This window comes from Mytilus trossulus, chromosome 4, assembly GCF_036588685.1.
Source record: "Mytilus trossulus isolate FHL-02 chromosome 4, PNRI_Mtr1.1.1.hap1, whole genome shotgun sequence".
Taxonomy (NCBI): Eukaryota; Metazoa; Mollusca; class Bivalvia; order Mytilida; family Mytilidae; genus Mytilus; species Mytilus trossulus.
In genome coordinates this window covers 3,766,570-3,838,658 of record NC_086376.1, presented here as the reverse complement: position 1 = coordinate 3,838,658, position 72,089 = coordinate 3,766,570, and the positions used below count along the sequence as shown (strand labels likewise).

General features: G+C 32.6%; 1 protein-coding gene across 2 annotated transcripts; it reads right to left on the bottom strand.

Moving 5' to 3' along the window:
* Positions 1–15,669: 15,669 nt before the first annotated feature.
* LOC134714509 (thrombospondin type-1 domain-containing protein 4-like) lies at positions 15,670–68,746 on the bottom strand. Of its 2 annotated transcripts, none has more exons than XM_063575807.1 (16): positions 68,266–68,746; positions 57,394–57,469; positions 42,537–42,664; positions 31,995–32,052; positions 30,914–31,016; positions 30,322–30,452; positions 26,988–27,192; positions 26,366–26,538; positions 23,511–24,438; positions 21,887–22,010; positions 21,119–21,323; positions 20,419–20,607; positions 19,622–19,786; positions 18,887–19,069; positions 18,385–18,538; positions 15,670–17,343 (listed from the first exon to the last, which is right to left on the bottom strand). In XM_063575807.1, exons 1-16 carry the CDS (start codon positions 68,277–68,279, stop codon positions 17,234–17,236), a joined length of 2,946 nt encoding a protein of 981 aa, XP_063431877.1. In that variant the 5' UTR covers positions 68,280–68,746; the 3' UTR covers positions 15,670–17,233. The 2 variants fall into 2 exon arrangements, with proteins under 2 accessions (XP_063431877.1, XP_063431878.1); XM_063575808.1 differs by lacking the exon at positions 68,266–68,746 and adding an exon at positions 67,061–67,176.
* Positions 68,747–72,089: the final 3,343 nt, after the last annotated feature.

Below are 72,089 nucleotides of genomic sequence, written 5' to 3'. Positions count from 1 at the left end.
GCCAGCGAAAACTTAGTCTAGATTCTCTGGAAGGGTAATTAGCATTTTAGAATTTTACTTAATATATTATTTACCAGCAATTAAAAAAATAATAAATACAATTGAGAATGGAAATGGGGAATGTGTCATAGTGACAACAACCCGACCATAGAAAAAACAACAGCAGAAAGTCACCAACAGGTCTTCAATGTAGCGAGAATTTCCCGAACCCGGAGGCGTCATTCAGCTGGCCCATTAACAAATATATACTAGTTCAGTGATAATGAACGCCATACTTATTTCCAAATTGTAAACACGATACTAAAATTAAAAAAATACAAGACTAACATAGGCCAGAGGCTCCTGACTTGGGACATACATACTTGAACAATACAACAAAGAATTTTTCATCACAGGATCGGTATATTGTAACTTTATATGTACCATAGTTTGTTTGATTTTCTATTGACAAAGTGTGAGTGTATCGACACATACACCACAGTTCCAAATCGACCCTCTGATTGGTTTACCAGAAGATTAAAAATTGTCATGTGGTGTATGTTAGATACCTCACACTTTTAGCCAAAAACTACAATGTAACACATTTTCTTTCCTGTGATATCAGTTGTGAACTTTGACACATGTCATTTACCAAATAAAAAAGTTATTGGCTATGTGTAGATACATCATAGGATGAACTAAGTTTTTCGTGAAATTTAGCCCCTCCTATGGTGTATCTACACATACCCAATAATTTTTAATTTGGTAACTATAACAAGGAATTCGAAAGTGGAATGGTGGTAGCTAACCACTGATCTAAGAAAAGACACGTATATGTCAATAAACATGATATTAAAATAAGAAGATGTGGTATAATTTCAAATAAGATGACTGTTTATTACAAACTATAGCTACTGGTAGAAAAAGCTCCAGTAAAATTAAATGGGAGAGGACTTGTTATCTGAAAGACAGAGAAAACACAAAATCCTTCAACATGATTTTCTTTGTATCAATGTCACGATTCAGGAACTTTTCAATATTACCAACTATAGCATCCGACAAACGAACGAAACAGTTGGTATTTTTATTAGTGAAAACAACATTTTATCAAACCACATTTATGTTTTCAATATAAAAATAAGGAGATGTGATATGATAGTCAAAGTTAAAAAAAATAATTGGATTTAAGCAATTATAGTCGGCTATAAAAGGTCCCGACATGAAAATAGGAATCAATACCTTTCGAATTTAATTGACGGCCGAATTCATGATAAAACAATTTACGAAAAACATATCTGACAGACATGAACCAACGACAACCACTGAACTACGAGCCCTTGACTTGAAACAGGTACATATAGAATTTAGCAGGGTTTCTCCCCAAAACTAGCAAAAAATGTCTGTGTGCGCTCATTTCTCTCAAAAACTAGCACAGCACAAGACCAAACTATAAAAAAAATCAGATGAATGATCGGATCATCATACTATCATTGACGATATCAGACTAGGTGCGGATCCCGCCTTTCTACAAAAGGGGGATCCAAACCACTGAACACCCTGAAACGTCCACAAAATAAAAAAAAAATCGAAAAAATGGGGTTTCAACCACCAAAACTCCCTCTCCCCGCATACCTGATCCGCTAATGCAGGCTGCAGCAATTCAAATAAAAGCTTCAAATATATTCAACTCTTTTGAGTGTATAATTTTGGTTAAAACACAAATTGATGACAATACCAAAAATTGTAACAGGAAAAGGAGAGAAAAATCATGCCAGACATATATTGTATTGGATTGCAGTAGTTATAATAAATATTTATATGACAAAAGTTTCATGGAAAACATAAATTGATCATGAATGTGGCAGAAAAGATAGTAGTAATCATTATCTTCTTAAGAGTTATAATTAGTCATATGCCACTAGAAGCTATTACAGCAAAATGCAATGAGTGTGTAGGAAACGTTATACCTTTGACTAGCTTGCTTGCTAGCTGGACCGTGAAGTCATAACAAGGTAAAGTATGTTACCTTCCTTTCGGAGCAGTCTAGTTGGCCAAACGATGAAAAGAAAAGCTCCAAGCGATTGTAAAGGGATGCTCCGAGTGATATTACAGTAAACTTGCAAGCGATTGTACAGTCAATAAAAATATCCGACATGGAGAAAATTAATATAGATTTCTACTGGGACAATAGCTTTGAAACTTTCAGACAGGTAAGACTATATATAAGAAAAGGCTCATGTGAAAATTCAGGTAGCAAACATTGATTTTTTCGATGTTTATTTGGCATTTTTTATCAGTGTTGTGTGACAATTTTGATCGTTTTACAAGGAGCTCAACCATTCTAAGGAAAACGTTTGAATGCATATATCTTTCTTATTATTTCATTGGTTCGTATTTACATAAAGAATATTTTAACTGTCAAAACTTGAAGCAGAAACGTTATATTCATTGGTTCGTATTTACATAAAGAATATTTTAACTGTCAAAACTTGAAGCAGAAACTTTATATAGTAACATAAGAGTTCATCAAAGTTTTCATCAAGCAACTTAATATTTTGCAAATGTCGGAGCCCCGCTTGACAGTTTCCCGAATGACATTGATTTGTCATGGAATAGTATCCAGTATTTACCAAACCTTGACTGTCTAAGATCTATCGACATTCTGATACTGTCTGATAACAACATTAAAAGAATTGACATTTCGTCTCTAGCTAGTCTGTCTAATTTGAGGCAAATTGACTTATATTATCGTATAACAAAATCGAGTATTTAGAACCCGGATGTTTCTCATACCGACCAGGAAGTCTTCTGAAAATACACGTACAATACAATAACATAAAGAGTATTGATATTAGAGATTTAATTTTGAAACACTACTTCGATTTTATAAAAGTATTTAATAACGATATAAGAACAATTACAAATTTGAAGAATACTACAGGTTTCGTAAATGGTTCAATTGGAGGGGGATTGATTCAGATTATGAATAACTCTTTGACTCACTTTCCTATGTATCTATAATACTAAAATTACGAGGTCCAATTTGTCAGCCGTCATCACGTAAAAACGACGAATCAAAGAATTCAACTTTATATATAACTAATATAGTACAAAGGTGTAGATTAAAAATTACACCACTCCAGGCCCTTTTGTTTTCCACGTAATTAATATTGCCAATAATTAAGAAGTTCCGGGTCGAGTCCGATACCGATACCAATAGTATATTCATCTGTTACCTTTTACCTTATCTGTACGTTCTGCATTTGACAGGCGCACCACCAAACGGTGTTTTCAGGATATGCTATATACACGGGTCATAATCACAGGGTTGACACTACTAAATTGTCAAATAATTAATTGTTACCTATTGTAGTATTTTAATCAGTAAGGCTTTATAAGATAATAATACGAATACTAAAAATAAGGCGTATAGGTACAGTTTTCAATTTGTTAGCGGGCATGACGTAAAACAGCGAATCAAAGAATTCAACTTTATTAATAACTAATATAGGAAAATGCTGTTGATTAGAAAAATACTCCATCCCAGGACCTTTTGTATGGAAAGCCATACGGGACCCCCGACTCCGTGCTAGTATGTTATATATCTGTATGTTGAATCCGTACTTTCCGGAAACGTTGTATTGTCTTAACCATGATTGTTGTGATGATTACATGTATCAGCCTCTTTTGGCGTTTGAATCCAAAGTAAAGGATCATAATATGAAAGTTCTTCTTTTTATTTGCAATATACATACTTCGTCTTTAGTCCCCCAAACCTAAGTCAGGTATATCACATGGTGGAGGAACCAAAAATCGAACAATTGGTACCTAATATTACAAAATGAACATATGAAACATTAAAATGAAGATAATAATGTCAACAGTGCAACACACGTGGTATGACTCGCAACATTACATAAGGGCAGAAAATGGCTGTATGTTTGAATAAAACTGTTTATTTATGTATGTGAGATTTATCTCGTTACATTTGAATTTTCTATGACAAGAAGCGTCACCCATGAACCGATATGATAGTGAAGACGATCTAGCTCTTTTTCATGACCCTTATTTGCCACGAAATTACGAATCTGAGGATGCCGAATTCAACGAATTACTTTCTTTAGTTCCTAAAATTAACACTCCCAATAATTCTGTGTCATTGGCAAATCAATCAGGAAGTTTCATTCGAGATTCAGATACAATAATGGAAAAATTGGCTGCTTGTCGCAAATTTGGGGGGTATCCTCACGAAAATACGTCAGTGTTTATGAAAGAATTTACTTCATTTGCAACTCTGCACAAAATTGACCATATCGATGATCAGAGAATGATTGCCGCTTTCCACCTTAATTTAACAGGGCCTGCATTAACATGGTTTAATTCACTAGATTCGGGAAGCAAACGTACATGGAGACATTTTCTTACAATTTTTGAAGAAAAGTATATTGAGTTAGATTGGCAAAGTCCAACTGTGTTCCTTGAGAGCGAAAATTTTCAAAATATGAAATTAAGTAGGGGTCAAATTTTGGAAGATTTTTATGGACAGATAGTTAAGAAAGCTCAGATTTTGAAAAAGAAGGACCATGAAATTCTCTCTCAGTTTATCAAGGGTTTATCGGAACAGCTTGCGTTTTTTTTTAGGGCTGGTACACATAAAGACAGTGTTAGTGCGTTGGCTGCAGCTAAAATGGGCGAAGCCTATGGGTATAGGAAGAATGATGAAGTTTGTGTAGCAGCTGCTAAGCCAATGGTTGCTAATGATAATAATGCGGTTCAAGATTTACAAAACCAAGTTAAAGAGCTCACAAAAGCATTATCAGAATTAAAATCACAAAGTACCGATATCAAACCAGAAATGCCTCCAAAATATCAAAAACCTCGTTACAACAACCCTCGTTACAACAATAACTTTTCAGGTCAGGCAGGAAATAACCGACAAAAAACATGCTTTAATTGTCAGGCTCCTGGTCATTATCGAGCAAATTGCAAATGGAATGGTCACGGTGAAATAAGTCCAACTACGCAGTGTCAACTTTGTCAGCAATTCGGTCATGGTGCTTTTCAGTGTTACCATCATAGTAATCCGGGAAACCAGTCGAACCCGGGGGTCATAGGGCACGCTCCTCCGGGCGTTCATCCATAGGTGCCAGAAAAAGGAGTCCGCCTCAAAGTCGTCAACGTGAAGAACTAAACTATGTTAATTATACCACTGATACTGAAGACTGCGAATTTACTGATGAAAATTTAACTAGTTTCAAATCTCAATTTATTCATATGCCCGTCAAGGTCAATCACATATCTGTCGCTGCACTTGTAGACTCTGGAAGTTCAATAAACATTATTTCTAAAAGTTTTTATGATTCTTTGCCTGACACTTGTAAAACTTCGATATGTTCGGTATCAGAGAAAATAGTTTTGGCGAATAACCAGTCCGTTAATATTGTTGGCAAATGTACCGTCAAAATACAAGTGCCACAGGGCAAGCATTGGATACATACATATATTCTAACTCAATCTTCACATCCATTGATTCTTGGTACGAGTTACTTAATTTCAAAGAAAATTGTATTGGATTTTAGTAGTTTATCTGTCTCAAATAAAACAGCGAAAATAAAATTACAAAAGCATGTTACTGTAGATCCAAATTCTGAACTTTTGATATGGGGTAAAGTGGCAAACTTTATTCTACAGGGACAAACAGGAATGTGTCAGAATAGTTCTCATTTGTTGAAAAGCGGACTTCTAATTTCAAAAGCCGTTGTAACTGTAAATAGTCATAAAACTGTTCCGATCAAGTTATTAAATCCTACTAATGACCAAATATTTATCTCACGTGGAGACATTATTGCTAGTTTTGAACCGTTCACGGAAGATTACATGTTGATCAATGCAGATGACAAAGACAAACACTTTGTTCAAAATGTACAATTAGATAAAAGTAGTCACAATTCAGGTAAGGAAACAGAGTCCAAGTTTTTGTCAAACTTTGAATTGCCGAAACATTTATCAACCGATGAGCAGCGGCAAATATCACAATTTTTAATTCAATATAAAGATTTGTTTGTTACCGATGAAAATCCAAGGTTAGGATATACAGAACTTGTTAAACATAACATTTGCTTAAAACCAGACTTTAAACCGAAGCATCAACAATCGTATAGATTGTCACCGGACAAGAAAAATGTACTACGTGATCACTTGGATGAATTACTAAAACAGGGCATTATTTCACCGGTTCAAGAAACGGAAGATATACCGATTACTAGTCCGATAGTTCTTGTATCTAAAAGAACGAGACCTCAATCCAAAAACACTTCAATGAATAAATCTACAAGTTTGTCTCAGTTCAGATTTTGTTGTGACTTTAGGTACTTAAATAGTCAATGTCAAGACTTCCGGTATTCAATACCAGATTTACAAGACTTAACCGAATCTTTTTCTGACCGAAAACCAGTTTTTCTTACATCAATAGATTTGAGCTCTGGATTTTTCCAATTACCTATTTCAATGGAAAGTCAACGATATACTGCGTTTAACACTTGTTTTGGATCGTATAAATTTCTCCGTTTACCAATGGGTTTAAGTTCTGCTCCAGCGTCCATGCAGCTATTAATGGACAAAGTTTTGAAAGGCTTGACATTTTGATCTTGTTTATGTTACTTGAACAATATACTGATAGTTTCTGAAACATTTGAGGATCATATTGGTGATTTAAATGAAGTTTTCAATCGTCTTGCCACTGCCGGATTAAAGCTCGGACCGAAGAAATGTTCATTCGCACAAAGTTCTTGCGTTTTTCTTGGACATCTGATATCAAAAGATGGAATTCAACCTCCCGCCGATCGTGTTAGTGCAGTACTAGATATGCCATCGCCAACATCGGTTACAGATTTACGGCGAGCCATTGGACTTTTTAACTGGTTTCGAAAGTACATACAAAACTTTAGTGCGGAAGTTGACCCAATGACCAAGTTACTGAAAAAATCTGTAAAACTTAAATGGCGAATCGAACAGGAACAGGCTTTTAAGAAAGTTAAAACATTACTAGCAAACTCACCAGTTCTTGCGTTTCCGAAGTACGACCTGCCGTTTTACCTTGCAGTTGACACATCGTGTAAAGGAATAGGATATATGTTATATCAACAACACCCAATGGATGATTCTAGTGAAGAATTGCGTGTTATTCGTTTTGGTTCAAAGTCTCTAAGTAAATGGCAGAGGTCTTATGGTCCCACAAAATTGGAGATTCTTGGTATGGTAACAGCAATATTAGACTGTTCAATGTATTTAAGGGGACAAAAATTCGTAGTTGAATGCGATCACCAAGCACTTAAGCCACTTTTTCAAAAACAGTTAAAAGGAGCAATCTATGAAAGATGGATTGCCATATTACAGCAGTTTAATTTTGAATTGAGATATAAACCGGGTAAAGACATGCAAGTCGCCGACGCTCTGTCCCGTGCGTCTAACAAATCGTCAACAACAGGTTTTGAAAGTCCGGACCAGATTGATCCATATTTTCCCTATCACACCGAAAATGTCGGAAATATTATTACTCCGAATGGCATACCTTTTACCAACTTATTGTGTAGTGACAAATCAAGTGACACTGACGAGCTACAGCTGAATAATATTGATATTTTGCAAAATTTGTTTAGTAGGCCAGTCAGTGAATCTTTCAAACAAACAGACCTTGAATATGATGGCGATACCGAGGAAAATGATGATTGTGTTAAACGCAAATTTACTAAGAAACGAATTCGCATGAATCGACCCATATCGATAGTCGAAAAACCGATGGCGTCTGACATTTCCGACTCAACTACAAAAGTTTCCGAAAGAGAACATTCTGTCCAATCTTACGATAAAGGTGAAACAAGTGATGAATACCTTATGATGAACAATTCAAGCGAAGCAAGTCAATTTATTACAAATAACGTCGAAACGAGCCAATCTGCATTAAGCTCATCAAATATCCCTGAAAGTGATAGCATAGTATCGGCAACTGTAGACGATTCGTCAGATGTTAATTTTATTTCCGATGAGCAAACTGTCCAACAGAAAATAGAATCGATGAAAATTTTCCGAAATTGTGATTTCAGTCCGAAAAGTTTAAAACAGTTACAAGTTAATGACCCGCAATTTGGCAATATTTTCCGATATTTAGAAAATGGTGATTTACCACAATCACAAAAACTAGCCCGTAAAGTTCTACTTGAATCAGGAGAAATTTTGTTATTCGATGATTTGCTTTTTCACACTAGAGTCGCAAGATCTAAGCGAACACAACAATTTTGTCAGTATCAGCTTGCATTACCTGAAATAGCCGTAAAAACAATTATTTCGCTTTACCACGATTCACCACTTGGAGGCCATGGCGGGATTCAGCATACAGTAGATTTGATAAGGGAACATTATTATTTTTCAAATTTAGCAGGAAAAGTGTCCGACTTCATAAAATCTTGGCATGCTTGCCAGTGTCGTAAGATGACTACGAGAAAGACTAAAGCCGGCATTGTTGCTTTTCAAACTCCAATTCGTCCTTTTCAAGTTTGGGAAATTGACCTTTTTGGTCCTGTTCCAGTGTCTTAGTCAGGCAACAGTTACGTGTGTACTGCAGTCGATATGTTTAGCAAGTTTATTTTTACAGAGCCTATACCAAATTCCGACCCAATTACTGTTTCGCATGCACTTTATAAAATAATCACTCAGTTTGGTGTTTTTGATACTCTAATTAGCGATCATGGATCCGAGATGATAGGAAAATGCACAAAAGAAATATGTAGACTTTTAAATATCAAACAACAATTCACACCAAGTTTTACACATCACTGTTTGGGAACTTGCGAACGCTCACACAGAACATTAGCAGAGCGAATTACACCGTATTTGTTGAACAATACAAATTGGGAGGATTTTATTCCAAGCATCGTCTTTTCTATGAACAATTCCGTAAATGAAGGAACAAAATATTCACCATTTGAGATTATCTATGGACAAAGACCATCATTTCCCTTATCGTGTGTATCAAAAACCGCATTTTCAGAAATTCCCAAAGATTATCACAATTATATCCGAGAGTTTGCTGACAAACTTGAATTTATTCGAAAACAAGTGCGTGAAAATTCAGAAAAATCTAAAATATCAATGATCGAAAGGGCTTATCAGAAAGCTCATAATTTGTCTCTAGAAAAAGGGGATTATGTGTACTTAGGAAAAGACCCCAGAGGGGCTGGTCAGAAATTTAAGCTAAAACATGCAGGACCGTATTTCATTCATCAAATAGACAGTCTACATCTTTATTCGTTAATGGACCTAAATACAAACAAAATTATTCCAAAAGTGCATACCGTTTGAAACCAGCGTATATTCGTGTACCAAATCCATGTGAATATTTTATGGATCGTGTTATAAACAAACAAGATATCGTGGATACTGCTTCAGCAAGTCATGATAATTTGATTAGTGAACAATCTAGCACAAATAACGTAATTCAAGAAGTGCCAAATCTCCGGCGATCAACAAGACAGAGACAAAAACCTATTCGCTTCAGAGACGATTATTTTGTAACATCAGGCACCGAAACAAGCTCTGCGTCAGACGGGACATTATTAAAAGTGAAAAGATTTTTAGCAAAGAAAAATCACGATGGAAATACTCGCTACCTTGCGCATTTAATAGGGGAACCGGCGCAAAACGCAATTTGGATCGAAGACAATCAGTTAGGACCAAAGGCGCGTGCCTTATTGAAGTCGAGACCACCTCCGATTATTCCGTAAACGCATGTCTGTGAGATTTATATCGCAAACAGAAGGCTGAATAAGACATATTTTGCTGTGAGATTTATCTCATGCATATCGAAAGTTACAGAACAAGATACAATTTACTTGAACTGTTTTGAAGATACATTTTATTGATACATTTTATGATTAGTACATGTAGTAATATCATTTATTGCAAACACATATTGAAGATGTTGGTTTTTTTTTGTCACAGAACTGTTATTTTTTAAGTATTAATTTTAACTATTTGAATATAACGACATACAAAGTTTTGAGAAAGTATTAATTTTTCTTTTTAAAAGTTTCCATTTGAAAAGACTTTCATGTTTTGGCTCACTTAAGACAGTAAATTGTTTAATTGCTAAAAAGATTTAAATGAATCAATTAATTATTTTTTTTTGAAATACACTGAGTGTGAAAATACCGTCAAAGTTCACTGTGTTGAATGATTTTTTTCGTTGTTGGTCCACATGTAAATATGTTGATTAGATTAGATAGTCAAGCTATTTTATTGGATTTATTGTTGTATTTTTTAAGTAGTTGAGTTGCTAATGGTTAGTTTTTTTTGGTATACCTCAATATGTGAAATATTTTGAAAAGTCATAGAGGTAGAAGTTAATGTTTTAAAATGAAGTACTGCGATACTTAAATTTACTTGTTAGTAAAGGAGAGGGACGAAAGACACCAAAGGGACAGTCAAACTCGTAAATCCAAAACAAACTGACAACGCCATGGCTAAAAATGAAAAAGACAAACAGAAAAACAATAGTACACATGACACAACATAGAAAACTAAAGAATAAACAACACGAACCCCACCAAAAACTAGGGGTGATCTCATTTGCTCCGGAAGGGTAAGCAGATCCTGCTCCACATGCGGCACCCGTCGTGTTGCTTATGTGATTACAAATCCGGTAAATAGTCTAATTCGGTAGGTCAAATTCATGAAAGGGAAGGGGATTGTAGTTACGACGTAAGGAACATATCCGATATCATTTGTGAAACGGTTATTCCATAACGGTCAACCAACTCGTGATGGCGTCCGTAAAATTTACGAAGGGATGATTTCAACTTCACCATTTGGAACTCTTGGTTTAATAGCTTCCTTGTGAGTAGTAACCCTCTATCAAGAAAATCATGATAGGAAATGCAAGCACGGGAATATCGCATCAATTGGGAGATATATACCCCGTATGCAGGTGCTGCTGGAATGTTGCTACTTAGAAATGGAAAGTTCACAATTGGAAAGCTGAAATCATCTCTTTTGTCGTAAAGTTTTGTCTTCAACCGACCCTCATTGTCAATTTCTAGATGTAAGTCAAGATATGAAGCCGACTTAACTGTATCTGTAGTATCCTTTATCTCCAATTCGATGGGATAGAAGATAAAGATTGATGAAGAATTGATTTGGTATGATAACGAACATTATGTATGACTGATTTGATGGAAATCCTAGCATTTAAATTTTCCATTTGTCTGTGCACAGTAAGAAAAGGAAATCTGATTTGTGTGATAGTGGTGCATTAGAGATGACTCAGAAATAAACCCTAGTTGATAGTCTTGTTCTGCTGAAATTTATTTGTATCACTTTATTGTTTTATTTTATCGAGAGAATCTGTGTATGATAGGGATGGTACCATGAAAGTTGGCGCAATAGTAGATTATTTTTTTTCCCTCATAGTGTAACCTATAAATTTTATTCATTATAAGGTGTATCTAACCATTAGTAGGAGTAGGGACTCCACTGAATCTAATCTCGTACTGTATATCAATCACTTTTTAGCAAGCACACTAAAATTCAGTAAATGTTAATATGCTATATTTTATAAGATTTCGCCACATCATATTTATGTTGAAGTTAGAGAGTAACTAGCATTTGGTCATATGTATGTGTATTTACATGTCTGTGAAACATGGGAAATTAATAGATGATGAAGTTTAAAGGTGCCTGTTATTTTGTATGTTGTATTGTTCTATATGAAATTTTGAATCTTTTTCTTCTTGGAGTACGAATTCAACATTTTCGAAAAATATGGGAATTTTTAATTTTTGGGCGGGGATGTTATATATCTGTATGTTGAATCCGTACTTTCCGGAAACGTTGTATCCCCCCATGTACGTAATATATATTACTTTGGGATTTTCTGCTGAAGATGCAATGACAACTGCGTTCAGATACACAATGGATGTAAGAGGTAATACATGGATATGCGATTGTAAAATGTTGGATGAATACTTGGTTAATACTTATGGCTTCCCAAGCTATGGACCAGTATTATATATTGGGTTTGTCTGAATGTGTCCATCCACCTCATTTAAAGGGCTTTAGTCTAGGATTGTTTAGTATGAAAACCCATACTGCAGACCTATTGATTTGCAACATAACAGAAAAAGAAAAATGTCCTCATAGATGTAACTGTTTTGATCAACCTTCCCAAAATAGGGTTGTGGTGAATTGCACATCACAACTGTATATTAGTATGCCCCATGTAGTTCCTGACATGTCTGGTCTAGACATTGACCTAAGACACAACAGAATAACATTTTTCAAAAAGCACGAATACCTCGAAAGAACAATAAGAAATGATTTATCCTTCAACTTCATTTTCAATACGGATTCTTCAATATACGGAATTATACAAAATATGGACTTTATTGATCTCAGAAACAATCGTATCCAAATGTTGCACAAAGAACTCCTGTTAAAAGATCCATGTGTCATTAGATTTGGCAAAATCACTATAGAATGTACGTGCAGCATGATATGGATCAAGCTTTGGTTAGAGAGACAGCATGTAATTAACTGTTCATACAACGAAATAACATGTGAAACACACAAAAGCTTCATTAATGCTGCTCTTATTTCAAAATCTGATCTGTGCGGCGAAGATCAAAACATAGAACAAAAGATTTTGAATATTATCACGATAGGAGTTTTTATATTTGGAGCAATTGTAGGATTAAATAATGTCCCCCATGAAATTATGTCCCATGGACACAATTTCATAGATATGATCTATGAAATTTGGTCCAGGACATAATTTTATTATAAAATATTGTCCACCTCTATGTAAAAGTGTCCCTTGACAAGAGATACTATTGTGACCTTCGTTGGACATTTTTTCATAGTGAAATCATGTCCATATTGCATAAAAGTCTTGTCTAATTCTACAAAATTTATTTTACAAAAAATAATAAGACTAAATTGACATTTGTATTTAAATAAACAATAGGTATCTATGAATAGACAACTTTCGAGTCCGATGTGTTTCCGTCAAAAAATCTGGTTTTAGTGAACATCATTTGTGCGTTTAGGGGCGGCATCACTTCCATTCCAATGTTGAGCGAGTGGTTGGAAAACTATAATTCTATATTGTACGAAATATTCTGCAAATTGAATTCTCAAAATTGACAATCAGCATTGCTGTCATTTAATATGGGAATTGTCATTAAGTACCTACAAAACAACCATAAATTCTAGTTTATCCTGCACAATGACGATCACTAAGACGCTTGAAGAACGTTAATAGTGCAGGGATACAGGCGACCCCCTCTATCTGGTAAATGACGTCATAAAGGCGCATATAATTGACGAGTTTTTTCTGGTGACGGATGAACTCGAAAGTGGTCTATTGTTTAAACATCTTTGAATAATCCTTTTTAACAAAATCAATAATGTCAGGAATAACATTCACTCTCATTATGACATAAATACAACACTGGTTTTAATTTGTCTTTATGTATTACAAGTTTTAATGTTTGCTCTTGTGGTTTTTTTGTCAACATGTATATAATACATTTCATTGTTTTTAATTTGAAACTGCTTTGCCTTCCTTCTCAATGATCTCCTATCATTATTAATTCTGGAGGAAATTGACCATAAGACACATAATTATACAGCTGTTTATATTCATCACTTTCCATTTTTGTTCATATCTGTGTTGTCTTTATCTAATTTTCAATTATGATTTAACTAATTGATTAAAACATTTGAATGATTTCTAAATTATTTCCCTTCTATAGGGACAGAAAAAAATAGCTACACTATGAAATATTGTCCTTTGTGATATACTTTTATAAATCATCCATGAAATTATGTACAAGTATTAGGGACAATGTTTCACTAAGGGAGACACTATTTTATGGTTAACAAATGTGATATTTTGTCCCATGAACAAAAATTCACAGCTGAACTGTGAAATAATGTTCTAGAGGACACAATTTCATGGGACACTTTTTTGGCTTACACAATAGCATCATACCTGTGTTATCAATTCAAATATGAAGTGTTGCTATTCTCAAGGCAACAACAATCTAGAAGATTAAATGACATATCCTTTCACTATACATGTGGAATCAATGAACTTGTTGAAATAGACTACAACTCTATATGCTATGATGCATATTTATCATTTGACGACAACAATGAAATTATTCGGAAATGGGTTGTAGAAGATTTGATAAAACATTTAGAAGCCAAAGGTTATAAACTCTTTTTACCATGTCGCGATTTTGAAATAGGGGCGATTCGCGAAGTAGAAATTCGAAAAGTTATTTCAAAATGCAAGTCTTTTATTGTTGTACTGTCGGATACATATTTGGAAGATCACTATGCAAACCTCGAATGGAAACTAAATTGGAATACTTATAGAGACGACAGATCCTATTCCAAACAAATTGTCATAATTAACTACGATATCATGGAAACTGGATGTGTTAAACAAAAAATCATGAAAGCATTTCTTAGATTAGGATATGCAATAGATTTTTCTAACGCTGACCACCAAATCATGCAAGAGATAATACACAAGTTAGGTCAACCAGTTGATTAACAAAGGTATTGAACATTTTAAGAAGACATGCAAATATTACTTGATAGGTTAAATTTTCAACGAAATCTTCAAATAGCATCCTATAGATATACAATATCAGGCCAATGTCAGAAAAATATAAACTTTTTGTATTCCGTGCAAAACTGGTGAAGAGCTCAGTTCTACCTAATATTGTTTTTATACTGCAACTTAATTTAATACATATAGCTATTTAAATTGTAATACTAATTACAAAATTAGTTTCATCCTTTAAGAACCCCTGATTGGTGAAAAAGTTCTCCATGATGAAATTGACATTGCACAAAATATAGCTATGTTACTACATGTAGTATAATGGTGAAAATGATGACCATTTTATATTCTTAATGATTGATCAAGTTGAGCCATGTATGCTCCTGAGAGTATCAAGTGTTATAAAGCAATCACAATGTTTTATCGTGGGACTGACTCATTTATCAACAAACTAGTTTAAGAATATAAACTTTTGTAAAATTTGAACAAATTTGAACTTAAAGAGACATTAATGGCTAAATTGCACATCTGGTACAAAACAATTGGTACCGTTAATTCATTACATACTCTTTAATATTTTAATTGAAGTAGTGCCAGTTATGCTATGTCCTTCTTAATTCAACAAGATCAGTTGAAATTAACTTAAATAAACAAGCAGATTAAGTCTTTTTCCCATTTGCGACTTTTCTTCGAAGTGTTGATCCGCATGGTACGTGATGCATGTTTCACAAGAGACGTTTCTTTGTAGATGCACAAAAAGTGTCGCCCCTGTAGTAGCAGACACGATTCAGTCAGCTTTATAGTATCCTATTTGTTTATACCAAGTGGATTCGCGAGATTTGAAATTCGGTAAACTACTGTTGTCCTTGATATATACATTTTTTTTTAGAAACTGCACTATTATATTTTCACGAGAAATGGGTAATAACTCTTGTTGAAAACAGTGAATTGTATTTCACACATGACTTATGTATCTTTTCATTGCAATTACATATGATCAAAATTAGTCATTGGGTAAATAAATATATAAAAAAAATAACTTTTGAAATAAATATAAAAATACATCTACACGTTAAGTTTATTGATGACAAAGCAATATCTTACATTTTGTACAATTCATTAACATGCAAATAAAACATATACAAATGGCAAAAGATGATATTCATATAACTAAATGTAGCACGGTAATATTCATATACAAATCTCCAAAATGTGAAATATAGTTACTAACAAACAACACAAAGTCATATTACAGAATCTTATATCTGCAGATCTAGTATATCTAAATCGGCCGAATAATATGTTGTTTGTTTTAACATCTACGTTAGCAGAAAATGGTCCACCTTTTTTTAACTTTTTTTTGTAATTTGTTTAAGAAACTCACAGGTTGATGATATAGTTATGAAACATAATACCCAAAGTGGACACACAACATGTGGCAATCGCTTTTTTCTGCTCGTTGGTCGAGTTGTTGTCCTATAGACACAAACCCCATTTCCATTCTCAATTCTATCACAAAAAGCTAAAAAAGCTATCACGAGTTTGTTTGACAGTTATGTATTATCGGTGTCACCGAGGACCATCGATGTATTCAAACTTTCTGATCTCCAATCCCGTCGTCCCCTCCTCGATCGTGATAACTTTAAAAGAGACGTTTCGTATAATGTGTCCTTACCATGAGTCAAACGACGTGTGCCACTAGTGGAGCAGGATCTGGTATCTGTGTTCAAGTGTCGTGTTGTGTCGCTCACGCTTTAGTTTTCTATGTAGTGTTTATCTTTAACATGTTATCTGTTTGTTAGTCTCTCATTTATTTTGCCATGGCGTTGCCAGTGTATCTCGACTTATGTATTTTGAATGTCTCCTTGGTATTTTTCACCTCTGTTTTATACATAGACGTTATAAATAATGAACATTGATTTACGTTTCAGAATACGAACGCTGTTATTTGACGTTTAGAGAAACACCAAATGTACGTTTTAAGACTTCGTTATGAGGCATAAATAAAGGTTTAATTGTACATAGCATGAACGTATAGAATAAACAGATATCATTTCATATACATATATTTCAAATGAATTGTAAAAAGAAAAAAGATATATTTGATTAATAAATTTTGAAATTCTATTATCTTGTTTGCAAAGAGAGTTGAGCATTCGCAGGTACTTAACTAGTTATTCTGACGATATTTGAAATAAAAGGCACTTTTAAATGAGTAATTTTGAATTAAGCATAAATACATAATGCTGCCTGCATTTAAATATGATTACGTTTGGGTGTTGAACCGAGTTCGTGTCTTTTTTCTTTTGGCAATGTTTGTCACGTCCCCTTCCATTCTAGTACGTTTCTCTCTTTATATCATTCAATAGTTATATAACAATGTTTATATTTTATACAGCATTTCATCAAATTGAATGACCAACGGTCAGATTTTTTGGCAATACTATAAAACATTAAATACATGTAAATAAACAAATATCAAATACAACTGTTCTTTACAGCCAAACAATAGACCATCAACTGTTGTATCATTGTAAATTCCATTTAGTCTTTTACCCGTTTTCATATTTTATCATTGTTTATAGATTTCAGGTGACCATATCTAAATCAAGGCAGTTTTGTGTCATTTCAATTGTTTGACAGGCACGATTGACAACAGACTGCCCTGTATCCGTCATGCTTACACATTCCGGCTTGAATAACTAATGGACAGTTTGGATATGTATCTTCACATCTTTCTGTAAAACAAAATGTTTTCTTCTATTACAATACATGTTTTGTAATGCATCTGACCTTGAAACATTGTATAACGTAGAAATTACACAAAAAAGATGTGAACATAGCGAGTAAGATCTTATTTTTATGTCGACACACCTGGTCTCATTTGTCAGGAATTCAGTCGATTTTTACCATTTTATTCGCGTGTTTGTCTATTTCATAATTCGACATTCGTGTATAGCAGAATCTGCTTACTACCCTTTCCGGAGCACCTGAGATCACCCCCAGTATTTTGGTTGGGTTTGTGTAGCTTAGTTTTTAATTTTCTATGTAGTGTCTTTTGTACTGTGATTTGTCTGTTAGTCTTTTGATTTTTACCCATGGCGTTGTCTTTTTTGTTGTTGTATGAAATTTAATGATTACAAAAGATAGAAAAAACTGTTGCTTTATTTTTTTTATTTACCTTCATTTGGAAGGGGCAAAACCAAAATATGCATATATTTAGTATGCATTGAATTTTATAACAGATTAAATAGTTCAGTATATTCCTGTAGCATTGATAATGTCACCAGAAAAGTCTTTCTGACGAATCAAATTTGTAAATTATATATATACTACTGCAGGTGGATTTCAAGTCATCGAGGAAGTCAACATGCACATATGTCAGTGATTGAAACTAATATGATTTTATTGCTGTATTAAATGTTCCGATGGAAAATTTATAGATTTATAAAAAACAAAGAAAGAGGTGGCAAATACCAGGGAACATTCAAAACTTACAAACCTAGAAAAGTTACAACGCAAAAATCCTCTCCCCAAAGAAACATAAATGCTAGACGACGATAAGACAGTGTACACAATTCACAACTTAGAAAACTAAAATCTATCAACAGAAACACCACTGTGACTGCAGTGATTTCAAAGGCTAGAATGACAAGCAGGTTCTGCTCCGATATGTGCACCCGTTATGTTAAATATCTTAAAAGCTCTTTTAAAAATATCTTAATAACTTGGAGATACATACTACATTTCAAGATGCTAACCAAATACATGTTACTCACCCGAAGGATCTGTATAACTATTACAAGGGTTAGTCCCACATTCCTCTGAGTTGCTTGGTTTCATGGTAATATCACAGGCATTCACCTCACGGTTATCTGTGTCAATACACAACACGTCACGTGATCTCTCTCCTTTGTCACAGGTTACAGAACACTTTAAAATAATAATAAATATTATATTAAAGCTATTTCTGTTATTTTGTTAGACATAAAGACAAGGTGGACGTACTTTTTTGTGTGTTAAAACAACAAGTATTTGTTTAATGAAAATAAAAAAATAAATATTAACCCTTCTTTATTTCTTCCGTTCAGTATACTGTCTATATTTGTACTATTTTTGTATTAAATTCGACATTTGTAATGTTCTCTATTATTATGCAAAGAAATATGTCAGTTTGTTTTTCAGGACGCATCCTTCCGTAGATTTTTTTTATGGAAATCAATACAACATATGCAGAATTTATACACGTTCCTAAAGAATTTTTATTAGAACATCATATACCTGACTCCATTCAGTCATGAACCATTCTGGCGGACATGATGAGGATTTACAAATTTCATGCTCGACAGGTCTCTCATCCATATCGCAATAACTATTTGGTATAACCTCATGAGCTGTATTTCCATTTTCTCGTAAACATAGGACCTGACGGCTTCTAGTTCCCTCACCGCAGGTAGAATTACACTGAAATACCAATCAAACAGTAAACATATTTCTTATTAAATTGAAATGAGTCGCATAAAATGTACACCGGAACCATACAATATTTAAAATTGAAATATGCTTCAGGACTGACTGAACTAGAATTGCAACTCTCCATGTTCCAAAGCAACGTGTGCTGTAAAAGTAAAATATAAGGAGGTGTGGTATGGTTCCCGGAAGAAATATCAACTTAAGATCAAATAACAACTGGCCTGTGTATTTAATTCCTTTCTGAAAATCGGGTTCACAAACATAATTTGACTTCCAAAAATGTTAACCTAGGCAAAGATGGTAGTTCAAGAAACATGTATCTAACGCTACGAAAATATGCATCAAGAATATTGATGTATACTATTTAGAAGCAATATAAAAACGGAACGAAAGATAGCTAATAAATAAATTAAAACCAGGTTACTAGAAAATTATTACCGATAAAAGTATTTGCTAAAGTACCATTCGGAACACTTTTACATTTATTCCTTTCGTCACATATTGATAATAACAACCGAACATGTAGCAGGAACAAAAACAAACCTGTAGCCAAGGACCACTGAACCAATAACCATTACAATTCTGACGTGCTCTGCATTCACGTTCATCTTCTGGTTTCCCGCCCTCTTCACAGTCTGGACCTGATGGGTTTTCACTTACACAAACAACCCTGCGTCTCTGCTTACTTACGCCACATGTAACTGGACACTTTAGGGTAAAAGATAACATATATAATAAAAACGTATTATAAGGTTAAAATTTTGTCCACCATTTTCAAATCATGTTTTACAGAAAACAATACAATACATGTAGAAAATGCAAATTACATCTTTAAAAGTAATAAACTCAAAGAGACAAGTATCGAAACACTATTCAGTGAAATCATTCTAAGAAATAACTTGACACTAATCATTTTACAATTGGTAATAGATTTCAGATGACCACATCAAAATCAAGGCAAAATTGTGTCCTTTCAATTGTCTGACAAACACAAATGAAAACAGACTGCTCTGTATCCTTCATGCTTACTCATATTGGCTTGAATAACAGATTGACATTAATCATTTGATTAATAGTAACATCTTTGATTGAGGATGACTATCCATATATTATTAGAATAGTAACATTGAAATTTAAAGCAAGTAACTGATGCATTGACCTGAGATGTTGAATTTAGACTTAGTGTTGTCTAGTTGCATAGCTGATGAATAGTAAATTAAAACAAAGTGCTTCAATTCTAAATATTTGGAAACATCATGTGACGTTTCTTGAACTTAATTAGGAATTGCCTGCATAAAAATGAAGCAAAGAGGCTTACAAAAAAAAGAAAGATGGCATACCTGTTCCTCCCAACTCGTAGAATACCAAGCGGCACTGTATTCATATTCTTCGCAGGTTGTAGAATAACATCCTTCCTCTTCCGGTGGCATGTCAGTGCTGTTACAGTATATGTCGTTTACGATAAGACCATCTGCTGACGTACAATTAACTGTTCGTGTCTTTAAACCTTCACCACAGTTTGTAGAGCACTAGAATAGAAGAAATTATCCTGTTCATATTTGTAAAATAAATATTAATAACACATGTGCAGGTGCAACATTGAATTGATGAAACAACTTCGTAATCCACAAAGATGGTATTGAGGAAGGAGTCCGTATTAGAATGTAAACGAGATAACTATTTACAAACTTAACTTAAATGCAAAATTGAGGGATGAATAAAAAAATAAGCATCTATACCAAATATTCAAAAGATATAAAATGCACTTATTCTCGCTGCTAAAAAAGACTGAAAACATTGTTTCTTACTTTTTAAAAACATAGTTATTACACGCTATTAGTTCCCTTAAACTGTACATGGTGTATATACTTTATCTTCAAAGTGGCCGTTTTGTTTTTATAACAGTTCTCAAGCATGAACTACTGCTATAGTTTCAAGCAGCGGTCTTTTAACAAAAATATAGTGGGAATCATCCAAAAAGGCAACAGGATTTCAGAAGGCTTCTTTCCGAATACCGCATCAAATATACCATAATGTTACCTCGCTCCATTGATCAGAGGACCATTTGAAGCAATCTTCTACTTTGCAATGTCTAAATGTTTTGGGTGCATCTAGATGTGAGCATTCGTCCAATGTACTTTCGAGGAACAGAGAATCTGCGACTTCTTTTAAACAGGAAATGTTTCTTATTTGCATCCCATCATCACACGTTGTACTACAAGAAGTCCATGGTGATGCTTCCCAGCTACAATAAATTAACAATTATATTTTAGTTGCTTTCCCCTCAAACTTAAATCAACCAGCAATCGATTACTAGATGCTAAATATTACATCAGTGTTATAAGAGAACTGGACTAAAACTAAATAGAACTTATGTGAACCAATATGCTTTAAAAGGGATACTATAAGGTAACATGAAAGCAACTGAAAATTTCATTTTATCTATATACGATATCAATTGTTTTTCTTCGAATAATCAACCATAAGTTTTGAAAATACATGTTAGCTAAATTGCAATATTATGTTTCAAATTGTGTATCATTATTCAAAATCTGTACCCTATCATTATTTCATCATCAGATACATTTGGAACGGTAAAATTCTTTTTACTTTCAAGTTCAGTATATCAAGTACACAATCACACCTATTTGAACACATAAAGTAGATTTTCCCGTCATTAACTTTTATGCGCCCATTAACTTAAAATAAATTTTAAATTTAAGATCAAATTTGATTTAACGTATAAAGAAGGTTAAAACGTTCATAAAAGTATTTTATATATATATATATATCTTATTCACTTCTAACCTTGCGGGACAGGCCTGAGTGTTACAATCTCTTGGTGTTTCGTCGGGTCTTGGTAATTTTCTGCAATGAGTTTCAAGAACTTCTTTTGAAGCACGCACGCACTTAACGATAGGATGTTGAATCCCTGTCAAGTAAAATAAGAATAAATTTATAGTATACACCTGGTACTAAATACGAAAGCATACAAGATGTTAAATAAACGTTGAGAAATTTTGCAAAATGCATGGCCTACATTTTTAGAGCGGTTTTCGATTCATTGAGTTCACTTCAAAACATATAAGACATGTTCTAATCTTTAATAGTAAGTAATGTTATGTTGTAAAAATATGGAACTTTCTGCATTATTTTTCTTCATTTGTGTGCATATACTTTTTTTAATATTGCAATATAAGTAATACTGATTGAACATGTATGTATATATTTTAGTTTGATTTGCAAGGATCATTCTTTATAAGATTTTTTTTATATAATTGTATTCTACCATTAATTATGTCACATTTTAACCTAAAATCGATGTTTACAAGATATATATAATAAACATTTGCTATGCGGTTGCATTTTGTTTGCTAGGTAAAATTACATCCATGTTATACCCATGAAGTAGATATAGGAAGATGTGGTGTGAGTGCCAATGAAACAACTGTCCATCCAAATAACAATTTAAAAAAGTAAACCATCATAGGTCAATGTACCGCCTTCAACAAGGAGCCTTGGCTCACACTAAACAACAAGCTATAAAGGGCCCCTAAAATACTAGTGTATAACCATTCAAACGGGAAAACAACGGTCTAATCTATATATAAAAAGTACATGTATTACAATGTATTTACATGGAATAATGTCTTTTGCAGGCGCATGGCTATTTGTTTTAAAAGTAAGCTTTTTCAGGTTTGCAGGAAGTCATTACAACAAAAAAAGGAGCAGGAAACAAAGAGTAAGCAAACGAAAAAGAAGCAAAACTAATCTTAAAAAAAACTTTAAACAAATTGGCAATTGTTTAGTCTTAGAGGCATGATTTTTTTATTAGTTGTTAGTGGTTTTGAACTAGCTGTCAGATAACTGCGAGTACTCTCAGATCTGTTCATTGTGTCTTTTTGTGTCGGGATGTATAAGTACCCGGCCACGTCCACTTGTATTTTTTGTCTATCTGTTGAGTGAAGCTATTTTCAACTGATTTTTATAGTTCGTTCTTATGTTGTACTGTTAAACCACTGTCCCAGGTTAGGGGAGGGTTGGGATCCCGTTAACATCTTTAACCCCGCCACATTATTTATGTATGTGCCTGTACCAAGTCAGGAGCCTGTAATTCAGTGGTTGTCGTTTGTTTATGTGTTACATATTTGTTTTTCGTTCATTTTTTTTTTAAATAAATAAGGCCGTTAGTTTTCTCGTTTGAATTGTTCTACATTGTCTTATCGGGGCCTTTTATAGCTGACTATGTGGTATGCGGTATGGGCTTTGCTCATTGTTAAAGGCCGTACGGTGACCTATAGTTGTTAATGTTTGTGTCATTTTGGTCTTTTGTGGATAGTTGTCTCATTGGCAATCTTTTTTAAACAATTATATTTTAAGGAAAATGACAAGAACCCGATCCTAGTAGATGTTTAACGCGTATGATAATTACCTGATCCACAAGTCCTATTACAATCTGTATAACCAATGACTCTCCAGTTATAAATGACTGGAGCCGTTTGAGGGTCTAAAGGATCTGACACGATGATAGGTTTTCTACCATTATCACTGAGAGCTCCAGTTTTTTGGTACATAGGATCATTTTGACCATTTGCTAAAATTCCATTTTTGTGCATTTTATCCTTCATTTTATCCATAAATGGAAAACTTTGAGTATAGGCAGGTATCGGCAGATTTTTCCCGCCAGAAATGGATGAAATATAGTAACTTTTCTCCATTTTGTCCTTAGGTTGATTTCTATCAGGCCTTCTTTGACTTTCTTCTATAACAACTGTTGCATCATATCTTTCTGTCTGTGGAAGTCCTCTGTTGTTAGTATATATATTCCTAGTTCCGTCATTCCGGTTCGTATGTCTATCTCGGTTTCTATTCCATTCGGAATTTCTATTTCTATCTTGGTTTCTATTCGAATCTTGATTTCTATTTCTTTCTTGGTTCCTATTCGAATCTTGATTTCTATTTCTATCTTGATTTCTATTTCTTTCTTGGTTCCTATTCGAATCTTGATTTCTATTTCTTTCTTGGTTTCTATTCGAATCTTGATATGTATTCGAACCAGTGTTTCCCCTCCTATCGGGATTTCCATTCGATTGAGTATTTCTATTTCTAGAGTTACCTAAGACAGCATTGTAATAATCATTATCTCCGTTGTAGTCATGATTTCTGTTATTTCTGTCACTAAACCCGTTACTTAAATAGTTTGTAGTAGAGGCATGTCTTTCTTCGCCACCTTCAATACGAATAGAATTCCCAGAGTTTCCATTAGCGAGAGAAAGATCTTGGTATTTTAGCATACCATTTCGGTCAATGGGATATCCAAATTTGTACAAAACACCAGTGTTTCTCCCAAAATATAACAACTGAAATAAGATTTTATCATAACTGAGAAGTATATTTAAAACACAAACCATAATAGTAAATAACCATATAACTAAATATGGAGGACATGCCGCACGTGGAGCAGGAATTGCCTACCACTGTAGCACCGGTTTTTATTCCGGTTCAGGGGGAGGGGGCTTGTATTGCACGTTCTTTAGTTTCTAAATTGTGAGTTTTACTGTTCATATATATTGTCAGTTCGTTTTCGTCATTGCCTCGCATGTATGATAAACGCAAACGAAAATCAACGCATAACAATTTTAAATTACTTTTTTTAAACTTAGGTTCAGAATCCTGTAAGTGTGTTTTGAAACTCAAGTTCATTTCAATCCATGTTTGAAATGGTGATCTCCGAATACGTGCTACCATGCGACCACTCGTCTGACTTGGTAAAGACTAACGTATATTGAAACCATTAAACATATCGACACTGCATGTTAAAACACGTCTACAAAACAATCAATCTACTAGTATAAAAAAAGATTCAGTATTTTCACATATGAAACAACTCTCTACACCAGAGATACAAACGAGAAACCAACCGGCCTAAATATAGAGATATAATAAGTACCAAAAAAAACCCAAAAAAAAACCCCAAATATATGATATACATCAACAACTACTGTATTAATTTCTTTGGAAGAGAACAAACAGAATGTGGTGGGGTTAAACATGTTTTCTGGTATTAAACCCTCAACATAAAATGGTTTAACATCATAAAACACACTATACGAATCAGTGGAAAAGGGTTAACCCGTCAGACCGATACGATATTGTACCTACAGTGGCCATTCTTTGCTAACGAATCAGTGGAAAAGGGTTAACTCGTCAGACCGATACGATATTGTACCTACAGTGGCCATTCTTTGCTAACGAATCAGTGGAAAAGGGTTAACTCGTCAGACCGATACGATATTGTACCTACAGTGGCCATTCTTTGCTAACGAATCAGTGGAAAAGGGTTAACTCGTCAGACCGATACGATATTGTACCTACAGTGGCCATTCTTTGCTAACGAATCAGTGGAAAAGGGTTAACTCGTCAGACCGATACGATATTGTACCTACAGTGGCCATTCTTTGCTAACGAATCAGTGGAAAAGGGTTAACTCGTCAGACCGATACGATATTGTACCTACAGTGGCCATTCTTTGCTTAACAGTCACAATCTTAATCTTGACCATTTTTTGAAAAAAGACTAATATATCGTTTACGGACGCCATCACGAGTTGGTTGACCGTTATGGAATAACCGTTTTACAAATGATATCGGATATGTTCCTTACGTCGTAACTCGTTTGTCGCAACATTGAAGACCCATTGGTGGCCTTCGGCTGTTGACTACTCTATGGTCGGGTTGTTGTCGCTTTGACACATTCCCCATTTCCTTTCTCAATTTTATTGTTGGTCTGTTTGTCTTTTTCATTTTTAGCCATGACGTTGTCAGTTTATTTTCGATTTATGAGTTTGACTGTCCCTCTGGTATCTGTCTTCCCTCTTTTCAAATTAGATAACATATTTCGTATATGTAAGTAGCATATTTTTTAAGTTATAACTTGAACACTTATATTGGAAGCGTTCAGAAACCATTGGGAAAATTGTAATAAGAAGTTATGAAAATAATCGATAACGAAATATTAACTTCAGTGACCTTTCGAACTGTTTTTTTCTCCCCACAGCAGGACGGTAAATATGTCACTTATTAAAAGATTATTTACTTTTTAAAACATATAAAAATACATAAGATTTGCACTGAAAGTTTCACCTTCCTATTTGCATATGTCAAATATTTCCTCTATATTACCGAGTTCTATGGTTTCAAATATTATCCAAACGAACATTTATTGGCCATAAAACAAATATTATTACTTATTAAGTGGTCAGTAAAATTTGAGTAGACCATAAATTACCATCACTTCTAGGTCTTCATTTGTTGGACCATCTGCAAGTAAGCATTCACCAGGACAATGTTTTGAAGCACGGTTTTTATAGGTGAATGTCGTTCCCGCACCTTCGTACTGACCAGGTGCGGACAATCTACGATGGCCATTAATAATGTATTGTCCATTCTTTAATTTTAGGGCTGAAAAAGATTATCAAATGAATTTCAATATCAGCTCATATCAATAATGAAAACATAAAAGAATAATGAGTATGAGAAAAAATGAAAATTAACACTTTATCAATTTCGAGCGTCCGAATCCCCTATCTGAATTTTCCATAATTGGAATTAATTTAAAGTCAATTTCCGAGAAAAAGTTTAACGATAAATGTTTGGTAACATCCTAATCCCACATTCTACCTTTTTACCCCTTACATCCTAAATCCCCATATTTTTTATATCCGACATCCCTAATTTGTTTTATCCCTATATTCAACATACCAACTTTTGAACCCCTATATCCCACCTTTCAAAACTGTGTCATCCCCCTTTACTAATTTTAGTGCACATAGTATATATGTTTCTTGAATCTCACCATCAGGTACGCATGAACGCCTAACATACAGACACATTAATTTATATTTAATTACCCAGATAATTTCTGCCGATTCGCAGTTGTGTAACGTTTATTGCTGTAGCTCCAGATGGAATAATGGTTACTAAATTATATCCGTATTTCAATTTGTCATCTTCATAAACATCTTGAACCATTTTACACGTAGAACCATCTCCATCACAGACACCACAAATATCCTTGGTAACTTTGGATCCTACTATACCATCACATCCAAATTTCTAAAGTGAAAATAGCAATAAGAACAGATATTTACATACCCTACCATAAGGTAAACATACGCTGTCTCAAATAAGTATCATATACAAGTGGTATTTTATTATTTTCTTTTGAAAAGGAGGAACTAGATGACAATTAGCTGCGGACCGTTTCCGCAGCTGTTCTGCAAATAGTAAAAAAATAGCACAAGGACATAAGAGCTACGGTTACGCAGCTAGGTGACAATGAGAAAGGATGAAGTCTCGAAAGAGTAAATGTGTTCGTGAATTGTTCTGTCATGAGTATGACGTATCCAGTTTGTTTTGAAAACATGGGCAAGGTTCGTATCACCAAGCTAAAGTGGGCTTCTGTTTTGCTGCACAAGTACGCAGCCACGTCAGGTCAGATAAGGGACGTTATTTTCAATGCGTCTTGTAATGAGAGTGCAACGCTCTCTTTACTCCAACAACCTTTGCAACAACTCTTTGAGGGGTTCGTAGATGGACTTTTGCAGGCACCATTTTTGTCCCTTTGCAACATACACCCATTTCTCAGTGGCAGTCAAAATTTTGGCTACCTTAATTCCGGTGGATGTCCTCTATTACAGCACACTATTATTATAAGTATCGGTAAGTTGTTTTCGTCCTGAACACACATGAAATATTAGGCACTGGACGTTAGACAAAAATCAATAAATCAATCAATAAATTTTAATGATTAAAAATGTGACTGTCCTTGTGTACATTCAAAATGCATCAGTTTTGCTATAGGGTATCGACAGATGGATAGCTACATGATTTATAACAATTTAACTACATAAAAGGTCAATAATCCTTATAGAGAGGACACATGGAATAAAATGCTATGTATCATAACAAGTCTAATGATAAAAACTAATTATCCTTCTGATATAAAGTTTGTGATATCCTAAAAACTCATTTGCAGTTGCAATATTAAAAAGATGTGGCTTTTATTTCAATGAGACAGCAACTCGATGACACAAACAAAACAAAAACAAAAGTCACGTAGAGATGACCATACTGTCCTCCATATTAGTGAAGTTTCTTTCTGATCACTATCTAAAATCTTCAAACTGCTAACAATATCGTAAAAACAAAACAAAAAGCTAGAATGTTCTTACTTTGAGATATTCCTACTGATACCACATGCAATCTTATACAAACTGGTTTATGTGGCTGTTTTGTAAAATATATCAATAGTTGTGCTTTATCTTAAACATCATTCTATACATCTATCAATAAGGTTCATATGTTTTAAAAGACAGAAAAGTATTCAATAAAGACATAAATAACGCAAGAATATTACCTATAGGACCATTTATATATATATCAAAGGAATTTAACAGTTTACCAAAGATGCATCAACCCAATTGTAGAAAATCTACTTAAACCAGGAATTAAGGGGGGAAGGTGTCCTGATCCCGAAATCCCGGGCTTAAAAATACGAAATTCCGAGCTTAAAAACACCAAATCCCGGAGTCCCCAAAAAGGTCCTATCACCCCACATTAAACAAAACAAAGCATAAAATATGCTATAAAAAAATTCAACGTGAATGTTTCTAGATATGGACTAGGGAACTGAATACTAAAATATTCTATCTTGGCAACTGCAATTTCATTTAACCCATAGTACGTGCGTTATAAATGATGACCAATGCAGAAAACATTTTGACAACTTTACGAATACGATTCATAATTTCATTTTTTTTTGTCTGATTAAGGAGTTTTCTTCCTGTCTTGTGGTTTAATGTCAACTTGTAATATAGTCAACCTGTTTTAAATGAACGATATACATTACGACAATTTGTTTTTTAATTCAGTTTTTGCTGTTCAATTCAATTCCGTTAGAACATGTATAATGGTTAACGCTATGTATAGTAAATATAAAAACCATGTTGTAATTCATACGGTGACCTAAAGTTGCTTTCATACACGTCATGTGTGGGTTCTAGTATATAACTGTCTCATTGACCATCATAGCACATACTTCCATTGTTAAATAGTTGTAAGATTAGACGTATAAGTCATTAATTAAGACCGAAATAAGTATCATTAACATTTGACAAAGAGAAATGAATTCCTGATCAAGTACATGTATGTAACTCATACAAAACACATAAATATTTGAACGTCATGAACTATGTTGCATACATGTATATGTCATTTAATAACTCAAGTATATAAGTATTTTTGGTACTAGCTGCGTATAGAGATCGCTTGTCCAGCTATCTCTTCTTACAGTGTTTGTGCTACCGACTTAATATTTTATATTTAGATTGTTTGTACACATAATTGAAGTCTGCATGTCAAAAGAATTTAGATTTTTTAAATATTCACAAATGCTAGTATTTGAACATAGTCATTCTTTGGTACTATCTGCACAAAGAGATCATGGCTTGTCTAGCTGTCTTCTCCCCATAGATTTGAGCTACAGCTTTTATATTTTATAGATTGTTTGTACACATAGTCGGAGTACAAATGTATACAAGTCAACAGCATTTTGATGGGCTTTTTAAAATATATAAAAATGGAAAGTTATATATTTACAAAAATCTTACTATATAATTGAAAACTTGACACCATTTGCGAGTATGATCTTGAGGAAACAATGATAGTCCGTCGGAAGGGGTCTATACATTGCTGACCTGTGTTAAGAGAGAGCAATATCTCTTGCACGTAAAAGACTCCCTTGTAGATTTCGAAAAAGAGTAGGCTAATGCCTCTACAAGGCAGCACTCAATATCGCGAAGTTGAACCCTGATAACTACTGGAAGTATAAAGTTGAATTTGGTGTTTATTACATGTATAACTGGAAAGTTAGACATTCAGAATACAATTTATTATAGTTCATCAAACGTGGTGTTAAATTTACATTTTATCTCAGTCGTGGGTGGCATCGATTGTGTCTTACAGACAGCGGAACAATCCAACATTACTGTTCGTCAAATCTAAAGTATGTGGAACTATACTCATGCATATAGCAGGACAGAAGGGGGCACCGTCCATATCTAAACTTTCTTATTAAAAATAAAGTCTTTTTGTTAATACCATTTTATTATTTGACACAAACAAAGGGAATGACGTATGAAACGTAATTATAAGAAAGTATGATAATAGATAGCCTATACGTACATGGCAAACTCCCTCCACACAGACTGATGACCCGTCGTTTGAACATGTTGTACCATTTATTATAAGGTCTTTAAAGCTGTTGTAGAAACCTTGACCGCCTGCTTTACACGTCAACTCACACCTAGCGGAATCTAAGATATTTTGATTATAATTAGAATATATTTTAGTGTAGGATTGTTATAAGAATGTACTTGATTGTAATAAGAATCTTAAATGTAGTGAAAATTGATGTATTTCTGTTATTATTATTGATGTATGTTGTGGTGTAAATGGTTTTTAAATTAAGCTTATCATTTGTATTTTCTAAAGACGAAGAAATAAATGAAATATTTGCTGTTGTGCATTTTTGTTCGTTGTGGTGTCAAGAGAAAACCTTTCTTTAACACCTCTATAATAACACAATTAAGATGTTATTAATGATACGAAATTGACTTCAACATCATCAGAGTTTTGGATATGAATTTAACGGCCTTTCTATCAGCAATAAAATTTTTAGTTTCAAACATGTATAACATAATTGAATGATGATAAGAAAATAAAGTAATTTAACATATATTGTTACAAGAATTAAAAATATAATTAAATTACCTACGTAATAGATAAGGGAGCCATCGATATCGTTTGCCGCCTATGACGTCATTATTGTGCTTTGAACATAACTGCTCCCTCAGAGTTTCTTGCCCTTGTGTACAATCCTTAAAGAAAAGATGAAAGTATATATTACCCTAATTTTTGTCTCAGACACAGCCTTTTATCTCCTTTCGACGTTATCTTATAATCCTAGATGATTTGTTAGTCTACTTAATCGTAATGGGCATATAAGATTGGGTCGGATTTAAAAAAAGAAACAAATATTTGCAACATCAGCTAAAAGAGAGGCAAAAAGGATAATCAAGTTCACAAGTTGAAAACGAACTGAAAATGCCATGGCAAAAAACCGAAAAATAATAAAAAGACAAACAACAGTATACACAACATAGTAAATTATGAAGACTGAGAAACACGAACACCGTTGAAGACCGGTGGTAACCTCATGTTCTCCGAAAGGGTAAAAAAATTCTGCTCCACACGTTGCGTCCACTGTGTTGCTCATGTTAGTAAAAACCCGGTGATAACTGATAACTAAAACCTTATAGGTCACTTTCGAGGAAAAGAACAAGTTATTATGACAATATCTATTATTTTGTGATATGGAAACAGAACGAAATAATGTACATTTGCTTTTGCTTAAAAATCATCCTTACTCTAATATTACTAATGTTAAAATGTTCAAACTGCATGTTGTTCCTCGTGACTATACACGTAGAGAAGATAATATACAAGACAAGTATTTGTTCTTTCCTCTATCCTGTTTTCCTACAGATTTTGGCTTTCATCTCTTTATTATTTTATCTATCTTCAAACTATATCTTTAGATATTTTTATCGTCTGTTTATAGTATTAGTTTAACTAATAGTGTAATATTTGTTCACCTCCTAGACTTAAATACTATTAATTTCTAATCTTTCCTTAATACTTTGAACATTTATATTGATGGTAATCAGCTAGTTGTCATATTTCAGACTCAATACTACAGTCAAGATAGTGCATCTAATGGTGCATCTGCATATTAATCATAATAATTGACAATAAAATACATAATTGTCTATACAAATACACATAGCAGTACTCACCTGAGTATTACATATCTTAAACTGATGTCTCTTTCCGTGACATTTATTGGAATAGGCCCTGAAATTTAAAATTGAAATTTATATATAATTTATGACTGATTTTTCAAAATCCATTGTATTTTTCAGGTATTTGTGTCCCATTGAAATATTTCTAATCAATTGACATGGAATTTGCATTAAAAAGATCGCAAGAAATAAACAGTTCCTTTATTGTCGAATTATTTGAAATACTATTTAGACGAATGAAATATGATGAAAATATTATCTCTCCCTCGATCTCATGTAATGATCATCATTTGGTTAAACCATAATAAATGTTGTCTGTTTATATGATTTTAACATAAATGTTAAATGGAAAAATATCTGATATTAATTTTAATTAAGGCAACAGTAGTATCACCGCTGTTCGAAATTCAAAAATCCATTGAGAAAAAAACAAATCCGTTCTACAAACTTAAACAGGGGTAAACGCATCAAATATCAGAGAACTACGAAACAACAGAAACAAATCATTAAAATGTAACGCACAAAGAAACTTACTATAATATAACAATGGCCATATTCTTGACTTGGTACAGGACATTTTATGAAAAAAATAGTTAATTAAGAAATGTTTATCAATACAACAAGTCCGCGGACAGAGAAGAAATGGCCGAAAAAACAGCTACTTGGAAATTTTCTATATAGTATTTTGAATACTAGTCTTTTCGTCGTTTAACATTTTTTGCAATGTTGGTGTCAGTTTCTTTATTGCTGTCAAACGAGTTTTGAAGTCCCCTTAGAAACATCCGCCTTTTTGTTACAACACGGATTCAGGATAATTGATTCACTCTTTGACTATTCTAACAATACAACATTGACCTTTAATTCCCCCTTTGCATAATGACAGAACACGCAATCTGCCAAATTATCATACATGTAACTTTAGATCACTCTTCATTCAAACATTTTGATTAAAATCGAAACATAATCGTAAATGACGAAGCTCAATGTGTTATATGTATTTTGACATCTGCATGTAGGTGACGTAATCATAACGTTTATCATTTTAAATTTAATTGCTGTCAGATTGACACATATCTCGAATCTACTTTTATTTTTTTTTATTAAAAAATACCATTCCCAAATTAAAATAGTTCTTGGATTTTGATAAAATTAAAACGGATGATGACAAAATCAAAGATAGGTGGACAAAACCTTGCCAAATACGAAGAAACAAAATCATGAATAATCAGGTTCAGTGCATAATAATCAAATGGAAGACTAAATTCAGGGAAAGGCTGAATTATACTCAAATGAGTAAGATTTCCGTCTTTTTGTATCTATAACAATTCCATAATTGAGTGGATTCCTTTTTCTTTCTTTGTAATCCTTTACCACACTTTAAAATTTCACTATAATATTTGATCTGCCTCCGATCGAGATTAAACAAGTGAATGTAAGTTATGTAGTAGTAACACAACGTATTCATCTCAATAAAGGCAATACTAGTATACCGCTGTTCAAAACTCGTAAATCCATGGACAAAAAACAAAATCGGGGTAACAAACTAAAACTGAGGGAAACGCATTAAATATAAGAGGAGAACAACCACACACCATTAAAATGTAACACACTCAGAAACGGACTAAGCATTAGAAAACATCCGATGAGAATAACAAATATAACATCAAAACCAAATACATGAATTTGGGATAGAAAAGTACCGTGACACGTCCTAAAGTAATGCAAATTCACACGGAAATATAAGACAAAAAAAAACAAAAAAACGGAAACACAACGTTAAAACGTAAAACACACAGAAACGAACTATAGTATAACAATGGCCATATTCCTGTAATTTGGTACAGGACATTTTTAAAGAAAAAATGGTGTGTTCAACCTGGTTTGTTGGCGTGCAAAACCTCGCACTTTAAAGGCAATGTTAAATATAAAATTAAAATGACAACATAATATTACAGGACTACAATACAAATAAATAGGAGAACATATTAGACAATCGCAAAGAAACACATGAATAATAACTTACAAAAGGCATCAGGTTTAAAATTTAATACGCCAATAACGTTTATAAGCATGTCTGAAGTCAAGTCCATTGTCACCTGTTGCTGATGGCTTTCAGTGTCAATTAAAAAAAATAAGTTATGATATCAAATCTGCGGAAACACAAATTACAGTTGTGTAAATATCCATAATGCGCTCTGAAAATCTCTGAAAATGTCTCAGTTTCGTGACGAGCTTTGATAAATTGCTGATATGGACAGAGGAATGGAAGAAAATAAAATTGAGAATAAAAACACGGAATGTGTCAAGGAGACAAAAAACATACAAAAGAGCAGAAAATAGCACAAGGCCACCGATGGGTCTTCAACACTGGAGGCGCCTAGGCCTCATATAAAACATGCAATACATCAGGTCAGAGGTTCCTGACGTGGGTCAGGCTCAAACATGCAGCGAGGTTAATATGTTTTGTGTTATCTCAACGCTCCCTATACGTCATACAACCAATGTGAAATAAACAAAAACACACCAATATGCAGAGAAAAATTTAATTTAAAAAAGGCCGAGTCCGATGGTAGAATAAGCAAATGACAATGATACACATCCAATAACAAAGAAACGTCGCACGATACTGGTGTTACCTAACGTTACACGCTAAAGACGTTACTCAAATAAAAAAAAATCAAGTTAGATTGCACGTTATTCAGTTGACTTCAATTTTAACAGATTTTATAAACGAAATATGTTAAAAGTTAAGATCCCTGTTTTTCTTAGATAATATAAATTAAACTTTAAATAAAATTGAGACCATTTGATAAATTACATTTTAATCATAAAAGCCATTAATTTCTTTTTATTCACTATGCACGGCAACACGCTCATTGATACACTCTAGAATATCGAGGTGGATTGACTCCGGTAAAGATAGAATGGCAGTGCCATTGAGTTCAGCACAAATATATACTAGGGAATCAGCGGGAACAACAGCTGTTTTCTTCTCTATTTCGGCTTTTTTTGTTTTTTCTGAAAGAAAATATTTTAATTTAATTTTGTATTCCATGTTTTTATTATTTTTTGTTTTCCCTACAGAAAAAAAATATACCTTTATTTCCTTTTGAATTTCTGTAGTCATAACTATTTGTTTTATTGTAACCGGTAGCCGATTCTAACTTTCCCGATAAATGATTTAAAATAAGTCCAAAATACCATGTGTTGTCACCCTTTTTAAGTTGTGTAAGTGTCTGAGTGCTTTATCTTTTTCATTTTTTTCCCCGGCTAATTTTCATAACAATTTACACGTAACGTTCTATACATTTTGTTACAAAACGTCAAAATCGTATGTGGGGACATTGTGTCGGACATTTTTATTTGATCTGATATCCGATATTTTAGATTAGATCTATGATAATTTTATATCAAAATAGAGATATTTTTTTGTACTTTTATCCCTTATGGTTTTTTTTTATTTAGCGAATAGCACTGCCTTAATTAAATATCATGAAAAATCGGAAAAACGTAACCATACGTCAATTTGTTTTGAAGGGGACAAAATGTCGGACATTGCTATTCAACTGGATTTTTAAGAAAAACCAATTCTCAATCCTTTATTATTGCATCAGGGGAAAGCGAGACCTTTGTACAAAATGCTCTTATAAAAATTATTTACTTACGACATGGCGATTGCTTTTGTATTCACTTTTTTCACCATAAATTACAGAAATGACATCAACTTTTCGTGCATGGGACACATAATTTGTATCAGCTTGATCCCTTTTTTTCGTAAATCCGTCTGTCCGTAGAAAAAAACGGGCATAACGTCATTGACCCATTATGACGAGCTTGTTCGGAACAAATTTTTATATCGTTTGGCGAATTTTTTGGTGTGCTTTTTGCAATATTCAGAATTTCACAAAACTTTAAGTGTAACGCGGGACATGTGAATAATTTAAAAAAATGAGGGTTTTATTGTTTTTTACATAATAAAAACAGCCTGGAACATATACAAAATTGCGATATTCGGAAAGAAGAATTAAAAAACTCTAACATGATATATAACACTTTAGTATATAAAATTCAATGTATATAAATTAATGACATGATTACGTCTTGTCCGCGATTTCACCAAAGTAACACCAGTATCGTGCGACGTTTCAAAGGATTACCAGCAGTTACCTACATGCCAGGTCAAAACCTCAATTAGACTGATTGGATGTCTTCATCATATGAAAATAAATCACTATCTGCCATGCACGTAAAAGGTTTACTAGTATAAAATATACGAGAACATAACCTTATCATGTCAACCAATGGTTTTAGATTTATTTATTTCCGGTGCAAAGAACCTATGAGTGAGTCCAATTGTATACTAGTGTAATTCCAAAAATACCATTTTCAATGACATGATAACAGTATGTGAAATACCCGAACATATAAGATGTCTGCACATTGATTTGTATTTACGAATGCTGTCATTGCACTGATGATAAAATTTAGTAAATGTGTAGCCTGCTTAAATGAATTGCCATTATCCCCTATCTACATATTTTTTTTAGATTCAAGGGGAAAAGGAGATCAATGGAAAATAATAACTACCGCTGCCTTTCATATGTCCCCGTTATATTTGATCTAATTGTTTTGTATGATTGCTGTCTCATTGGCTTTCAGTTATAAATAAAAAAAATTATCCAAATGAAATCATATCTTCGTAATTACGTTTACAACTGGCTAAGTATCCAATAAGAATTATGACAACAACATAACCTACATATACATATACATTTGCACTTTTCATTCTAATTCATTATGAAAATATGTGATTTAGGTATTTTTTTATTTGCATTTATTTTGGGTAAAATACAGTACAGGTGTTAACACTTAGATCAATCGTGTTAGTTTGAGTTCTACAATTTAGTGACATTACACTACACAGAAAAGATGCAGTTTATTTTGTCTATTCTATTTAGCTGTAATTAATGACTTATCACTTTTTGAGATAAAACGAAAAAATAAGAATACTTTTAATAGCTTACATATTTTTTCAATACATTTCTGTTCTGGAGAATTTGTCTTACCTATTTTTTTTATTTTCCACATAGCATCACCATATGCAATGCCAAGTTTTCCTTCGTTATTAACCCTGCAATTTAGTTTGAATGTTTACATAACTTTGACAGACATTTTGTCAGAATACCATTTCTCCGTTGTTCTTTTTATGCCTTACCTACGATAGTAGAAGGGCAAAATGTTTTCTGGTCTGTGCGTCCGTCTGTTTGCTCGTCCGTCCGTCCGTCTGTTCGTCCGTCCGCCTGTTCGTTCGTCTGTCTGTTCGTCCGTCCGTCCGCTCGTCCCGCTTCAGGTAAAAGTTTTTGGTCAAGGTAGTTTTTGATAAAGTTGAAGTCCAATCAACTTGAAATTTTGTACACTTGTTTCCTATGGTATGATCTTTCTAATTTTAATGTCAAATTAGATTATTTACCCAATTTCACGGTCCATTGAACATGAAAAATGATAGTGCGAGTGGGGCATCCGTGTACTTTTGACACATTCTTCTCCACTCGTGTTTTTGAAATATTCTAGATCGAAAATCACCGAGGCGGCGATTGAAAAGTGTATATGTTGCAGTCAATTGGGCATCGTGCAATGTTATTTATACCGTTGGGTCAATATCTGTGCTCGTTTAGTTTTTAGTCACTGTGGATATGATGACTATGCAGTGCAGTAGGCAAGGACTATGGTATAAGCATTAGAGTACAGTGATATTTCTTGAAACAAGACTCAAGAATTTATTGAGTTGAAGGAATATGGCTTCCTCGGTTTGATTTTTTGTCTTGTTTTAACTACTAGGACATACTAATGTTTCTGTTTGGTAATAATAGCTTTTCAACGTTAATATCAAGTTTTTACAGTCATCCCCCAAGAGGCAATAATTGTCGAAATGCCTACCTGATACAGTAAAATTACAAATGTTTTGAAGAACTGAAAAAATCATAATCGATAGGAATTTAACTAGAGACAGTAGATAGCTAAACTAAAGTTGTTTGAAGGACTGCTTAAATTTTAAAAGGTGTCACGAAATATTTGCAATACCCTGTTTAATTACTCAAGTTGTCTAAACAATTAGTCAAATACAAATATTATTTTTAGTAACAATCGTTATTCAAAGACACCTCCTACAATTGCTGAGTTCATAAAGGAGTCGATTGACAATCACAGCTACCTTGTTCAATTTTTAGTCTTAAGGACTATGTTGGGTTTCAGGCTGACTCACCGGGTACAGTTTAAAAGCTTCATACTACACGAATGATTATGGACAAGTTTGATTTTATTTGGTTCAATAGTTTAAGAGAAAATGTTTGTAAAATTAAACACATGGCGAACTAAGACGTACAATCGACGACGAACTACGAAATCAAAGTAACTCATATTAGCCTTACGGGTCATGTGAGCTAAATATGATTCAATATTTAAAAACTTAAACACTTAAGAGCACTCTTTTTGTGGTGGTTAATGTTTGAGACATAACCGTTACTGTATGAACTTGGTATTTTACTACTCAAATACATGTTTCATGTAAATTTTATTTCTTTGAAGGACTGTGCCGAGTCAGTAATATGACATTTGTTATCCATTCGTGTGATGTGTTTGTGCTTTTTGTTTTGCCATTTGATTACGAACTTTCTGTTTTTAGTTTTCCTCGGAGTCCGGTATTTTTGATATTTTACTTTTTGAAGCAATATGTATGCCATTGAAATAGCGCGATGTTACCATGAACGGCCACTTATACATCTTAACAACTATGTACAGTAAAAATTGAATCTGGCTGGCAAACTAGTTCACTACACACAAGAAGGAAGACATTATTATGTAACTTGGTTTCTCAAAAGCACATGCATTGCAATAATGTCCTATTTATTTATAATTAAAACGATAGTTTTTACTTTACAAATTATTAACTTAAAAGATGTGTGATAAGGGTTAAAACTACGTTGAAAAAAGTTTACAATTCGAGCTTGACTATTGACGATTGTCCTATGGATGTTTATACAAATCAAAATTCAATGATTCGTATAGCAGTAAGAACTAGTACAAAAAGTTATTCTTACTATGTCTGTTTTTCTCCTTGAACAACTGACATTTCGTTATTAAGATTTCTAGTTATTTTCTCTTTAATACGCAATAAAACCGATGAGGTGGGTTAAAATTACGAAAACTTCGTTTAGTTAGGAATGTATTCATTAAGTGATTAAGATGGAAAAGTTATCAATACACATCTGTAAAATTCGTTGTGATATGAGAACGGAAGCTCTGCTCTTTGTCTCTTTTTGCTAATTAGAAAACAAAATGCTTGATATAGTTGTTACGTAACACATCAGTAATGAGATTGTTCTGCGTATTTTCTAGAGCTTTAAATCATTAATTTTCAATCATTTAATGATTCTACATGTTTTATTTGCAGGTGCAAACGTTTTAAAATAACACCGTATGTAAATAATCAATAACTCGTACAATTGGCTTTGTCATATTCCCCCTTAAAACATTATGTAATAAAGTTACTGTTGCTATTTTAAAAACAAAGGCTACAGTTTTTACATTAGGCGTAGTAGTTTCTGTCCAAGTGTTTCAAACAAAAGCTTTATTATTTGGCAACATGAATATAGATTACAATTGAGGTAAGCCCTGTATGAGGACCTGGATCGTTTATTTTTTGTTATACATTCAGGTTAAATGAATTGTATCGAACGTATATATGATGTTACTTATATTTTATGCATATTAAAATTAAACCAAAGGCGGAGAAAGCTTGACATTCTCGTAATATATTAATAGAAGGAAATTCCCACTTTGATCAACACTCTCTTAAATTAACTTTTTATTGATAAGATCGTGAAAATGCATGAAATATTTGCCAATTGTGAAAGTTCCAAATTATGCACCACAAATGTACGTGCATAAACAAAATAAAGTCTGATTACATACAAAGAAAACAAAAGGTTCAAAACAATAGTGCGTCATAACATTAAAAAAACAAAAATGAAAAAAATGATCGCAAGAGAGTAATCAAAAACCAAGAATAGAATGTAAAAAATTGGATTGGACAAACACTCATCACATAAAAAAAAAACTAACAGGATAACGGTATTGCTAAAAGATGGTCAACCATTGTAGCACCTTGAGACACAAGCCGTGTAATTTTGGTTGAAACCCGTTTCAATTTAAATTGATAAAGCACCTTCATTGTTTTGTTGAAAATAAATCTCTTGTCTACCCACAAAATATCATCTTGAACTATTGTAAAAATTTGAACGGCAAACGTTGAATTTTCAGGAACTTAGATAGAAAAAACGATAATCGTCAGAAAAAATATCACAGTCATTAAAAGATAAACAGCACAAAAAACAACACGTTAAAAGACAAAATAGACACGAATCGCTTAAGAACAAACTAAGTAGGAACCTTACTGTAACAGATGTGCATTTAAACAACTAATATATCTTTAGAGAATAGTGCTTGCTCAACTATCAAATCGAATCGGAATACAAATACACCAGACATAACAAACACAATTGAAAGTAAATAAACAAAGAATCACTATAGAAACAAACTGCACTAAAAATCTTGTTTACATTGTATCATTATTCACAATACAATGTAATTATATTTGATATTAATTTGCATTCTGTTTATAAAATGAAATATTCAATGACTAACAGACAATTGACAATACACGTTACAAAATATACCCATTTGTAAGAGGTGGTTTCAAAATAAGAATATAAGCCCAAAGGAAACCATCTCCCACTCTAAGTATCACAGTTCTATGTCCAGTGAGACGCTAATATAAGTCAGAACCATAATATCGAATATACCTTTAGCAGTGTTCAAAATCTAATTGTGATAGAACCTCCCCATCATTGTTAAAATTCAACAAACCAAAATATTTAATCTGATACTTAACAGACGGACAATGGGACGGATAAAAACACAGGCCGGGAACATATTGCCATAATGTTTTCGTAGACAGCGATTTAAAAACGCGACATATTACTAACAAATTATCAAATCGAACCGACTAAAACTACAAATACAAACTTCTTCTGCATAGTCCGATTAATCGCAAAAACAGTCTAAGGGCATAAGTCATTAGTATAAGACAGATTGAGATTACTCCAAACAGAACAGAGTATATTTCTGTATTATTATGAGGCTGACTTCATACAGGAACTTTTGAAGAAAGATAAGAAGTAAGCAATATCCTTTAACTTTACTTTCCGTTATATAGATAATGTTCTCTCCCTAAATAATACAAAACTTGGTGACTATATTAAACGAATCTATCCTATCGAACTAGCGATAAAGGATACTACAGAAACAGTTACGACTGCCTCATATCTTGACTTACATCTAGAAATTGACAATGAGGGTCGGTTGAAAACAAAATATTACGACAAAAGAGATGATTTCAGCTTCCCAATTGTGAACTGTCCTTTTCTATGTAACAACATTCCAGCAGCGCATGCATAGGGAGTACATATCTCCCAATTGATACAATATTCCCGGGTTTGTATTTCCTATTATGATTTCCTTGATAGCGGATTGCTGCTCACAAAATCCATTAAACCACGACTTCCAAATGGTGCAGTTGAAAGATCCCTCTGTAAATTTTACGAACGCCATCAGGAGTTGGTTGATCGTTATGGAATAACCGTTTCACAGATGATATCGGATATGTTCCTTATGTAGTTACTACAATACCTTTCTTTTTCACGAATTTGACCTACCGAGTTTAGACTTTTTACCGGGTTTGTAATGAAATAAACAACACGACGAGTGACACATATGGAGCAGGATCTGCTTTCCTTTCCGGAGCACCTGAGATCACTCCCAGTTTTTGGTTTGGGTTCGTGTTGCTTAGTATTTAGTTTCCTATGTTGTGGGTTCTGCACTATTATTTTTCTGTGTTTTTTTAATTATTTTTAGCCATGACGTTGTCAATTTATGTTCAATCTATGAGTTTAACTGTACCTCTGGTATCTGTCGACCCTCTTTTATGATTTGACTAAATGTGTTCACCCAGTCCCTTCAAACATGAAAAATATTTTGTCTGCTTATAATATTGCATTTTGAAAATGAACATAATACCATATTCATTCATGCGCTCTTAATTTTTGGTTTCACATGCATGTAGCCTTTAGTATTCATAAAGTGAGATTGATCTATCATCACCTTAAACCCACAAAAGCTACATTTATTCTTAAGTTTATTACTTCTACATAAGGTCGAGCAGTCGGTTGATCCATCAAATGGAAGTGTTATTGTCACTGTAATATAACTGTCAAATAGTTTAAATATCGCTGCTTTTAATATCCTTGCTATATCGACTGGCTTTTGTAGTATATTTAATGATGTCTTAAAATTATAATAATATTGAATGAATTATTCAGATGGACATTTGTACTTTTCAAATTTTCTTTTATGCTTTGTAGATTTAGGTTATAAGCATTGGATTTGAATCATAAGAAAAATTAATGAAATCTGACCTACCTCATTCGTCGGTCTATGCAGTGTCTTTCTCTGTACGTGGCACCAGTTCCACATTGAGCCGTACATGACGACCATTCCGTCCACCCACTCCAGTCTAAATGGTTATTATGCCGCCGATGAGCATTTCTCTAAAAACAAATACATAAAAAATAGAAACATTTTGTACAAGGAGTTTCCATAGTTGGATTTTGGCCTTTTACACATATCTTAGATATCTTTGATACGGACACATGGATTCTTCTTTGAAATTGTTAATTATTCAGAGATACCAAAGATCTGATGTCGAAACAAAAATCATACAAGACCGTTGAGGAAACTATAGCAATATTTATTGATTTTCAAATACTTCAATAATAGGCAAAAATGTCACTTTTACAATACTTAAAAAATATTCAAATGTTACTAAAAACTGAAAAAAAAAGAAACTGCTGCACTATCAATAAAGATAGGACTTAACAAAATTTTGTAAACGAACGTTATTTTCCATCGTAATTTTTAATTTTATACAAGTAGGTACATACATACATGTAGAACATATATCATTAAGCTCTACATGCAGTGATAAAATAATAATAGACATAATAAACATCTTCAGTTACATATACACAAGATGCAATATATCACTCGTGTTTAGAAACAATTTTGAAGAGAAAGAACCTGCATAAACCAGAAATTACTTGCTGAAAACAGTTGAGTGTTGTGCACGCGTCAAACACGCAGTTGGACATAGATTTAAAAAGTTTTTTTTCTAGGAACACGAGCTAATTAGAACGTTGTCAGTAAATTATTCGTGATGGCGCCACTAAAAATTGCGCTGTGATCATATCCATTTTTACGTCTTATTAAAATGTTGGACTTTTTTTCGCGTTAAGAGTACATATTTTTAAATTTACCAAGCCTCCGAGTAAGAACAAGCCGTACCATATGATTTTAACCTATGTAAGTAACTGTCAAAATTTCGAATCCCCCAATGACCACTTTGTATCTTCACTGAACTATTAATTCAGAGTCAAAGCCCTGATTTGGTATATATTTAAAGAATTTCATGTGTAAAGGTCTACTTTGAAGTCTGTTTTTTGCCCTCTCAATGTCGTTTTGTTATTTAGTCATCTTATTGACGTAAATGTACATCAGTTGGTTATTTTGTCGTTTCTTTGTCGTACATGTATATCACACAAATCTTTTAATTATTCTTATAAATCATCTGGTTGATGACGACACCGATTCTGCATCAGGGCCAATTTACACCCATCACAAATACGAAACCATTGAATATTCATTTATAATACAAAGTCATACAAATTAAATATCTACCCTGGAATGTCTGGAATTATCTCAAAGGCATTACCTGAAGAACACTCATTAGTAACTCATTTATATTACGAAAGCGTGAGAAACCTCATGATCGTTTATTTCATTATGTTAAAGTTACGCAACAAAAAAGTGTGACATTTTTATTATATAATTATAGGCATTATGTGATTATACACTTAGCTCTGCTATCGTTAGTTCACGTTGCCTTTTATCAGAATCTAAAAATAGAAATGTACACTTTTTTCTATTTCATTCTTCTTTTTTTTTACTTTAAAATTTAGGAGGAATAATCATCGGACCAATCTTAAACTATACAGTTAAAAGTGAATTCACAAAAGTACCGACCGCAGTGGAAAATTCAAACGAAAAGTCCTAAATCAAATGGCAAAATCAAAAGCACAATAACATAAAAAAAATGGATAATAATTGTCATATGCCTGACTTGTTACAGACATGTTCTTCTGTCGAAAACGGTTGATTAAACATGGTATTAAAGCTAAATAAACCTCTCAATTGTCTGACAGTCGCGTACAATTCCGTAATATTGACAACGATGTGTGAACAAAACAAACAGACATCATAGGTAGAAATAAAAAAAAATTGGGGTACAGCAGTCTGCATTATATTATAATCTTAATCAATATGAAAACTAGTTAATTAATATATAATAAAGAAACACAAATATTCTTATTGACACAGTAAGTGGCGAAAAGCTGATCAACGAGAAACTACATATACACAAACTTTACTATACTGATATATTTGTATTCGTTTGATATTTTCACTTGATCGTAATTGTTTTCTCCACCAATTACAGCTCATTCAAAATTCTTATCAAATTACAATTTGATTCTTGTGATCAAACTGGACACACTGTGGTGAGATACACTCAAAATCAAGACACAGCAGTATTTAAGAAATTTAACTTTTTTAAAAATCGTTTTCTGAGAAACCTCTCCTACTGAAACAATTCTTCAACAGAAGAAGTAAAAATAAGCTGTCAAGATTTCCATCTTTATGATTTTAGTTTGACATATACATGTAGGCTGTGTTTTGTATACCGTTGATGCCTTTTGTTTTTGAACGCATTTTGTTTTTTACATCGCATTGTAATTTTATTGTCAACAAATGAGTTTCCTTTGGTATCTTTTGCCTCTCTTTAATAACTGTCAACAAAATGGATTTGCCGAAAAGTACTATCGATTGTCGACACACTGTTAAAAGTAAAACAAACCAACATCGAAGATGATGTTTTAAAAAATGCGCTTAATATATCGAATTGAATTATTGTGTTATTAAAGTGGCATTTTGGATAAAACACTGACCTATGAAAATGCTTGACAATGAAACAAATAAGTGTAAACATTCAGAAATATTTTCTTCAAAGGCGTTTTGTTAAAAGCACTTAGTCATTTATATACATACTCTTTCTCACGACCTATGATACATGTAATACGAAGTATGGCTGAAAACTAAGATACATGTAGTCATACGTGAACAACTGAATATGCATTTGACAGTTAATGATGTAGTCTAAATTAAAGTATATGTAAAGACGTATAGCATGTAGACGATGGAGAAACAATATCAAAGAACTGACCTTTAAATTGTCAGAGTTTACAACTAATTATTTCACCTTCTGTAGCTAACAAGATGTAGTAATATTCACAGGTCATTTGAGAAAGATTGATGAAGGTGTAATTATGTAGTAATTTGTAAACACGTAAAGAGAGAAGTCCCCTGTGGTTAACAGTTAAAGGTATACTATACTGACTCACAATCATATCGACATGGGAAAATGCTTAAGTTTCTAGAATTTGATACAATGTAAAATCTTAATATTATAAGTCCAGATTTCCTTTATTAGTAAATTACTATAATACTGTACGATTAAAGTTTTGTTGGTGTTTCGTTTAATTAATTTTATTCATTTTTAATTCAAATATCCAAAAAATAATTAGCCTGTATGTATAGGATTTTAGTAGGATATGAGGCATTTATAAACTTTATACAACATAGTAGAAATATCAACAGAAATAATAATTCAATTTCAATGTTATATGTTATATAATTATACCTTTGTATAAATAAAAGCAGCAGTAGTATACCGCTGTTCAAAAATTCACAAATCGAAACAGCAAATTCCGGGTAACAAACTAAAACTGAGGGAAACGTATCAAATATAAGAGAACTACGACACAATAGAGACACAACACCTAAATGTAAAACACATAGAAACGAACTATAATGTAATAATGGCCATTTTCCTGACTTGGTACAGGACATTTTATGAAAAAATGGTGGGCCGGACCTGGTTTTGTATCGCGCTTATTTCTGCATAAACTTTTACAAACGAATGAATGTCGACAAAAGTATGATAATGCAAGTCATAGACTTTTTCAGTTTTATATATAATAATATTTTTTATATCTTTTTTCCTATTTTAGAGAGGAGAGGTTTCCTTGAATATAGATACTTAAACTGGAACTGTAGCGTTTATGTGTTTTAATTCATTTGAGTCCCTCATTTTCAATATCATTTCATATATTTACAAATTCGTATAAGTTTGGCAAAACAATCTGTCAAAAACCAAATTTAATATGACGATAATTCATCATACTATACAAGTACATGTAAATACCATTGCAATTCATTGACTAATATGGGCTCGCCAAATTCATCCAGACAAAACAATATATAATAACTCTGTAAGATTTCGACATTACATGATAGTTCGTTATACAACAATCAATAAAGGGTTATATTAATTTATAATATTGTAAGTTATAAGAAGCGAATAATGTTGCACATTCCTGAACCATCAGACAACACTTACCAAAAGTAGCAAGTTAGGTCTGAAACATTTGTACGACTGAAGCCTTTAATCAACAATAGGGACTACAAGTGTAGTAACATTCGTACATTGAGACATCTTAAATAGAGCTGAAAAGTTAACGATGCCAATTCCTGAAAAAAATGATCTAATAAAATTGAGAATGGAAATGGGGAATGTATCAAAGAGACAACAACCCGACCATAGAAAAAACAACAGCAGAAGGTCACCAACAGGTCTTCAATGTAACGAAAAATTCCCGCACCCGGAGGCGTCCTTCAGCTGATTAGTGGTTGGAGGACTCATGCGCTACTTGTCCCAATCATACGCAATGGAACATTAATAACATAAGTCTTACGTAATTCAGACATCAAAGTGCAGTTCTAGTAGAATAAACAACAACGCTTACTAAAATTAGCTGGCGGCAATCTCAGTCAATTATGAATGGCTTTCCCAATGCCGCCAGTCCAGCATATTTGCTGATGTGTATGTTGGCAAACTGTAGTCTCATCACAGATTTCAGACTTAAAAGCTATCACGGAAGACGATTTGTCTACAAAAGACTCACGAAAGGCGCTCTTATGATAAAAACGTTAAATAGACCGAGGGAAGCAAGCATTTGAAGAGCACTGATGACCCAAAATTACGAAAGATTTTGACAAATACATCTAAAGTAATCTATTCCTGGGTTACACACTCCTTAGTTTTTTTAATAATCTAAATTTATTTAAACAGTTAATTTATGATTACGACCATATCATAGATTTCATGTCAAAAGACGAGCTGACTACTAGGCGGATGATCCATCCGGAAGAAACATCCACCAGCAGTCGCATCGACCTAGTGGTTGTAAATAATTTTATCAAGGATACAATAAACTAATCATAGATAAAATAAACTTATCAGAGATCAAATAAACTTATCATCGATAAACTGAGCATAAGTGCTAGTATTTAAATTGTGAGCGCCAAACGCGCGTTACGTCTACAAAAAATTCATCAGCGAAGCTCTAATAAAATAAATTCAATAGACAAACTGAAGTCCGAAGTTGAACAGGTTTGGCCTGATACAGGTAAAAAAAGAGGTATGAAACTAATGTTACAAACAGACACACCCCGAGAAAACGCATGAACTACAAAAAGAACAACACACGCATCGACAGGGTGAGCGTGTTTAAAGCGAGTCAACATGAAATGAAATTGTGCTTAGATAAAAAATATTATTAAAAGGATTATTTTTTTTAATCGTCGCATCTTTGCTTTAAAATAAATTGAAGATGTAGGAAATATAGTTATTTGATCGCTTTTTTTTGTCAGGTCATTTAAATAGAAAAAAGTCTATGTCTAATAGCTTAGAGTTAAAAATGATGGGGAATTAATAAAGATCTATTTCCTGTCAGTTTGGTTAATTGAAATAGCTGAATGTATTACACAGTGTTTGGAGGGACATCATACGATCGACATCGTATGATAACTGACACCTTACATACATGATTCAAATAAGTTCTTTAATACAGTTTTATTTCATTTCCCTTAAACTATCTATCAGTATAAAATGTAATAATACTTTAATTATGTTCGCATATAATCTTTTCATTACATAATAAACTAAGATGACAATAACGATGTTTCTACTGACAAGTAATCGTTGTCATTAATCATTTGTAAATTGAACTTCTGTAACAAACGATAGCTGGGACTTATTTAAAATCAGACTACATGTACATGTCTGTGTTTAAACGTTTTTATATGAATTAATTAAAGATCTGTATTCTCATACACCATATATTTGTTGTGGATATCATATTTGTTTTTCATTCATGTATTTTTTTCATAAATCAGGCCGCTAGTTTGCTCATATGAATTGTAGTACATTTGTCATTTCGGGGTATTTTATAGCTGACAGTGCAGTGTTGGTTTTGCTCACTGTTGAAGGCTGTTCTGTTGTATGTTCTATGTAACATAGTCTAAGATGGCGAATTGTCTCATTGGTATTTTTACCAAATCTTCTTATTTTTATTCATAGTTACGGAAAAGATACTAATAAATATTGAATAGAGGGTGTTTGTAATACAAATATATAGTATATAGTTGCGTGTTTTTATATAATCCATAAAATCATTATTGTTTTTTTAAGATATATTTGTTATACTTTTTATCTGCCTTTAAATGGGCACCTCGACGATAAGTAAAATAAATGTGCCTTTATTTGTATAAGCAATGTTTTTATGTAAAATGTGCAGTTGATGTGCAAAACTATAATGATCCAAGAAACGTTTTTCTTCGTATTCTTCTTACTTTTTTATCTGACAATTACTAAATGAATCTGGTGTTAATTGGTAGTAACATGGCGTACACTCGCGCCTTTTGGATTATAGCTCTTCATCTTTTATTTAAGCTTTGGATTTCAAATATTTTGGCCGCGAGCATCACTGAAGAGACATGTATTGTCGAAATGCGCATCTGGTGCAAGAAAATTGGTACCATTAATTTTATTACTATAACTATATCCTTTTATTTGTTTTTCATGTTAAAGAAAACAAAAGACAAATAATCAATATGAAAAGGAAGAGACTGTGAAAAATATGCGAGGAATTTGAAATAGCCCTAGATAACAGTAAATTAACAGATGCCTTAAAAAGATGAACGAATTACCAATCACCAACTAGAAAAATGTAAAATACCGAACTCCGAGGAAAATTCTAAAAGGAAAAACCCTAAGCAAATGATAAAATGATAAGCTCAAACACATCAAACTAATGATGACCTATAATTGTTAATGTTTGTGTCATTTTGGTCTTTTGTGGATAGTTGTCTCATTGGCATTCATACCACATCTTCTTTTTTATATAATGGATAACACTGTCATATTCCGGACTTGGAAAAAGGTCTGCTTAGTAAGAATGTATGTAGCCATAGGAAAGAAAGATCTAGGAGAGCTTTAAAGACTAGAAGATTAATCAAAGTAGAAAATAAAATAGCTAGACAAAATGTGACAAACCTATTTTGAGTTGCGGTCTTGACTTTATAAAATGTGCACGATCAAGAATGTTTGATTTACAAGTGTCTTACGACAAGCTGGGATGACTTCTATATGTACAATGTAAAGAAATATTATAAAAAATAAAACGTCAAATCATTACTTAAAAACTTCTTATTCATATGCTCAATGTCACCATAACCAACGTCTAGAGCTATATATCTTTTTATAAAGAATAGCTAAGTCTTTGTTTACATTTTTATATTATCCTCTAAGGATGTTATTAGCAATTATTTGAATATAACAACTTAATAATTCAATTTTTCAGACGCCTAACCTGCAGGAACCCTAGTGCAGATAGATATGAACAGTACAACAAATAACTTTGCTTAAAGTACATTTCAGTAGATGGCCACGTTCCAGCAAATTAATTCCAAAATTATCTGTTAAACACATTAGCATATTTTGTCATAATGTCAGCATCGCGATATACGAAGTTACTTGACAAATAAACAGCAGAGCCAAAGAAATATGCCCTTGAAGACGTATTGAATGATCTGAAAGTTGTTTTTAATAGAAGTTATGGTAAGAATGCAAGGAAACATGTATAAACAATAACAGAAATACAACTATTGACTTTTCCTAAGCCTTAACGATAATTTTAAGAATCGATCGAGGGTATAAAAAGTATTTCTGTGATTCGAGATTTGAACATAAATTGTGCGCCGACATAAACAGACACAACAAAACACACACATTAATTGTCTACATAAAATGTAATTGTACAGCTACTTGAAAGATTAACAGATTGATAGTGTCTATAAAAATGTAAACAATCACCTATATACAGTAAACTGTATAGGTCCTTTTATATGGCTCTTGAATTCTTTCGGTTTTATATATCCAGCTTTCGAGTATTCGACTTTGAGTGTTCCTGATGGAGTTAAATCCAGAAAACATTTTGGGCGTATGAAATTTATTAAGTATTGCTTCAATTTTTTTCTTCAACATATGCATTTTGTATAATAATGCTTCTTATTTATTCTTTTTAATCAGACAATGTCACTTTTATTATAATATTTCTGCAATTTACAAGATCACAAATGAATGATTGCTACAGAAACATTAACTTGCGATGCTGTGATGACACATTGATGTGATACACAATCTAAAAAAAATCCTCATCTCTTTTGAAAATACATCACAATAACTCCACAGTAATTGCGATATAAAAAAGTACTCATTTCGAAAAGTATAAAACAAATGCAAGAGTAAATGTGGCTCTGTTTTCGGGATTTTTTTTTAATAATAATACCGAATTAAAAGCTGTACCGGTATTTAAAACGAGGGAGTCCATAAACTTGACAATTCAAACGTTGGCCTAAATGAACCAACGGAATAAATGAAAAACAACTGACTTGGTACTTGGAAAATGTAAACGAAACCTGGTTTGATATCTAGCTTAAACCGAGAGTATCACCAGCTTAGTAGTCAGCACTTCGGTGTTGACATGAATATCAATTATATGGTCATTTTTATAAATTTCCAGTAACAAATCTTTGATTTTTTCGAAAAACTAAGGATTTTCTTAACCCAGTTATATATAGATTATCGTAGTCGTATTTGGTACAACTTTTTAGAATTTTAAGTCCTCAATGCTCTTCAACTTTGTACTTGTTTGTCTTTAGAACTGTTTTGATTTGAACGCCACTGATGAGTCTTGTGAAGACGAACGAGCGTATTAAATCATAATACTGGTACCTTTGATAACTATTAACATCTCACTTGTAGGACAGTCGTTCATAGTTACATTACATTGACAAAAGAGGATTCGCTTGTGGTGAATCAAGATCAGTCCAGTCTATTTGCAGACCGGTTAGAAGATGACACCAACCAGTGAAGCATATACTCCTTAATATTAAGGATCAATTTTATTATACAAAAGTTTTGAGTTTTTTCCCGTTTTGGTGTGAGACCTGGGTTCGTATTTGCTTAATCAATTTATGACTATTGAACATCGATATACTTCTGTTGTCTTTCTTTATATAATTATAGACTCCATAATATTTTCTGTTCATGTCAGTTCGACGGAGTGGATGCAAGGGATATGAATACTGCCTTTAAAATATAGAATAAAGACTATGGATAAAGACGTACTACGTTTATACTGATTCTTTGTTCGAAAACGATTGAAAACATTTTTTTTACTGTCTATGCTTAATGCAAATAATTTGCAAAACAAATGTGCAAACTTAAAAGAACTAGAACATGTACTGAAGATGATATTATTAAAATGCTGGACTTTTTGATCAACAATATATTTGTTGAGTTTGGAGGACTTATATTTCAACAGACAGTCGGTATTCCAATGGGTACTAACTGTGCACCCCTGCTGGCTGATTTGTTTTTGTATTCGTATGAAGCAGAATTTATTCAGAACCTTCTAAAAGACAAAAAGAAACAGCACCTTGCGAAATTCTTTAATTTTACTTTCCGATATATTGATGATGTTTTATCATTGAACAACCCATACTTTAGCCAATACTTACATCTCATATATCCCAGTGAACTTGAAATTAGGGATACTACTGATACTAGAAGGACTGCTTCATACCTTGATCTTTTCCTCAATATTGACGTATATGGACGACTTCACACGAAAATCTATGATAAACGGGACGATTTCAACTTCCCAATTATCAATTTCCCATTTCACAGCAGTAACATACCCTCTGCCCCTTCGTATGGTGTTTACATATCATAATTGATACGTTATTCACGTGCTTGTTCACACTATACGGACTTCATATACAGGAGTGTGCTCCTTACGCAGAAACTGCTCCAACAAAGTTACGAGGAGGACAGATTAAAATTGACACTCCGTAAATTTTATGGACACCATCACGAATTAGCGGATCCATATGATGTCTCTTTAACCAAACCAGCTAAGGACATTTTTACCACATGGTAGATTATGGTTTGTCATTATGTCGTCTAATCTTTGAATTACCAAACGTGACTTATTCCCGATTGTGACTGTTTTGCTGAATGTGAATTCGCATTACTATAAGACGTGTTTCTGTACTTGTTTATCCGAAATTCATGTATTTAGTTTACTTGTTTAATGTTATATTTGTAATTCTCATCGGATTTTGTCAAATGTGTTGACGTCTTTTTTTATATTTAGGTGTTACTGATAGAAAAATTAATCACCGCCTCTTTATTAATGATATTAAATTTTGTACGATTATTTACGTTTGAAGTTAGATTCATAACAAACTGGACATATATATATATATTACAGTTAATTGCTATTAATAAGTATTGCAATATGCATTTTGTTTAAATGAATTATCAGTATTTAGTTCTAATACAATCTTAAATCAATCCTAATTCTATCTCACTTTTGAATGATAATTTTTCATATGTGACGTCATGCTGTTTCTAAATTTCATAAATTCAAATGTGGCATAACGTTTGTGCCTTTTCGCCATCGTATGTGACGTCACATTTTTTTAATTACGTTGACGCCTGGACTGATTCGGGTGTGTCTATTCTGTGATAAACTAAGCATTATGTATTCGGGTTTAGTTTTCTGTAATTAGTTAATACTTCATTTTCTTTATGTATATCTCTTTCATATTCATTTGATAAAATTTACTGTTTGCAATAGCATGAATTGTTCTATATAATAAGAATGTTCTTATCCCGGGCATAAAAACAATGCCGTATTTGGCGAAACATTTTCAACTTTTGATCTTCAGTGCTTTTCACTTTCGATCTTTTATATCTGGGCGTCACTGGTGAGTCTTGTGTGGACAAGGCGCGTTTTTTGCGTATTGAATTTTAAACCTGATGCTTTTTGTTATCTATTAATCATGTTTTTCTTTGTCTAATATGTTCTATTTATTTGTATTGTAGTCCTGTAATATTATGTTGTCATTTCAATGTTATATTTAACTTTGCCATTAAAGTGCGAGGTTTGGCATGCCACAAAACCAGGTTCAACCCACCACTTTTATTCCCCTTTAAAAGTGTCATGTACCAAGTCAGGAAGATGGCCATTGTTATATTATTGTTCGTTTCTGTGTGTGTTGCATTTTAACGTTGAGTCGTTTGTGTTTTCTCTTACTTTTGAGATATTGAGATAAGACGTGGCACGGTACTTGTCTATCCCAAATTCATGTATTTAGTTTTCATGTTATATTTGTTATTCTCGTGGTGTTTTGTCTGATGCTTGGTCCGTTTCTGTGTGTGTTGCGTTTCGGTGTTGTGTCCTTGTTCTCCTCTTATATTTGGTGCGTTTCCCTCTGTTTTGGTTTGTTGCCCCGATTTTGTTTTTTGTCCATGGATTTGTGAGTTTTGAACAGCGGTATACTACTGTTGCCTTTATTTAAAACCAATTGTGTCATTTACAAAAAGCGACTTGACAAATTGTGTTGACTTTTAACAAAAGAAAATGGGTACTTGAGCTAGTCAATCATAATGTCTTTTATCTTTCTAAAGAATTTCCATGTGTTGATTACCCAAACGGATATTGAAAGAATGGCCGATTCTGGCAATTTTTGACAATTTAATAAATTAGAAAAGAAAAAAAGAAAAAAGAAAAAAGACAATTTCGTGAAATTGTTAGCATAATATTGACCAATCTTCATGTCGAGCATTGTTTTCCAAGGTACATTAATCCTCTATTGGGAAATTATACGCCAAGTATTACCTCATATTACTGAAGAGTATATGTTGAACAGGTTAATGTCATGTATTCTGTATCGATTGGAAGCGAATTGTCTGAACGGAGCTTGATGTTCACCAGTGAATATATTCAAATAAATAATGAACGACTTGTTGTATGTGACATGTTGATTTACTTTTATGTCTTTCAAGATCTGTTTTGATTAGTAAAAAGTAAAAAAAAAACAACCTCCGAGTAAAATTCATATCGGCAATTCTATTATCGAAGATAATAACAAAACTGAAGTATATAAAACGAATGGAAAGCAATTATATTCCCGACTTGATAAACCACGATCAAATGAATAAAAGAGGATATAGGGTGAACGTCAGTGAGACCCCAACGATTAAAACCAAAATGTATTATGTTTTGATTACAATGTTTCAGTGGTTTTCCAATACTATAAAGCTGCCATTTTTTAATGGTAGAGAATCTGAGGAACTAGGGGCGTTAATGTCGATTCATAAAAGTTTACAAATCAATAAGCAAAGACATAAACGTTATAACTTCCAGTTACAATAACATTAAATAAAGTAATATATTCCGGAAATAAGAATCTTATCTGTTCACCAATATTCATTTTATTATTATGCTTAGGATTTTCTAACATGGAATTATGAAGATCAAGAACAGATATATCAACAACTGGCGAGCACATGTAAAAGAATAAGAGGTAGATTGGCATTATTATAGCCTTAATTATCAAACATAACGATCTCTTCTGAAGAAACAATTGATGATTATCTCTCTGCTACGTTGAAATAGATAAATTGTTCAATCATTTCTTAATAACTTTAACTTTAGGTCCTTTCTGTTTCATGGTTCGATGAAAAGATGCAATCGGCTTATCAGATATTTTACCACCGAAATATGCAACTGAAATGTAGTTCAAGATAATCTTTTTGAACAGGCGATTGGTGAAAGTTAAAAAAAAATTATTCAGTTGAAATTGTTTCTTAACAGAAGACGTATTTACATTTTAAGATAAACCCATCGTCTGAACTGTGTATACAAATGATTTGATGGATTGTTTTATTATTATGTTAATATGTAATATCAAGATTATGTGATGTGTATCTATTGGATATCTTTACGAAAGGTGCCCATAAATTTGTCACCAACCTAGAACTACAAAACGAAATCTTGAATCCTATCAGATTATCAATTACCTTCAAAAATACATATTCAATTACCCCTATAATGGTATAAATAACGATGATATAAGTGAATTCTATCTGGTTCGACAACCCTGCTTATATACATAATGTATACTTTACATAATAAAGTGATCATGAACCTGTCGAATTGAGTGCAAATAAATACGTGTAAGGCATTTTAACACGTCGTCCAACTTACATGCACATGTAATTCAGTGCCTTTATCATCTGTATATGAGTTGTATCAGGATTTAAAACTGATATTTATAATGTTTAACACTTGTAGAAGTACATATATATATAACTTTATGCTAACTTTCCATATTTTTCATTTCCATAACTTTTAAAACGTATGAAAATTGTACAACCGTCACAAAATAACATTTTTCGACAAATAAATGAAATGAATAATAAAATTTAATGAAACCTATAATGTATCAAACATATTAATATGTGTATTATAAACGTCAATCAACCCTTGGTAATGTTGTAATTAAAATGGGATGTCTATCTTTCAGCCTTGTATAATTGAAATATATTACATACATTTTATATACATGCATTTCAACGGAAACAAATACATGTTATAAACAATCACATTCTGTCATTGAGGAAAAAACAAATCCGGGTTGCAAACTAAAACTGAGGGGAACACATCAAATATAAGAGGAGAACAACGATACAACAGAAACACAACACTAAAATACAACTCACACAGAAACAAACTATAATGGGTAAATTACTCTTTTGTGACTATTTGTAAAAACAATAAACAACCAGGACCATTTTCCAAGGAAGACGCAAGTCAAAATTGATATGCTTAATTTTAGACATGAACACAGAGCTTAAAGAAAACGTAACTGAGAATCTGAAAGGAGTAAGTTCGGTAAGGGCCATATTTGGCCCCAATTATAAAGTTCATAGTTATAAGACAATAAATGTTTTAAGTTGCCTTAAAGACATGTTAGAAAGTTAAAGAGAACTGTTTTTGTCAAAGTTTAAATCTAACACGTTGATTTTTACATCCAAAAAAGGTCAAAATCAGGGATTTTGGTGAAATTTGACAAAATCAGCTAGATTTCAACCAAATGAAGGACCAGGAAACATAGGGCGCAGGCGTCGACAAGCTTAAGATTCAAAAAAGACATGTGAAATGTCTTCACAAACATTATTTTAAAAGATCTTTATTGTCGACGCATGCGCTCTATGTTTCCTGTCCAATTATCTATGGAAATTTACCCATTTTCATTGATTTTTCGTGAAAAATCGATATGAGTACAACTTGTGACGTCATAATGAAACACAGAAACGTAAAATGTTCAACAAAATGGTTTATATCCTAGCTAGTCAATGTATTAGCTGTAATTTATCGTGATATTGGTCGATAAATCTGAATTTGAACTTTACGCTAAAAAAGGGGGCCATTTTAGGACCTTATCGAACATACTCCTTTGTCAGCTAGAGTTTTTATAAAATACTCATCAAAGATACTAAACAGATTTATGTAATAAAACTATTTGATTGCCTAATGGATTGTTGAATTCTTATATTAAGTTTTATGCAGGAAAAGCAAATATAACTGTTAACCAATTAGTGCACTGTATTCCAGATAAATGTTTTTGTAACTGATGGGTATTTAAGATGTGTCGAGGTACAGGGTATATAACCTGTTTTTGAAAATTAGTTATTTTTGTTTGAATTTTTCTCAGAGTTTAGTATTTTTGTGATTCTTCCTTTTAAAGCAACTCAAGTTTACAAAATAAAACTAAATCTATATATAACAGTATAAGTCCACATAAATTACTTTTTAAGATTTGTACAGTCCAGATCTAAGGCACCTACCTTTCTTCTTGCTTCTGTATGATCCACGAGATGAAGAAGAGATATGCATCCAATATACACTAGCATAAAACTATACCTGAAAACAAATATAAAAAAACGTTAGTTGTATATTACTAAATCGAAAGCTGTTGATTCCCTATAGGTATAATGATATACATTACTTAAGTATAAGTCACGAATGACTGGAAAATAGAGGTTGCAAAAGAGGGACGAAAGATACCAAAGGGACAGTCAAATCATAAATCCAAAACAAACCGACAACGCCATGGCTAAAAATGAAAAAGACAAACAGAAAAACAATAGTACACATGACACAACATAGAAAACTAAAGAATAAACAACACGAACCCCACCAAAAACTAGGGATGATCTCATTTGCTCCGGAAGGGTAAGCAGATCCTGCTCCACATGCGGCACCCGTCGTGTTGCTTATGTGATTACAAATCCGGTAAATAGTCTAATTCGGTAGGTCACATTCATGAAAGGGAAGGGGATTGTAGTTACGACGTAAGAAACATATCCGATATCATTTGTGAAACGGTTATTCCATAATGGTCAACCAACTCGTGATGGCGTCCGTAAAATTTACGAAGGGATGATTTCAACTTTACCATTTGGAACTCTTGGTTTAATAGCTTCCTTGTGAGCAGTCACCCCCTATCAAGAAAATCATAATAGGAAATGCAAGCACGGGAATATTGTATCATTTGGGAGATATATACCCCGTATGCAGGTGCTGCTGGAATGTTGCTACTTAGAAATGGAAAGTTCACAATTGGAAAGCTGAAATCATCTCTTTTGTCGTAAAGTTTTGTTTTCAACCGACCCTCATTGTCAATTTCTAGATGTAAGTCAAGATATGAAGCCGACTTAACTGTATTTGTAGTATCCTTTATCGCCAATTCGATGGGATAGATGCGTTCCAAATAGTCACCAAATTTTGAATTGTTTGTTGAAAGAACGTCATCTGTATAGCGGAAAGTAGAGTTAAAGGATATTGCTAACTTCTTATCTTTCTTCCTAAGAAGTTCCTGCATGAAGTCAGCCTCATAATAATAAAGAAACAAGTCGTGTCTATACAATGTACGAAATAAAGGCAACAGTAGTATACCGATGTTCGAAATTCATAAATCGATTGAGAAAAAAAAAACAAATACTAAGCGTCTTAATAAAAGCAACAACACGTACTGATCATAAGTGACGTATTAGAAACAGCGTGACATCTGTTTTCAAACAAAGAGTTTAGAAAAGAAGCACAGACAACTGCAGTTACCATTTATGAATGAATTTGACATACACAAAAATGTACAGGACTAAAACGCAATACGGTTTTACCTTTAATTTTCCCTTTGTAGTACTTCAAACTAAGGTTATTATAAGTATACAAAGATGATTTTATTTATACAAACAGATTCTAGTTATTCTAGGCAATAATTGTTTTGCAACTAACAATTCGCCTTTTAAACAATAAACATTGCCTCGTTTGTTATAATGTAAATTTTCTAAAGTGTTTATTGAAAAATTGTTAGTAGTAAACCCTCAATCGAAATGGTCTTGAATTAGTGATGTACAACAGCCTACGATAAATATTATACGAGAGGTAAAATGTTTATTATCAGCAAAATCCTGTCCTCCTCCTTTTCCCAGGTTTGATACAGTTCAATAAATAGTTTGGTAAATTATGTAATTGATATAAGCATATATTGTCAAAAGACACTTTACGCTTGGTTCTTTTTCCTTCGAAGAGTCAAAAAAGTAAAATTCCAACAAAATATCGAGCTCCAAGGAAAATTCAAATCGGAAAGTCTTTTAGCATATTGCAACCGGGTTCACTTGTATGACAGTGGTATAAAATTCGATTGTATCGACAACAATGTGTGAACAAAACAAACAGAATTATAGGAATAGAAGTAAAAAAGGGGTATAACAGTCAACATTGTACCATTATTGGAACTCTATTTATGCTACCCCGGTATTCCCTTTAGCATAGACAATCAATTACTCTTTTCTTAACTACACGGAAATTTTGATCGAATTGCACTGCTTTATCAAAAATTAAGGTAAAGCATTAAAATCGGGTTACTTTTTACCTGTTATTACGCAATTTCCAATAATGTCTACCTATTAGATGAGCCATATCATTTTCTTCTAATTTGAAGATTTATTTCTCCCTGAAGTACTCATAGTGCAGCAAGTTGCATAATGTTGTTGTTTCTGTGCATAATGATTCTGGCAGAATTAAATCAGTTGTTCGAAGGAGTAGTAAATGGGAGAATTTGAAGAAACACTCAAAGACAAAATAGATACTTATACCCTTAATTCACTAATTATAAACGATGACTGCGCTTTAACTGGTACATACTTTCGGCAATTGCCAATTCATGTACTATTTATAGATAAAATAGTACTTTATAACGAGATCCGACAATTGTTGGTTTTCAGATGTTTCAATTCAGTTTAGGTACAATGTTAATAATATAATTAAAATGCCCGAATAATTGCTTAGTGAAATCTTAAGTGTATTATATTCTTCTTTTGAAATACGCAGCCTGCCAATTTACTTGTACGTCAATATTAACATTGAATCTAAATATATTGATGACACAAATTAATGACACCTTTCTGAATTTTAAGAATAAACTGAATGCTCCCTTGTCAGAAAAAGCCATCAAACCGTCAATTAAATTTCTAACTTTGTTCAGTATTATTGTAGTTTTATTATCACAGAAGTAGGAATGGTATTTATTGTCGTTGGTATTCAAGAAGAATGCCCATTCAATGCCACCTTTTAAACTACTAAAAATTTACATTAATTGAACATCAAACTGGTCATCCAATTCTTAACACCATACGATGGTCTACGATCTTCACAAAATGTTGTAAATAATGAATGAATATATGTTAGTAGTTCGAGTGGATCGTGACGAATACCCACTCTTTGAAGTTGTATATATCTAACTAGGTTGTCATCAATACATGTACGATAATATATAATTGGTAAAATTTCGCGATAATGTACTATTTCAAAGACGACATCGTGCAAATTTAAACACCAATCATATTCTTTACATAAAGTTTCCTTAAAACTATGAAGAAGGATGTGCTGGTTAAATATCGCGACTGCGTACAACTCAGCGACGAAATCGCTTATAATTGTATGCAAAAAGCAACAGTAGTATACCGGTGTTCAAAGTCATACATAAATCGATTGATAAATCTGGATTACAAACTATAAACCGAGAAAAACACATCAAATATGAGAGGAAATCAAAGAAACAACCAAAGTGCAACACAAATAAACGTCAACACACACAGCAACGAACTATTTGATAACAACGGCCATATTCATGACTTGGTACAGGACATTTTAACAAACACAAAAAAATAGTGGGTTGAGCTTGATTTAAATGGCTTACCAAACCTCCCGCTTTACAACAATATAAAAATGTGTTGCTAAAATGGCACACTACCTGACAGAATTACAACATAAACATCACACGCATAAACATTCATGACAGAGAAACGCACAAACAACTATAGTCGCCGTCAGCTAAAATTCGTAGCGGTTATCGGCTAAAATAATCTAAACTATCAATCGCGTTCACTCGAGATATAGGTTTTATCATTCCATTCATAAATCGCAAAAAGAAAAACCACTACTGACCTACCTTTAAAGTGATCACACTGTAATAATCCTGACCTTCACATTTTCCAGAATGTTTTACATTGTAATTCCGCCATCTTCGTTTCTATGAGGATCATTTGTTTACATGTGAAATTCGTCACTTGCGCAGTTTCCTGAAATGTTCTTTTCATTGATGTGATGCGGTTTCCCGCCCTTTATGCAAATGTTATGAAATTGAACTCCACGGAAACACTTCCGGAAAAAACAATGGCGGATTACACCATTCAATATAGTCTTGGAAAATGTGAAGGTCAGGATTATCACAGTGCAATCACTTAACAGGTAGGTCAGTAGTGGTTTTTCTTTTTGCGATTTATGAATGGAATGATAAAACCTATATCTCGAGTGAACGCGATTGATAGTTTAGATTATTTTAACCGATAACCGCTACGAATTTTAGCTGACGGCGACTATAATATAGTAGTAGATACAACATGCAAACCGCGAAACAACGACGAACAGGACCAGGACAGTCGTATACTAGTATACTCAAATATCTGCTTTCTAATGCACCAAATATATGATATTTCAGAAGTTTCAGGAGAAACTCTGATGTTAAAAAAAGTCCTTGTATAAAGTTTTCCAACAATATCTAAATAATTGTCGACATAAATTGGTCAGGTGTTGGTTATGTATCCGAAAAAAGACTTGACATTGATTTGGTGCAGTGAATGCAATGCGTCCTAATCGTTTTTCTTGGTTATCTTCTTTACTAACGCACAAACCTTAAAAAATTTGAAAGTCAGAGATACGTAAATACTCTGCAACGTTAGGAGCTATATAATGCATTCGATCGTAGGTATTTGCAGCTTACATGTTTTGAGGCTGAATTTTCAACCTATACCAACGCTCTCGTTTTAAATGAAAGTTCATACTGTAATTATTTATCAAGATTCATCCATATGACAGCTCCTATTAACTGATACATTTCTAACATTTTTTTCCGAATTTGAATGATTTTGATGCAGACAACAGTAACTCAAATCTATTAAACTTCATTTTTAACTATATAATACACGTATTCTACCCTTATGATATCTAAATTCTTTAAAATACGATTAGATACTAATTATAAATATAAGTACGCAATTGTGTCTATAATGACTGTAATCAAAACATGCCATAGTAATTAGGTTTTAAAAAACTTGTATTTTATACTGACTAAGAACTGTGTCTTATCATTAAGATAGACATAATTTTATTGACTCTTTGTATAATCAGCTTCATGCTTTCTTTATGCATACATTCACCTGTTTGAAGAACATTTCTCTTCAGAACAACAAGGCATAACCGATTTAATCTATCACTATAATGCAATTTTCAATGTATTAGATTACAAAAATACCAGAAATGCAAATTGTAGGCGTAAATATTTTGTTTACTTTACCTTTGCTTTCGTCATGTGATTCTAACTATTGTACTCATTATACCTAAAACCAGACCAAACTTTAAATTCTGCATTTTGCATTAGTAATATAAGCTTTAAAAACGGGCATAGGTGGTTCGGGGAGATTAATCGAAGACATAGGTATATGTAGCATGAATGATTACCATTTATTCAACACCGTCAACCGTGATTATAATAAACAATTAAGTTGATTTTTGTTGTTACTTCATTTACACCAAAAAGATATATAAGATGGTATAAAAACACCAAAACATCAAAACATGGACAAAAGAGAGAGAAAGAGAGAGAAAGAGAGAAAGAGAGAGAGAGAGAGATTGTAACAGTAGTTGATCAATAAAAATGGACAGAACATGTGTCAACTGATAATGCGATCGTGGTTCTAACACTCTTATATTACGTGTTATAGAAAGGGTATGAAAATTATTTTGCACATATAAGTAAAACTTTCATTTGAGAAGAAGGCAACACCTTACATAAACATTTCAAAATATTAATTGCAAATTCATAAAATCAAAATACATGATTCAAATGCTTTCATTAGAAAAGAGTAGGTGTATATTTACTCTGACCAAAAAAAAAAAGAGAAAAACACCTTCTTTTCAATAGGGACCTCCTACTTATCACTGTTAAATTTCGTCATTTGACTGGATTCGTAACTTTTAATTTCACAAATACCTTCTTCGTTCTATGTGTTCCAATAAACTCATCATAGATACCAGGACTAAATTTTATATATATACGCCAGACGCGCGTTTCGTCTACAAAAGACTCATGAATCAGTGACGCTCGAATCCAAAACGTTTTAAAAAAGCCAAATAAATTACAAAGTTGAAGAGCATTTGAGATCAATAATTCCTAAAAGTGTTGCCAAATACAGCTAAGGTAATCTTCAAATGGTATGAATAAAGTTGGAATTTTGGCTTTAGTTAAAACTGTCTATTTCAGTAAAAACCGGTTAAGAACGTGTGAATACCTTATACCAAATTAATCAATCAATAATCGTACTTAAAAAGTAAAATCACAAAAATACTGAACTTAGAGGAAAATCAGTTCGGAAAGTCCATAATCACATGGCAAAATCATTTAACAATACGCATCAAAAACGAATGGACAAGATCTGTCATATTCCTGACTTGGTGCAAGCATTTTCAAATGTAGAAAATGGTGGATTAAAGACATTGTGTTTCCCGTCGTAAACAAAACAACACTGCATAGATCGTGATTCGATGTCTTTTCGGTTATTGATTATACCATACATCTCATTTAGAATCATATTCAAAACAGTGTGGTCCTGGCCATTGATTGACGACCTAAATTATCCCATTGACTGGGACAGATTAGGTGAACGTTTGTCTGTAACGACCATTGCTCACTTCTTACTTATGATAGAATTTAAACTGTGGGGTCACCAAAGGTTCTTAACGCCTTTAATAATAAAATTATTCGAAAAATTATTCAGGAATAACCTTTATGTTTTGATTTATATTATTAATATAAATCAACACATCGTATTATTCCGGATTCGTTTTTCGAATTGCTTTATTTAGGTGTTGAGAACCTTTGGTGACCTCACAGATTGACTGTCTTTAACAAGTACATAGTGAGCAATGGTCGTTACAGACAAACGTTCACCTAATCTGTCCCAGTCAGTGGGATAATTTAGGTTGTCATTAAATGGCCAGGACCACACTGTTTTGAATATGATTCTATTTATATACACATGTATATAAATTTTTATATATATGTAATCCAAATATATTTGAAAATTTTAATATAATTTTCGTTGACGCTAGGACGTAGGTGGGAGTTTTCACAGCATACTTAATATTTAGAACTGATGTACATGTATTGTATTGTACAAACAATGAGTGCATGAATTTAGAAAGCCAGTGTTTGAACCATGAAATTGCAAAAAGAAAATCTTTGTAAGCGTTTAAGATTTTGGTTGATTTTATTGATGTATAATAATTGAGATCATATATTAATATTTTATCACTTTGATGTGATACATATTACGAAATTGACAAACAGTGTATATGACCTAATATAGCATATAGTCTTTGAACTTGTTATATATGATGCAAGACTTTGCCGAAAAATATATATTTCCCACAATAACATTTTGAATAAAACACCACGTAGCTAATAATCTTTTTCGGGACAACACCTGAAAATGATACTATTTTTGTTGGATTTTGCAATACAGATTTCTGTCATACATGTATATCTGACTATTTTATGAACATACCAAGAATGTTATTTCATACATTTGAAAACATTGTTTTTAAATAATTCCTGGGGTTTTGAAGTGCATTTTTCTTTAATTCGTTAAATGAAGAAATACGACTAAATAATTACTCAATATACTAATAGATCCATGGTAATTAAATGTACCACGTTTCGAGTCTCAAACATTTCAATTTAGGTGCAATACAATTTTATTTACTTTTAACTGAAAGTTAGCCAATTACCGTCACTTTTAATTTCATTTTAATTTCAAACTATTTTAATAAGGTTCATAAATATATACCAGGTTATAAAATTTAGCAAATGTTTATTGTCAAAGTTAGTGTAATTGTGACGTTTTATACATGTACAAACGAGCTTAAGTGTAATGAAACCTTTTATGTTCCACTTGCCTTCACTTGACTTAAATTTGGAACTTAACTGTACAGTAATTTAATAATAAAAAAAAAAAGTTATGTAATAGTCTACATGTTAATTTATAATATGTAAAACATGCAGACACAGTTTTTATAAAAATGGAATTGATTTTTTAAATATTTAATTCAGCATACTTCACAGTCCATGGCTTGATCTCACAGGTGATAATCTTCGAACGTGCCCAGAATATACAAACACATATCTGCTATATAGTTATTTCGATCCTTTACAAATAACAAATTGTAAATATTGTATTTGAATAAATCCTTTGACTATAAATTACATTTTTAGCATAAATATTTGCAGATTTTTTTCATATCGGTGATAAGTAAACATACGATTATTGTTTCCATATACGAAATATGTGTAAGTTATATTCATACAAATTGAAATAGAAAAAGTTACACTTTTAACTTTCATTTACAGCTAATGTATCGAAAAGAAGAATATTTAACACAGATTGGCATGTACAATGTAAAAAAATAAGTACATGTTTATTTAAGTAGGATTAAAGGGACCCTCCAGAGGCAACTAAAGAATACAAATAGAACGCACAGATCATAATAGTATAATAACATGGTATACATAGTTATCATAGCAGGTTTCATTGTATTAATAAAACATATCTATTTATTATATGCTTTAAATTCTATAGATATTTATCCACTGTTTTTACAGTCATGCATACTTTTTTCTTAATTTGACAGTTTAATACCTATAATTCGGATCTCTCCACGGGTTTAAACGTTTCCGAAGTACATGTCGGGCACCAGACTTTCAAATATAAAACCAATACATGTGTCGAGGATACCAGGTGGACATTGAAAAATCACAAGCCAAAGCTTTGGCAAAAAAAAACCCCAAGACAAGTCGGCAAACACTGCATAGAAAACCACAAGATACCAACTAACGTAAGAAACTTAATCATTGGTAATCCATGATAGGACCTTCATCGATACTTTCCCTGTAAACTGAACATCCAAATCGTACAGATGATTCAAATCTAGAATAGTGTCCCTCTAGTAGCTTTTAATGTATCTTTTAATATATTTGGTGTTTTAATATAGTTGGTGATAGTTGCAATGCTTTGCACACTTATGCTGTAAAGTTAAGGTACCCTCAAAATAAATAAGAAGTAATCAACTACAACAATAAAATAGGAATGTGTCAATGAGGAAACTTGCATATGAAGATTACGGGAAATAAAACGACGTGTAGATTTGTTTTACCAATTGAGCTATCAAAAACGAAACAACCGAGCGGTTTTTTATTCAGTCATCTGGAACGCTGAAAGCTGAATATTTTCAAGCCAAGGATGTATAATAATAGATCAGAAACAAATGAAGAACTATATTACAGGTTACTGCTCGGTGTGAGCCAAAGCTCCATGTTGAAGGCCGTACCTTTGCCATAATGGTTAACTTATACATATTGTTATTTGGATGGAGAGTTGTCTCATTGGCACTCACACCACATCTTCCTATATCTATTTAAAGAAAAATAAAATTGCCGAATCACAAAGTGTTAATTTATAACCAAATGAAACTGGAGTGTCATTTATGATCTTTCGAACTGTCTTAAGGCTCATTGTTGATGATACAATTGCCGTCAGTGACAGACAACCACATCTGATCGCTTACACTTTATAAATGATTAAGTCGCTGAGAGTGGGTCCGCTACTAAAGCTTAAAGCCAGCTATAAAAAGACATACCGAATCCTCTAACAATTCTAAACAGTGCAATCGAAAATCAATAGCGTGAAAAGTAAAATATGAATCTGACATATTAAAGACTTTGATATACTCCATATAAAAGCTTTTAAACTGCCGAATCATAATTCATTTGAATAAATTTGCCTTTTTAAAGACTGTAACTATCATCAAAGTTTTTTTACGCAGTTAAATACTTACATTTTGTATTTGAGGCTTTCAATGTCTGTTACAGAAAACGAAGTTTGCCAAAATACATATTGCTTTTGCTATTTGTGTATAATATATTGAACGTGTTATATAACCACTGACTGGAATTCATGATACATGATAATTAATTTCACACAGACAAGCGAACGTTGACACAACCATGTATAATAAAAAATAAGTATATTAAAGTAAAGCGTGTCCCTTTTTTGTATTTGATGTGCATTTATAAATTGACCTTCATTGCGTCATAATTAAAAGTGGATTGGAAGTAAATTAAAGATAGAAAAAGATACGTCATAAGTCAATGCTATGAGCAATCTTGATCTTCGCGAGTTTTACTTGGATCATCGCTAAAAACCCTCAAGCAACTACTAAGACGAAGAACATCATTAAAGAGCAAAAGGATTTGAATTTACTCTAAGAAGTTGAATAGGGCAAAATGTATGTCAATGTGCCCGGGAATTACGTCGAATTTCCCTTTTTGGTTTATTTCGGGAGAATGCACAGCAGTGATAAAAACGAAAGAGGCAAAAGTTTAGAAATCAGGCCAAAAATAGGATACAGCGCTTGTTGATGCTACATTGTACGCCCGGGACACGTTTGCCGCTTGCCAGTTTTTCTCATGGATTATCGCAAAAAAACCTGCAGTAACTTTTAATCGGAAGAATGGCAATACCTGCGACGTTTATGTTTTTTGTCGTTCATTAGTTATTCCTATAAATTCGATCGGTCTCGTGCATATCAACTTCATAATATCATCCTTAATTTTCATATATATGTTGTGTTTTACAGCTAAAAAAGACCATAACACAATTGCAAATAGTAATTTTAAGTTATTTTAACATCATTAATTATTTTATTTAACAAAAAGGCAAATAAAAGTTATTGTAACGACATAATCAAAGATTAAGGAGGATATATAGTTTCTCATATATAGACGTCGCTAATCTATATATTTATAACATGAAAAAACTCTCGTTTGAAAATCATTATATGCAAGAATTGTATAAAGATTATAATAAGGTTTAAAAACAGACATGCTAATATATAAGTAAATAAAACACATGTCCTGTTAACATGACATGCCTCAATACCTTCTTTCCGAACATGAATTAAAGTATGATCTGGTAATAAATTAGATAAAATCTAAACAACGAGTTATTGTTAAAAAGATATGTAGATTTATATTTACTTACCTAAAATATATCATTTTGTGTCTTTATTAATGTACATCCGAAAATCGAAATTAAAATCACAAAAATAAAATCAAGTAAGTTCTCTATGTAATAAAAATCTTATCTTAGTCATTTCACAAAGTATGAAATATGTTTGTCAATGTAAATATTAAAACACACTATTTTGCCTATAATCAACGAAATGTACCACATCAAAGTATGAAATTCGCCCCGATAGTTAGATACATCGTATTAATCCTGGGAGAAAGTTGAAGAGTCACTACGCCTGTTGCAATACTTAATGTTTAACTAACGCTCCAACACACACGATGGATGAGAGACTCCCCTTTATAACAACATACTATAACTTTCTCAACAATGTGAAAAAGGTTATGAAGTTTTTCTTTGTCGCAAAGGTCATCAAACAAGATATTTTCTACATCTAAAGGCTGTGCATAACCTTTACGTATTTGTTCACTTAATGAATGAACAATGTTGTTAAAGAAAAGGTGTGCCTTTTCAAGTCGGCGAATTATACAAATTAATTTGACGGAAGAATGAAGGTTTTCAGTCTACCTATAGTATCAGTAATTTATATATATATCATTTATAGGAAATGTGTGTAGGTTTTATATAAATTGGGAGTGGGTAAAGACCCAGAATAAAAAAAACATTATGAACTTATTGTATATGTGTAGAACTTTATGTTCCTTATATACATAAGAAATCAAATCAGATAAGCTAAGTAAATTTACACTTATCTAAGTATTTTAGTTACTTATTTAAGTCGGTGTATTATTAGACGGCAGAAAAAGGCAGACGATACCAAAGGGCCAACAATAAACAACTATTAGACTTAGTCAAATTCATCGTCGAAAAGATGACAACAAAACGCCAACCAAATGTCTATAAAACATTACACGGAAACCTATAGACTGTGCAATTCGAACCCTGCAAATAAACAGATTGATCTCAATTGTTCCGTAAAGCCTCGGTCACACCTTAAGGCGTCCGTTCGTGCTATCCGGTAAGGTGTGACCTAGACTTAAAAGATAGCATAAACTGCTCCCGATAGCTAAATCAGTCGTATTGTCCAAAGCAAGTCGAAAATAGGTTATTTAATGACATCGCAGTCGTTGCATACAGGACAGCTTTTAGCTACAACGAAATAGAGCACTAGGACGAATCATACTCAAGATTTAAAAACTTAAAACACTTCGAAATTAAAAAGCTCGAAACACTTTTCATATCGTTTGCAATGCCATGTCTAAAACATAACTCTTTTACATGTAGTTCTTTGGATACGTTACAAGGCCATTGCTTAAATCAAAATCAAAACAAAGACATTCGTTGTTTTCTTGGTGTCCACAAATTTTCACCGACATTGACAGTTAACGGTAAAGTTTGATGAAGTTTCCAAAATTTAGAACGAAGAGACTCATACAATAAGATTGTAGCGAAAGATCGATGTAAGGTCAGATCAGGTGTGGCATTCTTTCTCTATAGGGTTAGAAACTTGCCGTTTTGTTGGTAAATCAGAAGACGAACGATTGCGATGACAACGACATAGAAAATGTATCTCATATAGGCCTACTGTAACTATTACAACTATTTACGACCTCAATTTTTCTAAAAAAAAAAAAAAAATGGCAATTGATATATTCTGTCAAAAGATTAACAGTTTTGGATATGTACTTTGTCAGCATCCGAGAAAAAAAGCTGCTGAATAGCTATTGGACGCTTTCAATGCGGAAATTTCTAACAAATTTTCGAAATTGATATTGTTCGTCGAACTATAGATATCAAATTTAAATGGCATTATAGTCTTAAAGGGTCGGGTATATTAATAAAAACATTTTTAAACTAATCTGTGTTATACACTTGTCACAAACCCATGTTGTAAGCCATGTAACTATAATAAATAATTTTGTTTAGTGTGTAAGTTATTTAATCTAATCGAAACAAAAAGTGTATAGTGCAATAATTAATTAGTTTTGTCAATTTTCCCTAGTAATTATAGACTGACTGATGCTGATTATGTTTTTGATGAACGTCCAGCGGCAAATATATTTAGCCTATTCAGATCAAACAAAATTAATTCATTATAAATTAGTGACGTAGGTTCTACATATTTGATGTTTGTGATTCAAAGAGTGAAAATAAAACTTAAAGAAAACGTGGAAATGTAGGAAATGTGAAGTAAACGTCAATGGAACGACAACCTCACATGTACTTAAAAAATAACTAAGACACGTTTTAAGGACAACCTAAAGTATACATTGAATTAACCAGTATCCAATTATTTTTTTATTTATCTATCGTAGTTCAACATCCATTGAAGTGGCTACACACAAAGCTAAAGGTGTGTACACATGATCGCCTTAAACTGCATATCAAACATATTAAACATAGAGCACATTTTTCATAATAAACAATTTATCAGATACTGTCCGGAATTTATGACACTACCCCTGGCTAAGGCGAACTGATTGTGTGTGATGTCTTCATCCTTGGTAATGAAATTAAGATTAAGCATTAATATACATTTTTTTTGGTAAAACTAAAATAAACCAAACTATATCTTAGTGACCTTATAAGGTAGTATTTGGTTTTAAAACGATATATATTTCAAAGCTCATACATATGAGAGCTTAAAAGGAGAAAATTTAGAAGCGATCCTGGTAAACTTTTCGATCCTTTAAATAAACTTTGTATTATAAAAGGTTACCAATTCAACTCTGTAATTGTATCTTTTGAATATTGTTTTTATTGGTATTAATATCGACTTTGTGTACGAAGTTGATGTCATTTGTTGTTGGGATGTAAAAGTACCCGGCTACGTCCACTCTGTGGTTTTATTAGATGTATTTCGATTTGTATCTATCTGATGAGTTAAAACCTTTTTATCTGATTTTGATACTGCTTTCTTACATTTGTATTTGTACTGTTTCACCACTGTCCCATGTTAGGTAGAAGGTTAACCTCTTTAAATGTTTAACCCCGCCATATTATGTATGTATGTGGCTGTCCGAAGTCAGGAATTCTTGTAATTCAGTGGTTGTCGTTTGTTGCTGCTTCACATATTTGTTTTTCGATATTTTATTGAACAAAAATTGCCCATTGTTGTTAATTTCTGTGTCATTTGGTCTCTTGCGAAGATAGAGTTGTCTCATTGGCATTCATACCATATCTTTTATGTATATATATTCTAAATAAAAATTATTACAAAAGAAATTATGAGGTGATCAGAAATCGAAAAAAAAATCAAAGTAGATCATGGTCTATTAATTAACTTTAGTAAGTCCTTCAGTTCGTTTTATTCGTCTTCAGACTTTGGTTATAAGATAAATAAAATTGCTAATTCATCAATATATTTTTAAATAATTGCGAAAACATAAAGTATATTTTCTTTGACTGAAAACTTGAGATATGATAATCGCTCAATTGCGGTAGTTCTTTTTTATTTCATTTTAAAGTTTAACTATATTGTTGAATCGGTGCGTGCACAGATGTTGGAATCATGATACATACAAGTTGTGCATCGACATTTTCGAATTTATTTATTTGAAACTAAAGTTTTGCTCAATGTTGAAGGCCCCGTACGTAGCCCTTTGTTTGCTGACCATTGACGGTCATTTAGTCGTTGGAGGATAATTGTCAAATTGGAAATCGTGTCATGTTATCTTATTTCATAGCCATTGACCTTTTAATTTTAAACAAACTTTCGTATCACCCAATATCAAATAGTTCAGGCAAATTCTGAAGAGAACAGAAAAAAGGGATAAATGCAATAGATGTGTTTTGCAAAGTGGGTAGACGAGTGTAAAGTGATGAAATAAAGACTG

Coding starts and splice junctions, on each gene's coding strand:
- LOC134714509 (XM_063575807.1), bottom strand. Junction 20,608..21,118: donor CCTCTGATCAATGGAGCGAG/GTAACATTATGG, acceptor CTTCTATTCTAG/TGCTCTACAAACTGTGGTGA. Junction 18,539..18,886: donor TCATGACTGAATGGAGTCAG/GTATATGATGTT, acceptor ATTATTTTAAAG/TGTTCTGTAACCTGTGACAA.